This window comes from Lactuca sativa, chromosome 9 (assembly GCF_002870075.4).
Source record: "Lactuca sativa cultivar Salinas chromosome 9, Lsat_Salinas_v11, whole genome shotgun sequence".
In the NCBI taxonomy this organism is placed as follows: Eukaryota; Viridiplantae; Streptophyta; class Magnoliopsida; order Asterales; family Asteraceae; genus Lactuca; species Lactuca sativa.
The window spans coordinates 80,215,338-80,287,426 of record NC_056631.2 but is presented as its reverse complement, the minus strand read 5'-3'; the positions used below and the strand labels follow the sequence as shown (position 1 = coordinate 80,287,426).

The 72,089-nt window shown below is 36.2% G+C and overlaps 2 protein-coding genes across 2 annotated transcripts; both read right to left on the bottom strand.

Annotated features, from left to right (window-relative positions):
* Positions 1 to 42,288: 42,288 nt before the first annotated feature.
* LOC111902136 (uncharacterized mitochondrial protein AtMg00810-like) lies at positions 42,289 to 42,693 on the bottom strand. The gene has a single exon (XM_023898004.1). The coding sequence runs from the start codon at positions 42,691 to 42,693 to the stop codon at positions 42,289 to 42,291; it is 405 nt and encodes a 134-aa protein (XP_023753772.1).
* A 1,001-nt stretch (positions 42,694 to 43,694) lies between these two features.
* On the bottom strand, positions 43,695 to 45,945 carry LOC111902137 (uncharacterized). The gene is made up of 3 exons (XM_052767739.1): positions 45,487 to 45,945; positions 44,757 to 44,859; positions 43,695 to 43,912 (listed from the first exon to the last, which is right to left on the bottom strand). The coding sequence occupies exons 1-3, from the start codon at positions 45,943 to 45,945 to the stop codon at positions 43,695 to 43,697; spliced, it is 780 nt and encodes a 259-aa protein (XP_052623699.1).
* Positions 45,946 to 72,089: the final 26,144 nt, after the last annotated feature.

Sequence of the window (72,089 nt, the reverse complement as noted above, 5' to 3'; positions counted from 1 at the left end):
ATAGAGCAATAATTCATATGAATACACTGTTTTACATGCAACAAGGGTTTTAATTCAAAACAAATCAAGGGTTTACACTTATCAAATACATGTTCGGGATACTAAGTCAAGAACATATTGTCAATCATTTATTTCAGAATGGTTGGGTTTTCATAACTAATATACATGTAACGTTTATATGCTTTTTATGAGACATTCAATTCAATTTGTTTAATTCATTTTAGACAACCAAGGTAAAACCCTGACATTATAACCAGAATCTCTAGTCCGGGGATCGAAACAAGTTGTGTGTCGATCTATATCGGGATTGACAACCCCGCACTCAGGCTGCTAGCTACAGTCAGGCATACACGCCAATGAGTGGCAATTGTTATCAACAGTTTAAGCGCTCATCAGGCGTTTGTTTCAGGCGTTCATGTCTTAGTATGGTTATAATAACTCATTAAAAAGATATTAACAACACGTTAGTGTATAAACAACTAAACGTAAGTATATCTTCAAAGTACCAGTTTACAAAATGCAAAGTACAATGGTATACTATAGTTTTTAATAACAGCTGGTAAAGCCAGGCACACTCTCAAATACAAGTTTTACAAATACATTGGTTTACAAATAGGACGGTTTTATGGGAATAAAACTACTTTTCACATACCACAGAAAATATGGGATTTTCTAGAAGTGTTTTCATATTCAAAATACAAAGACACCCATTCAAACATAAAGACTTATGTACTCACTCAACTTATTGTTGATACTCTCTTTTCAAATTACTTGTATTATCAGGGAAATAATAATAGGTACTCCCCGAGCTTTTTGAGAAGATGGAGCCATTAGGAGTCTTATCTTCTTCTTTTGTATAACTATTTTGGTTTCAGTATACAATGATTGAACACATGTAAATATTATACTTTTAAATACAATGGTTGTTTGTGCTTTGATTACTATGATACATGTGTTGTGTTACTACAAATGAAGTCTTCCACCCCCGGACGTTTCTGCCGTCTGGTTTGGGGGTGTGACAGATTGGTATCAGAGCATTGTTTATAGTGAACTCAGTATATCAATCCATAAAAGATATACAAACTATAAATACATTGGGGCTGAGAGCTCTGACTACAAGTATACTTTTAAGAATTCTAAGTATTTTTACAAGAAGTATACTAACCCTCATACCTACAAGTACATAGTCATAAGAACTTAAAAGTATTTGGATGTTGAACATTACAGTTAAACCCGAGCAGTTATGTAGTCATATCTAGATTTAATATAGCCTGATCAACTATATTGATTTCAGACATGACCAACATGTGTTTAGGAGTGATAGTAGTGTTGTGACGTGTCTAAAACTTACCAACTACCGAAGAAACTCTAAGAACAGAACATAAAATACTATAAGAATATTATAAACATCGATATGCTTTAGTTTTCTTTTCAGGCATTTCTCATAACCTTATTCTCGTACAGACATAATGGCAGGACATCATCTACCAGGGGACCCTTATTTTCCAAATCATGGCAATCAAGGATGGATAGTGGATGATCGAGAGGAGGATCCAGAAGAAGACTCAGATGAAGAACCATTTGAGGACAGTGAATCAAGCGGTACAGATATAGAGCCACAAGTCTGCAACCCGGGGATACGTCCCCCGAGACAAGAGGAAGCAATACCCATACCCGAGTGGGGCCAATACATAAACCATTGGAGTCGACAAGACGGCCAACGCCCTCCCTACAGAATGGCACGGGGTTTTTATAACGTCTCAGAAGGAGGAACAGTCGACAGAGCTCTTCCAGTTATAGTGAACCGAATTACCCGACAATTCGATCAATCAAGGATGTCAATCAATCGTATCTTAGAAGTGAATGCGGCTGCACAGGCTAACGCTGCCGATATCCTTCGTCTTGACGAGATGCAAGATAATACCCAACACCATACTGAAGCCCTTCAAGGGCAACTTAATGCTGCCGAATCAGAGATCAAAGGACTGAGGGAGCATCAAGCTGCCCAAGAAAAGCGCTGGAAATCGCAAGATGAAGCGAAACCCAGTAACCGTCGTAGCAACCGCCGCAAGTAGTGTTACACTACTTTCTAGTTTAATATACTGAATGTATAGACTACTTTCAGGATATCTATAAATCAAGTATCAATAAAATAACAAGCACTTTACTTCAACAAGAGTTATTACAATTTACATAAACATTCCATTCCAAAGTTTTGGGATTTTGGATATGTTCCAGTGTTATTTTCATACTTTTCAAATACGACCGCAAAAACTTTTATTTTCGGTAGGCCGGTTTGATGTCGATACTTTTGCAATATTGTGGTTTATTAAAGACTTACTTTAGGGTTAAGTATCCAAATTACATATACTTAATATACCAATACAATCGACATGTACTTTCATACTCTTTGAAAAATAACCACTTCATTTTAATCTATCCAGTTGCAAGTTGTACTTACAATGGACATCCATTTTCAATTCCTTACAAGATTCTTGTTAAATTAAGTGTTTAAGTTCAGAGATATCAAATTCATATTCATTCTTGATATCTCACTATCTTTTTATCTATTGACTTTTATAGAAAAACATGTCTCCTCGTAGGAATCCAAGACGTAACAATGAAACAGAAGCACCGATGCCACCTCCACCACCACCCCCTCAATTCGATGTTGCCATGTTCCAAGCGGCAGTCACGACAGTTGTAGCGGCTGCCTTATCTCATATCAATAATCCTGGTGCTAGTGGGTCGGGAGCTGGTCCATGTTCTTATAACCTTGTCGAGGGTCATGAGCACTCGAGAGAGTGCACTTTTAAGGACTTCTCGAATGCCAAACCCAGGACCTTTAATGGAACTGGAGGAGTGATTGTTTTAAGGCAATGGATTGAGAAGATAGAAGCAGTCTTTGAAATTTGCTCCTGTCCAGATGGTAGCAAAGTTAAATTTGTTGCCTTTACTTTCTCAGATAGGGCCCTAACATGGTGGAATGGCCATGTTAAGTCACTAACTTTGATAGTGGCTAATACTATAAACTCGGAGAACCTAAAAACCTTGTTGATGCGGGAATACTGCCCGCGAAGGGGAAATTCAGAAACTGGAACAAGAAATCTGGGGTCTTACCATGGCCGGTGTAGACATAACAACTTACACGAATCGGTTCTGTGACTTGGCGATTCTATGTCCGGAGATGATTGCTCCAGAGAGCAAAAAGAGTGAAAGGTATATTTGGGGATTGTCGCCCCAGATACAAGCAGGTGTCAATGCATCTAAACCTGTCACTTTTGACAGTGCCAAGGAAATGGCACAGTCACTTAGTGACCATGAAAACTGTCAAAACTCTGTGGTTACTGCCCCAGAACAACCTAGGGAGAACAAAAACAACATCAAGAAGAAGGGTTGGAACAAAAGGAAGGGAAAATCTCCTCTGGAACCTTCAAAGAAGCAACAAATAGTGGCATTCCATGCTACTACTGTTCCTGCTACCATACCTACTAATACGCCTGTTATTGCCCCTAACAACCTAGCACCAACTAAACCCTATGCCGGTAGCCTCCCTAAATGCAACAAGTGCAATGTTCACCACACCGGAAATTGCCCTGAAATGCAGTGTCGTAACTGCAACAGGAAAGGGCATACTACCTGATTCTGTAGAGCACCACCTCAACCCCTTAACCAAGTACCTGCCGCTGGAGTAAGTCGAGCATGCTACCAATGCGGTGATATGGGGCATTTCAAGAAGGATTATCCAAAAGTTGGAAATGCCGATGGGGTTGGGAGAATTCTAGCACTAGGTCATGAAGAAGCGGTGGCAGACCCTGTTGTGGTCACGGGTACGTTCCTTCTCAACAATACTTATGCATGCATTCTTTTTTATTGCGGTGCCGAGAGGAGCTTCGTGAGCCATAACTTTAAACATCTACTAAATCAGAACTCCCAACCACTAAATAAAACCTTCACAGTAGAAATGACTAACGGGAAATCTGAATCCACCAATGATATATACATAGGATGTACCCTTACCTTAAGTGACTTGTCTTTCCCAATAGACCTTATGTCGGTCTCTATCAAAAGTTTTGACATCATAATAGGTATGGATTGGTTGTGCCCCAACCATGCCGACATCCTATGCTATGAAAGAGTTATTCGTTTGAACTTACCAACTAACGAAACTCTTATTATCTATGTCAACAAACCCGGAACGAACCTTCAGATCATTTCATGCATCAAGGCACAGATTTACCTTCGCAAGGAATATTGTGCATTCCTAGCTCATGTGGTAGACAAAAAGCAAGAAGTGAAAGACATCACAAGCATTGCTGAGGTCTGCAACTTTCCCGATGATCTTCCAGGGGTGCCTCCCGAGCGACAAGTCGAATTCCGAATCGACTTAATCCCTGGAGCTACCCCTGTGGCCAAATCCCCCTATCGTCTTGCACCTTCTGAAATGCAGGAATTATCCAGCCAACTTAACGAACTCCTAAGCAAAGGTTTCATAAGACCAAGCTTCTCACCTTGGGGAGCACCGATTTTGTTCATAAAGAAGAAGGATGGATCATTCTGCATGTGTATAGACTACCGCAAGCTGAATAAACTTACCATCAAGAATCGATACCCTCTGCCTCGCATTGACGATCTGTTCGACCAACTTCAAGGGGCGAACTACTTCTCAAAGATAGACTTAAGGTCCGGGTATCACCAGTTATGAATTTTGGAGGAAGACGTTCTCAAAACCGCATTCAGAACTCGTTATGGTCATTACGATTTTATAGTGATGCCATTCGGATTGACGAATGCACCTGCGGTGTTCATGGACCTAATGAACAGAGTGTATCGTCCATTCTTGGACAAGTTCATTATAGTCTTCATTGACGATATCCTTATCTACTCAAAGAGCAAAGAGGAACATGGCCAACATCTTCGTCAAATATTACAAACTCTTAGATCGGAGAAGCTCTATGCGAAGTTTTCAAAGTGTGAATTTTGGATCAGGAAGGTAGATTTCCTAGGTCACGTGGTCAGTTTAGAAAGAATACACGTCGACCCTTCCAAAATAAAGGCAATTGAAAACTGGTCAGCACCTAAAACACCTACAGAAATCCGTCAATTCTTAGGTCTTGCTGGCTATTATCGCAGATTCATTCAAAATTTCTCTCGAATAGCTAAGCCTCTTACTACTCTGACCCAAAAGGGTGTAACTTTTAGCTGGGGAGAAAAGCAAGAAACAACGTTTCAAATGCTGAAGCGAGCCTTGTGTAGTGCACCGATCCTGTCTCTCCCAGAAGGGACAGAGGATTTCGTAGTGTATTGTGATGCTTCTAATCAAGGGCTTGGATGTGTTCTTATGCAAAGAGGAAAGGTTACATCCTATGCCTCAAGACAGCTAAAGACACATGAAGTCAATTATACAACACATGACCTTGAACTAGGAGCAGTAGTGTTTGCTCTGAAGATCTGGAGACATTACTTATATGGCACGAAATGCACAATATTCACGGACCATAAAAGTCTCCAACACATCTTCGATTAGAAAGAGCTGAATATGAGACAACGACGATGGGTGGAGCTACTAAACGATTACGAGTGTGAAATTCTTTATCACCCTGGTAAAGCAAACGTAGTAGTTGACGCCCTTAGTAGAAAAGAATACTTGGGACGCCGGGTAAAGTCGTTGACCATGACAATCCATTCGCATCTGTCCACACAGATCAAGGAAGCTCAACTTGAAGCCTTGAAACCCGAAAACGTAGCAGGAGAAACTCTGAGAGGAATGGATAAGAACTTCGAAGTTAGGGAGTATGGAGTTTATTATTTCATGAACCGGATCTGGACACCAAAGTTCGGTGGTTACAGAGATGTGGTTATGAATGAAGCACACAAAACCCGATACTCCATCCACCTAGGTTCAGAAAAGATGTATCTGGACCTTAAGAAGCTATATTGGTGGCCTAACATGAAGGCCGAAATTGCTACCTTTGTGAGCAAGTGCCTTGCTTGCACCAAAATTAAGGTAGAGTACCAGAAACCTTCAGGCTTATTACAACAACCTGAAATCCCTGAATGGAAGTGGGACCGCACACTTCTTACCAATCAAAGAGACTGACACGATAGTTATGATACTATTTGGGTAATCATCGATAGATTAACCAAATCCGCACACTTCTTACCAATCAAAGAGACTGACACGATGGAAAAGCTAACTAGAACATACCTCAAGGAGATTGTTAGACTACATGGTGTACCAATATCTATTATTTCAGACCGAGATAGTAGATTCACCTCTTGTTTTTTGCAGTCTTTACAAAGCTCTCTGGGAACTAGGCTAGACATGAGTACAGCCTACCATCCGCAAACCAATGGACAAAGTGAGAGGACGATTCAAACGTTAGAAGATATGTTACGAGCTTGCGTGATAGACTTTGGAAAGGCATGGGATATTCATTTACCCCTTTTTGAGTTCTCTTATAACAGCAGTTATCACACTAGCATAAAAGTTGCTCCATTCGAAGCCTTCTATGGCCGCAAGTGCAAATACCCTCTGTGATGGGCTGAAGTGGGTGACACGCAGCTAGCTAGAGGTCAAACTCCTGACAGTGCTCTCACTGGTCCAAAAATTATTCGAGAAACTACCGAAAAGATCGTACAAATTCGGGAACGACTTAAAGCTTCCAGAGATAGACAGAAAAGCTATGCAGACAAAAGGAGAAATCCCTTGGAATTCCAGGTTGCGACCGAGTTTTGCTAAAGGTCTCACCCTGAAAAGGCATGATATGCTTTGGAAAGCGTGACAAACTGAACCCAAGGTATATAGGACCATTCGAGATTCTTGCCCGAATTGGCCCTGTAGCTTACAAACTTCAATTACCCCAAGAACTAAGTAACATTCATCCTACCTTTCACGTTTCGAACTTGAAAAAGTGTCTTTCCGACGAGACTCTTCTGATACCACTCGAGGAAATCGAGTTAAACGAGAGCCTCAACTTTGTGCAAGAACCCATAGAGATACTAGACAGGGAAGTTAAGAAAACCAAACAAAGCCGCATCCCGATAGTGAAGGTTCGCTGGAATGCAAGGCGGGGACCTGAATTCACTTGGGAGCGGGAGGATCAAATGCAACAAAAATACCCACATCTTTTTCCCTAGTCTATCTGTAAAGTAAATTTCGAGACGAAATTCTCTCTAACGGGGGGATAATGTAACAAACCGTTATTTCAAACCTATTGTAATAGTGTAGGTCAATTTGTACTTATTTGTAAATTAATAAAGAGAAATTTTGGAATACTATGTATATTTACATAATTGACCCTGAAAAATAAATTATTAAATAATCTCAATTGGGTTGAACCAAGTGATAGAGATTGTAACAAGGTTTCCAAAAATATAAAGAACACTAAAATCCGAGTTATAACGAAGAAGTTATGACCAATCGAAAATCCGCGACAAAACCGGCAAAACACTATTCATTGTAAAAACTAAATTCTTAATAAAAGGCTTTATAGCCTTAACAATTTAAATGAAAGTTATAGTTTATGTTAAACTGAGAACTTTCATAAAAAGAATGCCAAAATCTGACTTCGTATGAGGAAGTTATGATTTTTCTAAGTTTCAGTATAGCAGTGTACAGCTAAAAACTTGAAATAAAGATCAAGTGGTTTTTAGCTGACACAACCTAAACAAGAATTGAAGGTCTCGTCATTAGTAGTACAACGGTAAAAAGACAGACAAAAACGGACGTCGTATGAAGAAGATATGAATTTATAACGGATTCACATCCCGGTCTGTTTAAAATAATAATATTAAAAATAAATTCAAAATTAGCCGACGAAGTCTAAACGAAAGTTGTAGAGTATAATTTTACCTACGCGTGCATATAAAGAACGTCAAAAACGGAGTTCGTATGCAAAAGTTATGAATTTTACAAGTTTTGGCAAAACAATAAAGAAAAATAACAAAAACCGGGAATATTCACATGAACAGTAACTGCCACGTCACCCACGCATGCGAGCCTCCACGTGGCATCTTTTGATTGGACCGCAGCCTCGCGTGCCACCTCCTGATTCGACCAAGTCCGAGGTCCACTTAGAACCGGACAGCCTCGCATGAGACACACCGGAGACACCCCTCGCACGCCCCTCGCACGCTCCTCGGACACCCCCTTCGCACGTGTCGTCTTTCCATTGGACCGAGGGTTGGTCCAATCCGAGCCAGCCAGCAACGAGCCTCCGGTCCGAAGAACTGCCCTCGCCTCGCCATCTGTCAAACGCGTGTCACCCTCGCATAGCTTCGGGTCCGAGCCTTCAGGCTATATATAGCATGCGAGGGCTTCCGAATAATTTCACTTTTTTACCCTAAATTTCACCCTCGTTCACATTTTCCACTCCCTTAAGCTCATATACAACCCCTAAAGCCCCGGTATCAAGACTCGAGCCTGAAGTAAGCCGTGAAGCCCCAAAATTCTCGAGAATTCATCCTCTCTCCTGTCAAAACTCTGCCCGATTTGAGCCGGTTTCTCGACAAATAAACTCCTTTTCGTGAAACGAAACTCTGTTCGAATTACCACCTATCAAGTGAGTTCATACCCCTGTATTTTCATAATTTCTATTGTTTTAAGGGAGGAAATACAAGTATAACACAACAACTTTGTGTTATAAATAAATGATTTCAAATCACGATAAAATGATTTTAAAGCATCAAAAATACTTCAAATATTGAACTCTTTTATAAACTTATATTTTTTCCCAAATATACATATTTGTATATATAATTTAATATAAATAACATTTAAAGGCCTTAGGACTAATAATTCATTCTAGGTCCTTTTCCTTGTTTGGATGTGGACTTATAGTACCGGTTATTTGTCCGAAGGTCGTTCAAATTTTACTTATATATAAAATTGTATATGTATATAAAAATAAAAGTTATTTCATCAATTTAGTTACCCTTTGTAACATGTTGAGCAAAGGATTACATGCAAAAATAGTTATTTACCAATTCATAAAGTACATATAAATTATAATAGGTATAATTTATGATACATAGAGCAATAATTCATATGAATACACTGTTTTACATGCAACAAGGGTTTTAATTAAAAAAAATCAAGGGTTTACACTTATCAAATACATGTTCGGGGATCGAAACAAGTTGTGTGTAGATCTATATCGGGATTGACAACCCCGCACTCAGGCTGCTAGATACAGTCAGGCATACACGCCAATGAGTGGCAATTGTTATCAACAGTTTAAGCGCTCATCAGGCGTTTGTTTCAGGCGTTCATGTCTTAGTATGGTTATAATAACTCATTAAAAAGATATTAACAACACGTTAGTGTATAAACAACTAAACGTAAGTATATCTTCAAAGTACCAGTTTACAAAATGCAAAGTACAATGGTATACTATAGTTTTTAATAACAGCTGGTAAAGCCAGGCACACTCTCAAATACAAGTTTTACAAATACATTGGTTTACAAATAGGACGGTTTTATGGGAATAAAACTACTTTTCACATACCACAGAAAATATGGGATTTTCTAGAAGTGTTTTCATATTCAAAATACAAAGACACCCATTCAAACATAAAGACTTATGTACTCACTCAACTTATTGTTGATACTCTCTTTTCAAATTACTTGTATTATCAGGGAAATAATAATAGGTACTCCCCGAGCTTTTTGAGAAGATGGAACCATTAGGAGTCTTATCTTATTCTTTTGTATAACTATTTTGGTTTCAATATTCAATGATTGAACACATGTAAATATTATACTTTTAAATACAATGGTTGTTTTTGCTTTGATTACTATGATACATGTGTTGTGATACTACAAATGAAGTCCTCCACCCCCGGACGTTTCCGCCGTCTAGTTTGGGGGTGTGACACCTTTTTGCAAAGAAAATTCACTCTAAGGAAAAGCAAAGTAATTACCTGAATTTCGACCGTTACAAATCTCCCTCACTTGAATTAGACTTCTTCCAAAAAGTTTGCTGACGCGAATAGAACTGGATAATGATCTCTCATCTCATCTGGCTCCCAGGTCCATTCGGAGCCCCTCCAGTGCTGCCATTGCACCTTCACCAGCTTCACTACTTTGTTACGAAGAGCTTTAGTTTTCCTATGTAGAACTGCAATGGTCTTTTCAACATAGTTTAGGCTCTTATCCACCTGAATATCATCCAAGGAAATAATTGCAGCCTCATCTGCTACACACTTCCGAAGCTGAGACATGTGGAAGGTTTCCGAAGCTGAGACATGTGGAAGGTGTTATGGATCTGACTGAACTCATCAGGTAGATCCAACCGATAAGAAACTCTGCCAAATCGGGCAGAAATCCTAAATGGACCAATGAATCGGGGCCTCAGCTTGCCCCTTTTCCGAAACCGGATGACACCTTTCCAAGGTGACACCTTCTTCAAAACAAAATCCCCGACCTGAATCTCAAGATCTGAACAGCGTCGGTCAGCATAGCTTTTCAGACGGCTTTGCACGACTCGCAGCCTGTCGTGCACCCACCAAATCAATACAGTGGTTTTAAGAACCACTTCGGTGCTTCCCATGACTCGATGGCCAACCTCCCCCCAATAAACCGGAGTCCTACACATCTGCCCATACAACATCTCGAATGGGGGTCGGTCAACAGTAGCATGATAACTTCTGTTGTAAGAGACTCTGCTAGTGGGAGGTAAGTATCCTAACTCCCTTCAAAGTCTAAAACACATGCCTGAAGCTTATCCTCAAGTGTCTGGATTGTCCGTTCGCTCTGCCCATCGGTCTGGGGATGATATGTTGTGCTGAAAAACAACTGAGTACCTAACTCCTCATGAAACTTCCTCCAGAACCTGGAGGTGAATCAAACATCGCAGTCCGAGACCATAGATATCAGGACTCCATGCCTGACTACCACCTCCTGCACGTGGATATCCGCTAATTTCTCCGCGGAGACACTCTCAGAAATCGGAATAAAATGAGCACTCTTGGTTAACCTGTCCACAATAACCCAAATGGAATCAACAACCTACGCCGTCCTGGGTAACTTCGTGATAAAGTCCATGGTGATCTCCTCCCATTTCCACATGAGGATGGGTAACGAATGAACCTTTACGTGAGTCCTCTGATGCTCGACTTTGACCTTCCTCGGTACATCTTCATGGCCCCCGGATGGATAGAAAACTTGGACTTATGTGCCTCCTCTAAAATCTTTTGCCTTACTCCCCCAAATGGCAGAACCCAAACCCTGCCACACTGAGTCCATAATCCACGACTGTCTTGAAATAAACAATGACATATGCCCCCTAATCCGCTCAGTCTTCCAATTCTCCTTTTTCAATCCCTCCACCTATGCCCTCTTGATCATATCCATCAATGGTGAGGTAACCGTCATCCTCAAGCAAATATCTTGGATCGAAGCACTTTCTGCCTTACGGCTCAAAGCATAGGCCACCACATTGGCCTTCTCGGGATGATACAAAATCTCACAGTCATAATCTTTCACCACGTCTAACCATCTCCTCTACTACATATTCAAATCCGGCTGATCTATCAAATATTTCAAACTCTTGTGATCGGTGAAATGGTGCATCGGGCCCATATAAGTAATGCCACCAAATCTTGAGGGAAAATACCACTGCCCCCAATTCCACGTCATGAGTGGTGTAGTTCGCCTTATGAGGCTTTAGCTGCCTCGAGGCGTAAGCAATTACATGTCCCCTCTGCATCACAATAACACCCAAACATGAAATAGAAGCGTCGCAATACACCACAAAATCATCCAATCCATCAGGGCCTCGCATAACTTCTGTCTCAAGGTCTCAAATGCCAATTGCTGATATGGACCCGACCGAAAGGTCACACTTTTCTTTGTCAAGCAGGTCAAAGGTACTAGAATCTTGGAGAATCCTGGATAAATCTCTTATGGTACCCCGCCGGACCCAAGAAACTCCGGATCTCGGATGCGTTCTTTAGAACCTCCCAACGCATCACCACCTCAATCTTTTCCGGATCCACCAAGATACCCTCTTGTTTGATGATGTGCCCCAGAAACTGCACCTCACACAACCAAAAATCGCATTTAGAGAATTTGGCATAAAGCCTCTCCCTCCTCAAGGTCTCCAACACCTCCCTCAAATGTTGCTCATGTTGCTCCTTGGTCTTAGAGTTGACCAAGATATCATCAATGAAAACAATCACAAACCGATCCAGTATCAGCATGCAAACCCGGTTCATGAGATCCATGAACGTTGTTAGAGCATCGGTGAGCCCGAATGGCTTTACCACAAACTCGTAATAACCAAACGAGTTATTAAGGCCATCTTCAGTATATCCTCATCCCTGATCCTCATCTAATGATACCCCGACTGAAGATCAATCTTTGAAAACCAAGATGCACCCTGAAGCTGATCAAATAAGTAATCATTCCTCGAAAGCGGGTAACATTCTTCACCGTCAAATTGTTTAGCTCCCGATAATCAATACACATTATGTGTGACCCATCCTTCTTTTTCACGAACATGATCGGTGCTCCCCATGGGGAACTGCTCGGACAAATAAATCCTCTGTCTAGAAACTCCTGCAGTTGTGTAGACAACTCCTACATCTCATACGGAGCTAGAGGATATGGTGCCTTGCATATTGGAGCCGCACCATCCATCAAATCAATTCGTAACTCAACCTGCCTCTTAGGAGGCACTCCTGGCAACTCCTCTAGAAAAACATTAGGGAAATCTCACACAATAGGTACGCTGCTCAACTCTGCCGTGGTCTCCGCCCTCGAGTCCGATACATAAGCCAGAAACCCAGAACAACCCTACTGAAGAAGTCTCATAGTTGAATAGAGAATTGGCCCATGCGGGGATCTCTCACCACCAATAACCAGTTCTCCCCTAGTTGGGGTTCGAACTCTCACCAGTTATCACTCACAATCAATGACGGCCCCATTGGGCCCCAACCAGTCCATCTCGATGATTAATTTCAATCACCTCAAAGGAATCGGTACCAAATCGATAGGAAATCTCTCGCCGACCATATTTAGAATACTCCTCCGAAACAACCTCGCAACGCTCACGGTACGGTCATCCGCAATCTCCACCTTGAGTGGAAATCCAAAGTCCCCGGAGCATCTTGAAACTTCTTGCTAGCTGCAAGAGATACAAATGATCGGGTAGCCCCCGAATAAAAAAGAACATGAGCTGAAAATCCATTGACCAAAAAGGTCCCTATACCATATCATAACCACATGAGCATAGAAATAAAATAAATAAGACAGAAATAGATAACATACCAGTCACGACGTCCGATGCTGCTTGGGCCTCCTCTATGGTCAGCTGAAATGCGCGGCTCTTCACCACAAGAGCCTCCGTCTTTACCAGGCGGCCATTAGTAATCCTTATTGTGGCGGGTGCAGGCGCTACCACTTCTCCTCCAGACAACCTTGGGCAATCGACCTTTTTATGACCAGTCTGGTTGCAGTGAAAACAAATCAAGCCCTTCTTGGGGCAATCCCTGATCATGTGGCCCGATTGGCCACAAGCATAACATGTCGAGCCTACTACCCGACAGACTCCACTGTGTGGCTTGTCGCACTTGGCATAGCGGCCCCAGCCCTATAGGCCCCTACTGGTTGGATCAGAGCTCTTAGGCTTCTTAGCTTGACCCATTGCTGCCTAAACCTACTCCGACTTCCACTTCGTTCGGAGCTCCAACTCAATTTCCGGTTCTTGGGCCTTCTCTACCATGTCATTCAGGGTTTTGCACCCTGGAAAGCTCACGAACTCACGTATATCATCCCTTAGCATGGAGTGATACCTCGTCTTCTTTATCTCCTCATCCGCAGCATACTATGGAACCAACAGTGCCCTCTCTCTGAACATGGCGGTGATCTCCGCCACAATCTTCGTCGTCTGATGGAGGTCCTGAAACTCCCGCACTAATCGCTGCACCTCAATGGCCGGTACAAACTCCTGATCAAGCCTCCTGTTTGGCTGTCAAACCAACAAATATTTGGATAAAATAATATTAATAAAGCTCAAATCACTGCTATTTCTTATACTAAAGATAGTATAGAGTAAGCAGGGTCGGTCCACAGGAATACAGGACTTCTTATCTTGCCATATTTTCACACAATATACAAATAATATTAAAATGGGGGATTGTATTTGAACTTGAATTAAACTTCATCAATAAGAAAGATTGATAACAAAACGCAGTAAAAGAAGTACATTCCCGATTCTGACTCTTATACATGTATTATGTTGAAAGATGTAATATGATTATAACTCATGTTCAATCTAGGTTGGTAAATTAGATATTAATAAACTCTAATATCCAAATTGGCAAAAGTATTTTATTCAAAACAAGCTCTTCAAATAAAACTCCATTTAATTGATTCAATTCATATAAGGTCTTTCATCAAATCATTAAATGACATTAAGTTCTTGCACTAATTACCAACAATGTTTAACATTCCTCTTAAGCTTGGGAATATAAACATTTAATCTTTGATTGCACTAATTTTCATCTAATTACAAGCAAGTAAGTGTGTGTTACTAACATCAAATCATAAAACATATACGAATTTTTCATAATTTGATTAACTAGATTGACTAGAACCCTAATTCATTGATCAAGTGAAAAAGAGAACCAACCAAACACATGATTAAGATCAAATCAAAGATTACTAGATGTTAAACACAAATCAAATTCAAGTTACAACCTAACAACACATACTTAAGAATTCAGATTTGTAAATGATAATGAAATCAACCACACATGTCTAGGTTGAAATACAATTCAAACAAGTTTAAACTTCAAATTGACTTACAAAAAGGAAATTAAAGTCTTTCCAAGTGTTAATCTACTTGCAAAAGCTCTGAAAATCACCATCTCTTTGCCCAAAATCTGACCTAACTTCCCTCTAAACTGATTGTCTGAATTATATGAGAGTAAAACTTCTTTAAAAACTGTCGAGACGTTTAGACGGCCCGTGTAAATTAAAGGGTGCCATTTACATGGCCGTGTAAACAAGAAAAGTAGAATGCTCAATCCTTCCAGGCCTTCGAAGTAGAATGCTCTTGTATATACGTTTACACGGCCCATGTAAATTAAAGGATGCCATTTACACGGCCGTGTAAACTCTTGTGAAGCGAAATTCTTTATTTCTTCATTCTCTCTCTCTCTCTTCAATGCTCCAAAACTTCTGAAACTTTGTCTCCAACTCTTTATAACTTCCTCCATCAAGATCCAACCTTCAAAAATCCCTGAAATATCATAAAAGTATGTGAATGGATTTGCATCATGAAAAATCCCGAAAAATATGCAAAATGCATGAGTTTAAACCTAAATGCTATGCACTTTTATGAACTAAAACTAAAAAATGAATGCACGAAATGCACCTAACACCTCCGCACAAATCCTCCTAAAACATCTCAGCCACACCTGCCGATCTTACCTTGCGGGTAACCTCTTACCACCAATATCGTGCGCGATCCCTATACAGGACGCGAACCCCACCTTTTCTGCCTATGGGAAAAAGCTTGTGTGTTAGGCATTCTCCATGTATACAACCCAGCAGTGACTAGTGATGGGGTCCATAACTCCTAAGAACTCAAGCGTACCACACGCCTTGAACTCCCTGAATGAGGGAGCTCGAGTCCTAATCCGACCCGTAACAATCTCGACTCGAAAAAACCTGAGCCGCTCCTCCATAATCTCCATGATCCCCTCATTGATGGTACCAAAGATCACCAGGGTAGCGTCAAGGATGCCATGAGTAAGCTCAACCGCGATAAGCTTATGCAACCTCTCATCAATTGGCTCTGCACCAGAGCCTGAACCTGATCCTAATCTAGATCCCGAACCTCCCCTCGTAATCATCACCATCCATCAACTGAAAATACAACATACAAAAGCAATTTATAAGGATGTTCGAAAGGATTCCTACTCACCGGACTCCTCAAAGCTTCCAGGTTTGCCCTTGTTTTGGGTAAGGTCTTGTGCTTTTAGTAGTATAGGCCCAATACTACCTTCTACACCTACTAGTACCTTCCCCAAGGCCATCCCTGATGCCTGTAATTCACCCAACCATAGATAAACATGACCCACAGAACACAACACGGACTCAGATCCTAGACTATTCTAGGATTTCTCTATCCTCACCGAACCTGAAATCTAAATCATTCATCGCAGGTTTCCCTATGCATGCAAGTTATACACAAATATAATCACATAAACTTTCAAATAAAGCTTCTAGCCTAAAACCACAACCAAACAAGGAACAAGAGATAAGGGCATAATCCATCATTCTAGGGCTATGCAATCCTATTCATATACAACTTTGAAAGCATACACTTAGCAAACAACCAATCCAACATCAATTTCCAAGAATTATCTCAAGCATGGCTAATACATTGGTAACACTTACTTGAGCTCGACCGATTACATGCATTGCACTCTCCCCCTTTTACTTAAGAAAACCGTTTTAAGGAAAATTTTAACTTTTTTCTTTTGAAAAAGGGTTTACCATTTCCTCAGTTTGAGTTCTGACACACCCGAGAGTGTGCCCGAATCCTTCAAACCAAGGCTATGATACCAACTTGTAACGGCCCGAAAATTTAGATAAAATTTTTCATTTAATATTTAAAAATTACAAAAATATTTTGTTTTCTAAAATTACATAACATAAACTCATGTCCATATAATCAGAGTATCCAAAACATTGAATGTGGAAATACTGGAGAGTACATGCTACGCCATCAAGCCACACCCTTGTCCTTAGAACCAGAAGTACCTGAAACACCCAACAAAACTGTGAGCAAACTCTTAGTGAGTTCCCAAAATACACGAAACATATAACCACATAATTTCATGCAACATATATATGTAGGATTGCCATGGACTCCCTTTATGGTCTTCACCCGAAATGCCATGGGCTTCCCCTATGGTCATACATCCATATGCCATGGGCTCCCTCATGGTCTTTACCAAGTGCCATGGGCTCCACCATGATATTCACATAAGTCATAACATGCCAAATAACAAAAAAATTTCATATTTAACTATTGAAACCTCATATCAAGTAATTGGCCGACATTGGTGCCTTCGACCCATTGGTATAACGAGAAGACTCACCTCAGTCTGCTGAATAAAACCTAGATAAGAGCCCAAAATCCTAAGTCCAGGTCCCTCCATGATGGCCCAAAGGTCTCTCCTTCCTTAATGGGCCCAACATCAAAGTCCAAAACCATAATGGGTCACAAGGCCTAAAAGGCCCAATCATGCCAACTATAGCCCAAACTAGGAGAAAGTCCAAAAATTCTGAATGGGTCAAGGCCCAAGGCGGAATAGGTCCCAATAAGCTTAAAATCCTAATGAATCCCAAACTCATATGGGGTACGTACGCCCATCATACCACATTAGTACGCTTAGATTACTGATTCATTTGGTTGTACGCGCAACGTGCGCATCCTTATGCTCGAAGTACAAATAGCCCATGCACAAAAGTCCATTAAGTGCTTAATACTTATGCTCTTAACGTCTAACTCCATATCTGAGTCTATTAAGATGTCATAAGGCATAAAGTTGGCAATTTTATGCCCTTGCATGCCACATGGGACCCCAATGCATCATTTTTCCCATTAAGACCACTTTTAAGACCTTAAACTCATGCATGGTCCCAATACAACCTTCAAGATGACATTTTTATGCATCAAGCATGTCCAAGGAGCTTAGATCTCACATTTCTAGCCTCTAGAGTTGATTAACTCGCAAGATAGGGTCCAGGAAAAAAATGGACTTCACAACAATCCATAATTCAAACTAGCAAAATAGATGGAAAGTTCTAGACTTTTTACCTCCATAAGTTCCTCAAGATGAACTAGATGCAGGATCTAGAAGCTCAATAACATCTAATACTTGATCACCACTTTCTACTTCTTGTAAACCCACTAAATGGGCACCAAAACACTTTTAAGCTCAAAGATTACACTCTCATGCAAATCAGGGGATTTGGGACGATAATAGACTATGGAGGCTGTCTAGGTAAGGTCCAAGAAACATAAGAGTGTTTAAATGGGGGCCTTGCCCTAAAATAATTTGTTTTATTTTTGAGCCACGTACGCCTCGCATATGGCTTTGTACGCCTCGCATACGTGGTGAATTCCCGCGACCAACCTTCCCCAGTACGCTAAGCGTACACCTATGTATGCCTAGCGTACGTAGGGACCCTTTTTGAAAAGAAAATTCATTCTAAGGGAAAGAAAAGTAATTACCTGAATTCCAAACGTTACAAATCTCCCCCACTTGAATTAGACTTTGTCCTCAAAGTCTGCTGATGCGAATAGATCTGGGTAATGCTCTTTCATCTCATCTTCCGGCTCCCAGGTCCATTCGTAGCCCCTCCAGTGCTGCCATTTGCACCTTCACCAGCTTCACCACTTTGTTATGAAGAGATTTAGTTTTCCTATCCAGAGCTGCGATGGGCTTCTCAACATAGTTCAGGCTCTTATTCACCTGAATATCATCCAATGAAATAACTGCAGTCTCATATGCTACACAGTTCCAGAGCTGAGACACGTGAAATGTGTTATGGATCTGACTGAGCTCATCAGGTAGATCCAACCGATAAGCAACCCTGCCAACTCGGGCAGAAATTATGAATGGACCAGTGAATCGGGGCCCCGTCTTGCCCCTTTTCCGAACCCGGATGACACCTTTCCAAGGTGACACCTTCAGCAAAACAAAATCCCCCACATGAAATTCAAGATCCGAACGACGTCGGTCAGCATAGCTTTTCTAACGGCTCTGTGCGATTCACAGCCTGTCGCGTACCTGTTGAATCAACTCAGTGGTCTTAAGCACCACTTCGGTGCTTCCCATGACTTGATGGCCAAACCCCCCCCCCTCTAACAAATTGGAGTCCTACACCTTCGCCCATACATGGATCGATAGTAAGAGCGGCAACGACGTCGCCGTAAAATCCCTCATTGCTATTTCCTTCTACGAAAGTAAATTGTAACGCCAAGTTTTTAGTATGTTACTTTTAAAATAAATTTAATCATTTGAAGTTGGATTTTTGTTGGACATGACGTGTTGATGGAATCCCATGACATGGCCAAGGCAGGAGTTTTCGTGGCCTTTAAGTTGGCACCACGGCGTGGCATATGTCGCCACAGCGTGGCCACTGTTTAATGACAAACCCTAATATGGGGTTTGAGCCCCTATTTAAGGAATGTGATGGCTAAGGTTTCTCACCCTCAGACTCATTCACTCTCCCTCAGTCTCCAAGATAAAACCCTAGCCTCTTTTGCTTAACGTTGAGTTTGTGTGTGTGTTTTGAATAAGAAGAAGTCCGTCTTGAGCTTAGTTACAAGAAGTAACTCTCCACATATATGTTGAGCATATTTGTGGACTCTTGTAAGTCCTCAAAATCGAATCATTATGCTTTATATGTCTATAACTAGCTATTTTGACCCTATATTTTCATGATGAGAGGAATTGGAAGGTTGGATCTCATAAAGTCGGAAACTTTATGGATCCATGGGATTACTCAATGTCATATGTTCTAGATCTGAAGATCTAGGTAGTTTTTAGTCCCACACTTAATTTTTAGCCTTTATTTCCATGATTTTGACCTAAAATGGAAAGGGCATGCATTCGACATACATGTCCATAAAGCTGTAATTTTTAAGGCTTGTTGGAATGAGAAACACTTCTGTAAACTTTAGATGAACAACTCCAGGGGTAGGGTGCTTAATGGGTGTCTTGATTTGAAGCAGTGATTTGATCAACTATCTTTTCAGAATGTGAGTTCAATTTTACTCACTATACTTGTGGGTCAAAGGCACCAATGCCAACCTGCTAGTTTATGTATCCTAATATGTAGGATGTTGCTATGCGGTGGTGATCTGTTAGATTTGCATGTTTATCTTTTGTAGCTCTATGATTTGTCTGTTGGATATGTCGACATATTGGGTTGAGGCTTTATTGCTATGTGCATAAGTCAATTGCTCGCGGCGTTCCAGTCTGATGAATGATTGGGTCGAGGCAATCCAGTATGATGACTATGGACCATGAGTAATCTAGTCTGATTACTGTGGACCCGAGGGTAATCCATTCCGATGACTGTGGACCCATCATGCATGATTGTATATGTTCTGTTGTGTGGGGTATTTTGGGGGAACTCACTAAGCTTTTGCTAACAGTTTGATGTTTATGCATTCAGGTACTTCAGAGGAAAGGGGAAAGGCAAAGGCTTGATTATGCGCATCACCTATGGATTTTATGTGTATTTATGATTTGTGATACTCTAACTTAAGACAATGAATTTTGAGAACTTGTTTTCTAATACTTATGGATTTTTAGAATGGTTTTAAAAGAAAAACATTGCCTTGATTTTTGGGATGTTACAAGTTGGTATCAAAGCCCCGGTTTGAGTGAATTGGATGAGCATTCATGTGAATCCAGACTCAAACTAAGGATATGTAAAAGTTTTTAATTTTTTTTCAAAGGTACCCATGAAGAATGAGATGTGTATGATCAGCGGGAGTAAGAAAGTGTATCCCAACATATCTACATTGTCAATTGCTAAGGATGATTATGATAGAATTGCATGCTATTTTGTAGACTAGGGATCCTCAGGAATTTCATGACAGAACTGTCTGATGTTTGATGCCTGATAGCCTGGGAAAATCTCTTGTATGCTAGATGGAATTGAAATAATTACTCTAGCTGCTTAGTGTGGACATCATAGTTGTACATAACTAAGATTTTTTAGCCTAAGAATGTTTGATTTTGTTTTATTTCTTATTCCTTGTCTGGTTTTGGGCTTAGGGTTAAATCAAGTATTTGACTGTTTATGGAATCTAGCTTTACGTATGATTAGCATGTACGAGCGGCTGCAGAGTTAGTCGAAGTTTCATGAATGAGTGTGGTTGTAGCATGCCATCTTGAGGAGTGATTAGAAACTTTTGAGAGAGTGAGTAGAGGATGTATGTGTGTCCTGGTTGTTAAGATTTATGATCAGGTGGTTCGTTCCGACCCCTTGAGAAAAATACAGGTACGTGTGGAAGGTAGTATGGAGCCGTATGCGTAACAAGGAAGTCATGAACTCCGAGGGTGTAGACTTTTTTTTAATAATTGTAGTAGTATGAATTGTGGAATTTTTATATATTTTGGTTCATTTTCAGTATGGTATACACAAGGGGTTCTGGATTAGGAGCTGGCGCCCTGCAGAGGCCATGATTGATAGATAACGACATTTGCGAGTAGATCGCCAGTGAGGTGGTTACGGTTGTTTGGGGTGCCATCCTAGAGGTTTTTGGTTCTATCATGACTGGTATGATTAAGTTGTTCAATGAGCAATATGTTGTTGTGTCTGAGGCTGTTTTTGTTGCAGCTACCACAACCGTTGCTGCTACGGGGTTCAAGGGAGAGGTTCATTACAGTAACGGGACTTCAGCACCATAGAGCCCATTGAGTTCGATGGGGTTAAGGACTCGATCATCGTCATGAGATGGATTTTTGTCATGGAGGGAATTTTCTTCACTTTTTCCTATCTAGAGGACTAGAAGGTCAGGTATGCCATGCTCCTTCTTCGACTAAGCGTGAAGGATTGGTGGAACCTAGTAACCGGTTGCTATACTTCAGAGCAGAGGACTACTATTACTTGGGAGTTATTCTAAGAGATGTTTCACACAAAGTATTTTCCCTTAGTAGAGAGAGAGAGAGTGTGTGAGAGAGAGAGAGAGAGGTTAGCTCAGGAGTATCTATCATTGTGGCAGATGACAGGGTCGGTGATGGAGATCACCAAGATGTTTACTGAAAGGGCTCTTTTGATTCCTTAGTATTCTGCTTCAGAGTAGGCCCAGATGTCGTGATACTTGATCTGGCTCATGACTAAAATACGACAGTTTGTCTACCCAACGATACAGTACCCTCTTTGAGCTTTAAAACTCCACGTGGAGGCGGGAGATTGAGATAGAGACCCAAAAGAGAGAGGAAAGTGTTGGGTATTAAGTACTATAACACTCCTATGATGCACATACAAACCTAATTCCTTGGATCTAAGTTTTCTCTAATTATACATGCATTTTCATTTTATCCAAACCATGAACCTAACTAGCATACAAAGGTGATATATGAATCATAAAAACTAGTTAGAAAATTACCTTTTGACGTAGCTTGTAGAAATTGGCCTTTAAAGAGCTTAGCACCCCAAGTGTGATGCCTCAAACAAGTTACAAACACCATGAACAAGTGGAGGATTATGAGAGAGAAGTTATGGAGCTCAAAATCGGCTAGGTTTTTTCCTTGGAGTACTAATGGCCTATTTTGCAAGCTTAAGGGCTTTATTTATAGTTTGGAATATTCCTAGAGTTTAAACTTGTAAACCCTAATTCACTTGGGCTTGAAATCCAATAACTCATTAGCCTTTTGGGCTAACTCTTCATGGACTCCCAAAAAGATTTAGTCCAATCCAAATCAACATGGATAATTAGCCTAAACTTTAAGTATTACTAATTTACCTAATCAGTCTAGGTAAATTTAATTAGTCTCTTTTGATCACTAAATTAATTCCAAATTAATTCTTGATCCATACCAATTAAATAATATGATTTCTAAATATATTATTCTTATAATATTATTCTTATAATATATTAAGAAATCACAAATAACCTCTTTCTGAATTATCCATCCTATAAAATTGTCCCGGTGAACGCAACTCGAAATGGACCATGCTACCCTCAGGTCAAGTACATACCAGTTATAGTTATAGGCTTAGACACCTAATCCAACAATCTCCCACTTGGATAAGTCTAATAAATATAACGGAAAGTACGACTCGAAGAACCGACTAGCAATCGTAGCTCTCAAAAAGCTGTTGTCGAACACTGAGGCGTCCATTAGATAAGGGATCATATATTCCTCCATTCTACAAGATCAGGGTCCGCCCAATACATGGGCGAGTTGGGCAGCGGCCCAGGGCAGCAAAGAGAGGAGGGCATAACTTTAGTCCATCATTTCAATGTATTAGGTATTCATCCCAAATGATTTCAGCATCTCCGAATGAATGTGTTGTTTACTTGCTATAGTTCCCGTTTTCCCATTTGTCTCCTAGAAAGATGAAAGGTCCAGATGCAGAAGACGAGGAGTTCATTGGTTTCCCTAATCATCAATTGTTTAAGAGGCTCTTATTTGGATAATTAATGGATACCCTCTCCCGATTTCTTTCTATTACACAAGAACAATGATTTCTACAAACTCTCATATCTTGTCTCTCGATTTCTCTAAACTCTCTTTTCTTATCTTATTTTTTGGATACCATTTCCTCTTACGATTTATGTGACGATATCGATATTTATCTTCTCTCCGATTTCGAACTCATCATAGTTGGAATGGAAGTATAAAGTATTCACCTGTCTAGGACGATCTTGCCCTTGTTGTTATGGAATTGTCTAGTTCTCCATTTGTTACATAGCTTTTCTAGATGTTATGCTTTGTCATATGGTGTTACTTTTCTGGCTTTGGAGTTTTACCTAGGTGTACGATTATGTTTTCCTTGTTTTGGTCGGTTTGGATGTTAAAGGTGCCTCCCTGTACATATTGAGTTTTGCCAATTTGGATGATTTTGCCCTTGTTGTTGTAGGTGTATTTAGTTTTTGTAATCGGTTTCAAGTTAACACGATTGTCATCACTAAATCATCGAGGGGCCCAAAGATATCGCTTTTATCCTACTTTGGATAAAAGGAACGGATAAACTTTGATACAATGCTCGCTTGCACTCACTTACCAAATTACACACAACAATATGTTTTATAACACCAAGTTACTAGTGCGTTTACATATTATCAATGTGCAACCGATTCGCAAGATACAACTCACACATCTCGGTTTCAAGAATATAAGATGTTATCGTCTCACCAATCACTCGTGATACAATTCATGGAGCAATTCAAGTGAGTGTGGGTTTAATCCAATGCTCAAATCATATTCGTAAGCACTCATGAACATTGCAGCAAACATTTGCTTATGTCTAATACGCTTTTAGACAATCCACACACCAATTCACGACAGTCTTCATTCATACCTACTTCCAACATATGAACGACTGTGGCCCGTTCAAATAATTCGATTATTCTTAATAAACTCAATTATTCTGGAAGTCAAAACATGCAAGGTGAAACACAAGAATAATACCAATCCCATATGGCCTCAAACCTTTGAGTATAAATAAAACTCCTTTTATTTATCACCATACCGATTACTCATTATTTGTCGTTTCGGGTAATCAACTTCTTACTTGAACTATTACACTTGTCCCATGCTCTTAGCATGCACACAATGTTTACCTATGGTTCTTACTTTTGTGAAATAGATCAAATTGAACACATTTCCAATCATTCTCATTTCACAACTCCAAATCCTTTTTCATAAGTGTAAGAATGTCAAATTCTTGCTACTTATAGAATATGCTAGATTCTAACACTTTATGCAATGATCCTTTCGTAATGTCACTGCACAAAAGTCACAAAGACTATTGTCGATGATATTACAAAGTCCTCTATCGGAGATTGTTACAAGACAATTCCTTAGATATGATGTCTCTCACTCAAAGTACATTCCTTTGAACATCCTTTTGCATAAAAGTTTCTAATCTAGACATAGATTTTCAATATTCAATTCCCAATATAGATACATTTCCATATTTTCCATATGACAACTTATTCTTAATAGAATCTTTTCTATTCATAATAATGTCGATATGGTCCATTCAATACCATGCTTCCAACTACTCACAAGCAACCAATCCTCGTCGAACTTTGGATTGTCCTTTGATAGTTGTTTAATTATTTTAGTCAAAACCAATTCTAGTCCCTTTTCCCTCTAAATGCGCTAGAAATTTGGAAAATTTTAGAATGGTCAAACAATAAAGCATTTGCAATCGATCCTATACCCGAAGCGTATGGGACACGATGCATAATGTTTTATTTGCTATGTTCTCAAAATTCGAATTGTGAAGAGGAATGCCGTAATCATAATCGAAATTTTAAGAACACATTATGTACCTTTGACTAAATTTATTAACATTTCTCAACCTAAGCCTTTAGATTTGAAATAAAGCATAATATTCTCTCCCTTAATTATAGCAAACAACTTTACAACCCTTACGACTTTGCAAGGAATGACTTTTGTTTTCTATAATTAATATTGCCAACTTGCAATACTTTCCATAATAATCATACAATCATAACTTTTATGCTCCTACTATCATGATGATTACTATAAAACATAACACTTATGCTCCCACTAGCTTCGACATGTATTCAAAACATCTTAACTTTCAGAAAAAAAAAAAACAATACTTATTGAATTTCTTAAGTTCATGTTTCTAATACTTAGTGCTTCGATAATCTTTTATCAAGGCTTCTTGAACTTATACACCTTTGCCTTAGATAGTTTATATGTGTTTCTTAACAATTAAGACTAATTGCCAAACCTCACAATTCAAATCATGGAAAGGGATACTGTAACCATAATTGAATTCGAGAATGCAATTTTACAATCACTATCTTCTTAAAATCTTTCTTAGTGAAAGCATTTCCTCACAATCATTTTCATGAAGGAGGAAATCTTATGACACTTAGATTTTAAACGGTGTATGTGTTCCTATCCATGTGAATTTGTTAAAACCAAAGTTTACGACAAATTCAAACTCATATGGACCGAACTTTTTAATCTTGATTTCTTGCCTTATAGTAGCACAGATGCCCACCACGTCTTCCAAGTAGTTAAGCAGCTCACCTTTTCCTATCAATGTACCTTTCATTGATTAAGGTGCCTTGCCTTTTATGCGTTCAAAATGAGAATTCATAGAACTCACATGCATAATTAACTCAATTGGAATGTCATAGAAACAAAATAATGTCAACATGATAGGTTGTAAACCTCAACTCGTGTGCTAGTGATGATCGATAAGGTTTATTTGATTTGTTCTTGAAACCTTTCAAGACCATTAAGACTCCCACTTACTCCTTGACATATAAGATTCTCTTGTCAATAACCATTTCTTGACAAACAAATATCCAAGAGTTAGTGTAGCTCATATCAAAATACTTCATAAGTTGGTCCTAGTTGGTCTTTGTGTTATCCAAGACATCACAACTTTCCACATTTGATGAATGTTATAAACCTTACTTTTTCACTCGATGTCACAATCTTAACTTTAAGACTTGTTATTGGAACGAAGTACGATTGACTTATTGATTTAACCATTTCTTCAATTCTTGATTCCTCTTCTTAGACATACAATTGTACTAAGTCTCACTTAGAGGATCAATTGAGATATGGTTCTTAATCATTAAGACCTATCATAAAGCATAAAAGCTACTCTCCCTTCTTCTTAGAATGGAGAAACTTTTATCTTCCTGCCTACTTGATTCTTCTTATTCGTTTTGCTATTGATTTAAACCTTTTTAATCAATTCTGAATTACACTTAGTCTTATAAGTATAATCATATTTACTAAACCTTTAGTAAATCATGATGAATATCTTTGTTACTCTTATGGTGGACTTGATCAATACGCAACTTTGTGTACTCGATCTCCTAGTCCTTCACTTGACACTTTGTCAACGAATTAGTCTAATTTTCAAATATGAAATTTTTCATTCATCATGCAACCAAGTTGCGTGATTCCAAATTTCTGTCCAATTGAAATTTGGGCGATGAGAAACTCTCCCTATTTGGTAAATTCTTGACATTTCCATAAATAACATAACTAAGAATCATATCCATTAGTTGTAGAAATATTCAAACATCAATTTTCATAACGATTTCATAGCAAGGAAATAAACAAATAAATAAATACGTCAAAAATTTATTTTATTTATAAAAGTAGCGGAAAATTTTGTCCTTACAATGCAAAATCCATTGAAAACTATGTAAAAGGAAAATTTCTAACAACTCTATCATAACTATCTAAGCTCAAAATCTAATCTTCAAGTCCATGCGATCGAGATCCATCTCTTGGTGATTAGATTCATCTTGCTCTCTCAACAAGCTTCCTTTCTTTTCACCGATCCTGCAAAACATTCAAATGCAATCTTATCACATCATGTATTAAGAATCAATGAATAGGAACTTAATGGAGTTATATAGTGGATTTTACCTAAAGTAGAGCCATAATCTTTGACTCTCCCATCTCGTAGATCTCTTAGGTAATTAGGGCAATTTCGTCTCCAATGCCCCTTCTCTTGGCAATAAAGGCAAATTGACTCTTTTGGAACAACACATGGAACTACTTCAGACATCGCCTTTCTCTTATGATCAAACTTTTCGATCATTGCATGTCTTTCGTTGCCATTGTCTATATCCATAGAGGTCATGAAGGCAGATTCACCAATCAACTTTGCTTTTCTATTGAGCCAAACCATTGCTGATTCAGTAGCAATAAGCATATTGGTGAGATCTATAAGTGTCACGTCGTGGTTCATCATATAGTACTCTCTTACGAACTCACCATACGAGTTAGGAAGTGACTGAAGAACCCAATCAACAGCCATCTCCTCACCGACAACGGATCCCATCATTCTTAACCTATCAATATGTGACTTCATCCCTAGAACGTGTGCACACACGGACTTTCCTTCTCTATTTTTACTTGCCAAAAGGGCTTGAGTGAGCTTGAACTTTTCAAGACTTCGAACTTGTGGGTTAGGGAGAATTTTAGGAGGAGGGGGAGGAAGCGAAGCATGATCTCTTGTTCCTCGATCGAATCATGGAATATCATCTTCATGTGGAATGCTTGTTCCACGGGATTTGGGAAGACCATAGTTGTCGAACTTTGACATCTACAAAATGGGAGAAAATGAATTCAAGTTAGTTGATTGATTGAGTCCTTGGTAGATCACCCAAATGAAATTCCAAGGCTAGGACCCAACACAATACGCTACAACCTAGAAAAGGGATGTCGTAATCTAGTTGCAGAATATTTGAAGGTAAGTGAATGACGATTCACTAATTTTCACCATGAAAAACAAAAAATAAATTTAAGTTTTAAATCTATGAAAACTCCTAGATCCTTTGAGATTCATTGAACATTTCAATGGCATGTTTAAATCTCGTTATGCCCCTCTTGTTTGTGACTGGGATGCCGAGGATCACAAAGCGGGTGTGAATAACCATGCAAACTACATGGTGCCCTCACATGTTACAGTCACCTATTCGATGTGCCGGTAAACCACACACGCTCCACCGAACTATGACAAATATTTAGTCACCCTTTGCTACCTTCGCTTAGAACCATTTAGTGTGCCGGTAAACCACACACGCTCCACTAACGTCTTCGCAAGGGCACAAAGTGTAATTTCATGGAATTGCATCAATTTACTTTGTCTAAGTAACTAAGACTGGGAATTTGAAAAACATTTAGTTACTTTTGTACTTCATTATACTTATAATGGAAGGTTTCGTCCTATCCTACCCGTTCGGCTAACGACCCTCCACTAGTCAAGAGTGCGGTGGGTAAGAGTGGATACTCATTCAATCGCCATATTATAGGCAATTTCCTTAAATACCCCTTATAAACCAGCTTCGTGAATGAGGCCTACTAACGGTAAGACTGACTTTTACTCATACATATATATATATATATATATATATATATATATATATATATATATATATATATATATATATATATATATATATATATATATATATATATATATATATATATATATATATAATGTTAGACTTTTAATGTTATATATAGTATAGGGTGTATTTTACACTTTTAAAATACTAGGTGGTTTAATTTAACAATTACACTTTTAATTCAATTAAATTGTAAACCTAAACTTTTATGGATTTATTAAACTTCTTTTAATTATACACATTAATTAATTAATAAAACCATAAGGGTGTGATTTGAACTTTTCAAAACAACACTAGGGTTTTAGAATTTAACATTCCTAATTAAACTTTTAATCAACTTTTAAATTCCAAAACTTGAGGGCAAGTTTTAAAACATTTCAAAACATTAGGGTTTAGAATTTAAATATACATCAAAATTAAACTATTAATTCAAAATTTAAATTCCAAAACGTGAGGGCAAGTTTTGAAACCTTTTTCAAAACATTAGGGTTTTAACTATTTAAATTTCAAAACAACAAAACTTTTGAGTTCAAATTTAAACTATAAAACCTAAAGGGATTAATTTGAAACTATTCCAAACTTTGTCAAGAATATTCTAGATCACATAATTCAAATAAGGCAATTAACTATAATTGGCGGTTATGTAATTAGATCTAGTTCAAATTCTTGAAAGATAATGATCAAATAATTTCCATAACTTAACATATATCAAATAAGGTAACAATTATCTAATTAGATGACCAAAATCTTTTATTTTGACAAGGATAATCATAAGGGATTAACAAAATTCGAATTTTATTAAGTTTAAACAATTATGGCAATTATCCTAAGTCAAAATAGGTAAAAATCCCGAAAATCCGCCTGTCTGACAGCTAAACTCGCCGAGTCCCCTTATGGACTCGCCGAGTAGGAGCCTACTCGCCGAGTCCACAATGGGACTCGCCGAGTACATCAGGCAGGAGGCAAAAAATGATTTTTTCAAGCATGAACAAGCATACAGAGCATCAATACAATAGAAACCAATCTAGGCTCTGATACCACTGATGGGTTTTGGTCATAAGACATCCTATGTGCTCATACAAACCCTAATGCTTGGATCTAGGTTTCTCTATTGTACATGCAAGTTATCCAAGACTATAAACCCTAATTCTAGCATTCAAGTAATCATATTAATATGAGAATAGGTTTATAATGTTACCTTGATTGTTATGTAGCAATAACAATCCCAAATCTCCTTGAATTGACTTTGGAAGGCTTAGAGTCACAAATATCACTCCTCTAATGGTTCACAAACACCATAAGCAAGAGGATGAAGAGGAGAGAGGATGGAGGCTACCAAAACTCGTGCGAAACCCTAGCAAGAAGCTTAGCATCGTTTTTGAGCCTTAAAGGTACTATATATAGTGAGGCTATTAGGGTTATCTAACAAGGAAACCCTAATTTGGATGCTTAAGCCCTAAGCAACCCATAGACTCCTTTTATCAAGCCCTTGGACGATTTCCTTATGGGTTTCCCCATAGAACTCGTCCAACCCTTGATACAAGGCAATCCATGGCCCAAATTGCAATTATCTTATAATTACAATTCCAGTCCCTTAAGTTTAATTAATCTCTTTTAGTCACAAAACTAATTACCAATTAATTCTTGACTAATATTAATTAAACAATATGATTTCTCATTTAATATATTATTCCCATAATATATTAATAAATCATATTTAATCCTTTCTCTCCATAATTCATCCTATCAAGTTGCTTTGGTGAAGGCAACCCAAAAGGACCATGCACCATCAGGTCAAGTACATACCAAAATAGTTATGGACTTAGACACTAATCCAACAGGAATACCCTAGGCTCCTCAATCATCAGGTTGGAATGCCTATACACTATGGGTCCAGTCAACCATCGGGTTGGAATACCCTAGGCCCCTCAACCATCGAGTTGGAATGTCAATACACTATGGTACCTGTCATCCTTGGGCCTAGTCAACCATCGGGGTGGAATGCCCCGGGTCTATTGGCTCAGACACAAAGCAGTAAAGCCTCAACAACCAACCAAACATGTACACATATAACAGATAATCGTATAACAGTTTACAAACAGTTAGACATATCTACCTATCACTAAGAATAGCATCATCCTATATACCAAGATACTGATATAACAGATCATTACATTACAATAGCATATATAATAGGATATCGAATCCAAATGGTCGGCCTTGGTGCCTTCGACCCGTAATTATAGTGAGGAAAAATCACCTCGCAAACTGAACAGAAGCTGATGAGGTCTCGACTCCAAATCTCAGCTCTCTAACTAACACCTATTCCCACCAAATGACCAATTTCCATAAAAATCCCAAACTACCCAAAATACCCTCAATATCAAACTTGGTCAAAAAGTCAACTGGTCAAACCAACTAGGTCAACCGAGTCAACCCAATCGAGTTAACTCGACTGAGTCAACTCAGGATGCGTACAGGGGGCGTACTATAGAGGTATGATGGGCGTACACGAAGCCTCGTAGGTTGACCACCATCGGGGTAGCTGACCTTGCACGCAGGGTGTACTCAGAGTACGTGGGGCGTACCCTTGCAAACCTAAAAATTCCATTAACAGCTTAATGGCTTAAGCTCTTTTTCCCAAACTTCAGATCCATGGCTAAAATACACTTTAGAGTCATAAAGTTTCCAACTTTATGAATTCACATGCCCAATAAGTGCTTAACTCAAGGTCTTAACCCATTAAGACCTTCTACAAGTTAAATGGAGAAAAACTAACCATTGGGACTTCATTTTTATGACTTAGGACCCCTCCAAGGGTCTGAAAGGACAAATTAAATCGTCAAGAACATGTCATGCTCAAGATAAGACATTTGGGACCAAAAAGCATCACTAAAACACCAATTTATAGATCTACATGATTGAAAGATAAAGTTGTAAGCTTTATGAATTTTCCTAGTTTATCAGATTTCCTGGATTACCAAGTATATTTGACACATCTATTTCAATTCTTGATTGTAAACACCTTTAGCAAGTAATTTATATGAAATTCGAGCAATCCTTAATTTAAAAAGAATGACAATTAAGTCGTGTTGGCGGAAAGGGAAGGCTTCCGTAGTTGATGCATCATTGATTTGGTTCCCTTATAGTTCATTGCATCATATTGCACTTGATCAATATGTTTGAGTAATAAACGAGTTCGTTGTCCATGTGGTGTAAATGGACGAACGATTCCTTGTTGTATTCTTGTATATTGCTGAACTTTATCACCTTATCCATATCCCAAGACAATAAAAATTCGAAAGTTACATGCAAAAAATAACAACTAAAGGTCTCTGGTTGACTGTGTTTTCTATTTGGTCTATGAGCAAGCTGGTAGTTTTGAATTGAAGTTAGATTTACACATCCAAGGACCAACTAGCACTTTTATTTTAGTATATTTATCCAGAAGTATTATAGTAACACACACACACACACACACAAACACACACACACACACACACATATATATATATATATATATATATATATATATATATATATATATATATATATATATATATATAGAGAGAGAGAGAGAGAGAGAGTCAAGATCAAATAAGAAGGAAATTTTTGGTAGGAAGGTAAGAAATTTTTTTATATGCATATTTTCTTAGTAAAAATTAAAATGAATCATCAGATAATTCAGAAGTAAGATGATTCACAAGAAAAAATTCCGAAAAAAACACTTTCATGATTCATTTTTAGGTAAATCAAGAAAAAAATTCACTTTTATGATAACTTTAGTGAATATCAACAAAATCATCATAAAAATGAATCATCGAAATATTTTTTCAGGATTTTTTTGGTGAATCATTATATTATTGATTCATTTGTTTTTTTCATCAAAAAAAAAAAAGTCGAAAATTTTTTTTCTTACCTTCCTACCAAATTTTTTTTTATCGGATCTATATATATATATATATATATATATATATATATATATATATATATATATATATATATATATATATAACTCTCTTTAATTTTACTGATTAAACCAATATGCTTTTTTACCGATTCAAAAGATTTTAAATATGAGAAAGAAATACAGAAAGGCACAACATATCCATCCTTTTATCAAAAAGAAACTTTTATTAGTTCTTGTATTTCTGACTCAACAAAAATATACTGTACAAAATGCTTGCTTTGATTAAGGAGTTTCATAGTTTCATTTACGAGTAGTTTCAGTCTAGTTTTTCTCCTGCACGTGTCATGTTGTTAGTATTATCACAATGACCATCTTACTACATAGCATATAACTTCAACGATATAAAAATATTTCAATCAACAAAAACCGGAAAGATGAAAAACAGTGATAAAAAAGATTGACATCAATCCAAAATTCCAAAAACAAACATGCTTTGATGTTCTTTATTTATGAGTTCCAAAATAAAAATAAGCTCTTGGACCTCCTTATTTCACAACCACTGATTTTCATTGTCTCTTGGACCTCCTTATTTCACAACCACTAATTTTCAGCCATTGCCAGTCACACTCACTCTGTGACTATGAACAACGTCTACAAACCCTAGATATTCAATTATTATTTAGGGTAATGTCCCCATGTCAAGAAGCTCGACTATGTGAATCCAACACAACGCATCTTTAAGTTAAAATCGAAGCGAAAAATTATATCCAAATGACTGATACTTTTTTAGTAAACTAAAACATCTTATTTAATGATTGAAACGTACAAAATATTCTTATTCATTTATGTTGGTGAACATTTATTTATGCTCGATCGTTAATGATCTCGTACGTTAATTTGTTTATTTTATTTATGTTAGCTTGTTTTTGATCGTGGATTGATATGTTCATTTATTTTATTTATGTTTGTGTGTAAACAAATCAACATGAACAGAGTACTTTTTTTAAAACGAAATGCATGGATAAGAAAATTCGTTTGTTTATGTGCCCATATTCATTTCATTTGTTCGGTTAAAATTAAACGAATAAACATGAAGATGCCCTTGTTTGTTTTTGTTTGGTTCGTATAGGGCTCTAATAAAAAAACATTCAAATAATTCATTGAATATATTGAAAAATATCCACAACCATAAAAATGTTATTCAGTGTAACTGTAATTCCTATGGAGCAGGCTCCTAAACCTTTGAGGTTTTAAACACTATAGGTGACACTATTGTCTTAAGATGGGATTAGCAGTTGTAAATACAAATACAACTGTAATGACTCTTATCACTTGAAATTTCACAAGCTCCTTCACCCAAGTGTTTTTGAAAGCATTGGGCACGACAATCACCAAGATCACAAGAGTTCGGATCCCACACCACAGTACATCTTTGTTGTCCATTCACAATGGAAACTCCAACTAAAAATGAAGAAAAAGAAACAAATTACTCATAACATGAATCATAAAATATTAGATTTCAGGTACATAGCTGTCAAAGTAATAAAAATACTAAAATCTATAGTATGATAATTTTTTCCACCATTAGATTGGAGCTGTTTGGAATTATGCAATCAATTGACGATATATTAATCATGCTTTGAGATAACATAAATGTCATGTTTGTCATCCCAAAATATCAAAAACAGACTTCATCATTATTTTACATTTAAAATAATATTTTGGAGGATAGGCATCTAGATAATTGAATACACAAACCTGAGATTACAACAATAAAAAGCGAGAAGTAAGCTTGGTCATGTTTATGTATAATTACAAAGACTCTCTTCAGCGTTGGATTTCTAAGTGCTTTGGTTTAGGAACTGATAATGTACATTTAAATAGACCAAGTAAGCATTATTTCTCCCAGCTTTTCATATTACAGAAACAAAACTACAATCTGTTAAATGAAGATAATTAATGAAAGAAACTGCCAATTATCATAGGAAGCATATAAATTTATATTTAACGCACATAATCACCTATTAATCTGAAATTGATAATTAAATTACAGATTTCATCGATTTAAAATTTCACTTATTTAGAGCGTTCAGCTCAGATTAACATAAGAACATGATTCGCTAAGAAATTACAATTGAGTCCAAATCTTAATACCATAAAAATTTTCGGTAATTATGCGTTTTGACATCCATATTAATTTTTTTTATAATTAATAAATTTTTAGAGATAATTATGCGTTTAAACATCCATATTAGCTTTTTTTATATATAAACTAGGTTACAACCCGTGGAAACCACGGGTAAAAGATTTATAAAATTTTATGAAATTTCAAAGATTTATGTCTTTTAGACTTTTGTATTGATTATTTAAAATTACACCCATCCTTGACTTTCATATGAGATTTTGTACCTTTACTTATCATCATTCTTTTCATCCACATTGACCAAACGATGCATCATAAAAAAAAGGATCCATTGTTAACTTGTAGACCACAAAAACTAAAGCACAAGTGACTGAAACTCTTTTTACATTATAAACTTTCAATTGTTTTCAAGTATTGTTGTTTTCAGAGTTATCCTCTTTTGATTATTCATTTAACAAACTAACCACCACTTCAAACCATTTTTTTCAAGCATAAGAATCTAACATTTCCATCTTTGGTTCCTTTGCAAATAATGGAAACACTTGGAAGTATTTTGTGGATATCAAAAACCCCAACTTTTATTTCCAAAGCATACAAACATTTAGATATCAATATATTATATATTTTTCATTTTGTCTTTTATACAATTTCAATAATTTTACGTCTTTGTAAAATTAAGTAAAATTCCATTTTTTTCAACCGAAACTTGTCATATTTTGGTTAAATCTTATATCTGGCATTTTATTAACTTACTCTAAGTTAATTCCATTCAATTTATTAAAAAATTTCAAATTTATCAAAATGTCAACAAAAGTCAAGTTGTTTATTTTTTGACAGCACCAAAAGTTAGCATGTAGCGAACTTTAAACTCTCGTATCTTGTTCGTACGATATCCATATGAGTTAAATCAACTTTCTACCCCTTCCTCTCATTCCCGACTAAATTTTTGGCTCAATAATGAAATGATTTGGATATGTATAACTCAAGTTATGCAGCCCTAAAAATGACACCTGAATACTTTAAACACAACTTTCCAGCTTTGTGCAGAATTTTACTCAGCTTTAAACACACAATTCTCTCAAATTAAGTCGGATTAGTTTGATTTTTTTGCTATGTTCTATTTTTTTTTTTTTTTTTTTGCGACAATTTAAAGCAAAGAATTACCTGCCTTCCTACATTAAAGATCGAGTTATACAGCCTCAAACATGGGTTCTTGGATTAATTTAACTAAAATTTTGCATTTATGTTCATTTTGTTCAAAGATGGAATTAGTGATTCCATTCCAAGCTTCTTTGCATTTCACATATTGGTAACATACTTTCAAGTTGTATTTTCTTTGTAATTATATAGAAATACTTAAATTACATCTTACCAATTTCCAACATTTCTAGCATTACTTACTTAAGTATTCAAGTTAGCATAATTCTTTTTCATCAAATAATCCTTATTCCAATTTCATGTCATAGTTTAAGCAAGCTCGAACACCCCCTGTAAAATCCTAGATAAATAAAAAGGTTAAATGCATACCTTATTCCAAAAACAATATCAGTTGAATGATATAAATGTACCTTCAGGGCTTCAAGAATCCAAGTAAATAATTCTAGATTCCAAGAAAATATGCTCAGAAACTCTTTCATTTCTTCTTAACACATTTTTGATCCAAGAGACCTACAATTTTGCACTAACAAAATCAATAACAAAAGTTAAATTTAGTTGGAAAAAATCAATAACATTATCAAGTGTATTGGTAACATACTTTCAAGTTGTATTTTCTTTGTAATTATATAGAAATACTTAATTACATCTTACCAATTTCCAACATTTCTAGCATTACTTACTTAAGTATTCAAGTTAGCATAATTCTTTTTAATCAAATAATCCTAATTCCAGTTTCATGTCATAGTTTAAGCAAGCTAGAACACCCCCTGTAAAATCCTAGATAAATAAAAAGGTTAAATGCATACCTTATTCCAAAAACAATATCAGTTGAATGATATAAATGTACCTTCAGGTCTTCAAGAATCCAAGTAAATAATTCTAGATTCCAAGAAAATATGCTCAGAAACTCTTTCATTTCTTCTTAACACATTTTTGATCCAGGAGACCTACAACTTTGCACTAACAAAATCAAATTAGTTTACAACTAAAATAAAATAGTTTACCTTTTGAAAAATCATCTTTTTAACAATGGTAATCGAAAACAGTAAAAATGAAATTGAATCAAAGAATATGACAATAAAATATTTTAAAATAATATCATATACAAAGAAAAAAAACAACCACTACTCACCATACATATTTGATATTTCATTCAAGCATTCTAGCAAACACTTGGCACGCAAATGATGCAAGGATTTATTCAGGCACTTCTCCATCACTGAAGTCGCACAACAATTCATCAATGATGTAGCTTTTAGTTTTGAATACATTCAAGTAAGTCTAATGGATCAAAAATGTGTGACAACAGAAAGAAGAAAAAAGAAATAGAAGATGCAGCGGTCGAACTAAAACGTTCTACTTTTCGAATAACTACAAGAAAAAGTTCAATTTAGTTGGAAAAAATCAATAACAACGTTATCAAGTGTTATTACCTGCTTCTAAAATCATGTATTGAGGATGTTTTTCACTTCCTGTAATCAAATCACTTGCTATTCTCCTCAAACTGGATGCATATGTGTCACCATTCTCCTTGATTTGAAATTTTAAATATGAAGATAAAACTTGAAACAAATTTTGAAATCATTCAATTAGACATAAATTTGTGCGTAAATTGGGGGATATTCATGGAAACTATGATCAGAAAAGGGGAGATATTCATGGGATAGAAGGACAAAAAGGTAATTCAACTTAGGAGGAAAAAACATTTTAAGAGACGACACGTATACAAAATGGATTCTTTTATTAGGACTAGGATTTTGAGTCCAAATCTTAAGACCATAACGCCTCGTTCCCGAGTTTAACAAAAGAAAAGAAGAGAAAAGAAAAGAAAGTCATGAGAGAAAAGAAGAGAAATGAAAGGAAAACAAAATTTTCTTTTGTGTTCCCGAGTTGGAGAGAAGTGGAAGGAAAATGAATTATTTTGTTCTTTCTTTCCAAATCCTTCCAAATCGGAAGGAAAGTTAAGAGAGAAAGAGATCCTCCAATTTCCCTCAACTTCCTTCCACTTCACTCCTTTAATGAAACTCGGGAACATCAATTTCTTTTATTTTCTTCTCATTTACACTTATTTCCTTTCCTTTCTCCTGTTAAGTTGAACTCAGGAATGGGGTGTAAACGGATTCTTTTATTAGGACTAGGATTTTGAGTCCAAATCTTAAGACCATAAGTTCGTTGTCTGTGTGGTGTAAATACACATATGAATCCTGGTTGTATTCTTCCAAGGCAATAAAAATTCGAAGGTTACATGCAAAAAATAACAACTAAATGTCTCTCATATACTATTTTTTTCAATTTGGTGTATGAGCAAGGTGGTAGTTTTGAATTGAAGTTAGTTCGTTGTCTGTGTGGTGTAAATACACTTGAACTCTCTTTTAACTGGTTAAACCAATATGGTTTTTTTACTGATTCAAAAGATTTTTTTATTAGTTTTAAAATACTTGGAAAACTAGAAAAACAGTATAATTTTTTACTGTTTTAAAGATTTTGTCACTTAACAGTGATTAAATTGTTATTTTTTAATGGTTAAGAAAACTATTGGTGGAAATGTTTCTAAGAAACCATTATGTACCCTTTTACACTTGCCCCTGTCACAACCCTAAGGTCATTAAAATTTTATTTCATTGGGCATTATTTAGTTTCAAATAGTATTGAATCTGCATCCATTTTCAAGTAGCAAAATATTCTTTGATTATCCCTGTTGTGAAGTTATTTGCATGTTTAGCTACCGTGCTCTAAATAGACTGGCAAAAAGAGGAAAATGAGTCTCGCACAACTGGCGTTCTACAAAATGCTCTTAATAGATCCGGAGAAGATACAAGTATCCAAAAGAAATTCTCAAATTAATTCATTAAATATATTAAAAAAGATCCACAACTTCATAAATGCTATTCAACGTAATTGCAATAAAAATAAACTAGGGCCCTAAACCACTGAGATTAAAACACGAACTGTCCCTTTTCTCTTAAGATTTCATTAGCAAGTGTAAATACAAATACAAGTGTAACGGCTCTTATCACTTGAAAGTTCGCATACTCCGATGCCATTGTGTTGTTGAAGACATTGCGCACGACACTCACCAATATTACAACTGTTTGGATCCCAAACCACTTTACATGTTTGTTGTCCATTGACAATCGAAACTCCAACTAAACAAAAAGAAACAAATTACTTATAGTGTGATCCATAAAATATTAGACATTAATATCATACATATAGCTATCTAAAATCAAAAGGAAATAGATTAAAATTGATTGTATGTTAATATAATCACTTTGAGTTGGATATGTTTGGAATCTATCGATAATAATTTAATTCAAACATGATATGCTTTGAGACATGTCGTGTTTGATATCCTAATATCTATATAATAAACTTCATCATGTATTTCAAGATTAAAATAATTAATATTTTTCAAGATTAGCTCTAGAGAATTGAGTAAACAAACCTGAGATTACAACAATAAAAAGCAAGAAGTAAGACGCGAACTTGGCCATGTTAATGTGCAATTACAGAGACTTGATTCAGCGTGGGATTTGTGAATGTTATCGTTTAGGGACGGATAGTCTTCATTTAAATAGACAAAATAAGCATATACTTCTTCTTTTCTTGAATCCCGAAATGTTAAAGCTACAAAACGGCTATCTTTTAATTGAAGGTAATTAATGAAAAAAAAAAAAAAACTTTCAATTGTAATAAGAAGCTTTAAAGTGTATAGCATATATTACGCACATAATTATCTTTCAATATGAAACTGACAGTTGAGTTACATACTTTTCTTTTTAAAAAAATTGATTTTATATATCATTCACATTAAATGTTAAATAAAGAAATTGAGATAACATAAATGTCATGTTTGTCATCTCCAAATATCAAAAACAGACTTCATCATGTATTTTACAATTAAAATAATATTTTGGAGGATAGGCATCTAGAGAATCGAGTGCACAAACCTGAGATTACAACAATAAAAAGCAAGAAGTAAGACGTGAGCTTGGTCATGTTTTTGTATAATTACAAATACTCACTTCAGCGTTGGATTTCTAAGTGCTTTGTTTTAGGAACTGATAATGTACACATTTAAATAGACCAAGCAAGCATTATTTCTCTCTGTTTTTTATATTACAGAAACAAAACAACAATCTGTTAACTGAAAATAATTAATGAAGAAACTGCCAATTGTAATAAGAAGCTTTTAAATTTATCATATATAATGCACATAATCACCTCTCCATCTGAAATTCATAATCTACTCTAATAAATAAAAATGACTTTGTCACATGTCCTTCTCTCATAAGATTAGCCACATGTCATTTTGTCATAATTTGAAATATATTTATTTTCCACTTGTCATTATTTTCATTTTCATTTTCAATATATCATTAATTACTTTCCATAAATTAAACCTACCATAATGACTATCAAATTTTAAATTTTAAATTTCAAATTCAATTCCAAATAAATTTACAGTTAAAACCTTTATGTTTAATATTTTGTTATAATTAACCCGTTTAGTACACATTAAACACATAATTTTAATTAATTTATTTTTTGCATGTTCTTTTCTCATAATTTTCACTTATTTCAATTTCAAATTCAAATAAAATTTATATTTAATCGTTCGTACTTAACATTTTGTTTTAATCAACCCGTATATTATACGGGTCTCACAACTAGTATAATTATAAATTTGATCGATTTAGAATTCCACTTATTTAGAATTCAGCTCAGATTAACATAAGAAAATGATTCAGGAAAACCACAACTGAGTCCAAATCTTAAAACCATAAATTTTTTCCGTGATTATGCGTTTAAACATCCATTCACAGCTAATATGTAGAATTTCAAATTAAAGATTAATATCGTTTTCAATTTTCTTTTTTTGTAAATTATGTATAAGTATAATATCACTCATCACATGCTATAATACAAAGTAGGCTTTTATAATCCATGAAAAATTCAAAGTACATTGGTTTTTAATAATTTTTAGAAAATGAAAATATAAGATGCGTTAATACACAAACCAACGAAGTACAAAGTAAAACGAGACTCTATTTGAAGTGGATATAAAATTCACAATCATTATCAGAACAAACAAATATAGACAGCAAAAGTGAATCAACAAACCATGTAACCAACATCATGGAGCTTCAACAAACCATGACCAAAACATGGTACTCTATTTTTGGATTTTAACTTTTGTATTATTTTTTTTTATACATTTCAATATAATCAATAACACGAAGTCTCTTTATTTTACTTTATCTTATTGATTTTATTTTGTCGAGCATTTTATAACTTTATATGTATTTTTTTATATGTTCCCCACGTTTTACACGGGTCATAATCTACTCTATTAGGATATGAAATACTTTGAGGATATGATAAAGTGTGATTGCTATCTAGGCATAACCATAAATTGTTTAATAATGTGGGATCAATTTAATGTTTGTGTTTACATTTTGATTTTTTTGTATTCAATAAAGTTTTTCCTTATTGTAATTGACATCGGTTCTAAAAGTAATCGTAATTCTTATTGAACATCACTTTTATACAAAGGCCTAATCACCCAAATAATATATTTACTGTTTTCATCGGTAGATTTGTATTTGATTTCATTAGTTTTTGTTTCTTTTTCTTTTTTAACATTTATATGACATAACTTGAGTAGCAAAAAATATCAGAATTAGGAAAAGATAGAGATATTGCCAAGACTTGTAAGTCTTTGAACGTCTATTTTGGGGAAATCTATTACAGTTCTTCATCTTTCATTTTTCATATATTTAGGTTCTAATTTCATGAAAGTTAAGAATTTTATGCTCCGCACAAGAAGGCCACAAATTTGAGGAAACCCACCTAGAATCATTCTTCTTCACAGTTGAGACTGAAGAAAATAGTAAACAGAAAGATCCAAGATTGATTCTTTACTTCTGAATAAATGATACAAACGAGATACATGATAATATAGAAGAGAAAACCTCAAGATAAGGAAACAATATGCACAGATCGGTGCACCAAAATAAAGAGGTTAAAATAGGAAACCAAATAAAATAAAAAAACTAATCCCAATACTCCCCCTCAAGTTGGAGTATGTAGGTTCGGAATGCCCAACTTGTCGAGTAAGAACTTCAACCGGTACCCGCCTAACGGTTTTGTTAATAAATCAGCGATCTGGTTACTCGATTCAATGTGCACAGGTTTTATTTCATTGGATTCAACACGTTCGCGGACAAAATGACAATCCATTTCCACATGTTTTGTCATTCATGAAATACTAGATTGTTAGCAATATGACGAGAAACTTCATTGTCACAGAATAGTGGAGTCGCTCTAGATTGAGCAGCATCAAGTTCAGTGAGCAACCAATGAAACCACAAGATTTCGCTAACGGTGGTGGCCATTGCCCGATATTCAGCCTCAGCAGAGGATCGAGAAACCACTTATTGTTTCTTTGACTTCCAAGCGATGGGAGCCCCACCTAACAGAAGAAGATAACCCGTACGAGAACGTCTAGAAAATGGACAACCCATCCAGTCGGAATCACAATAAGTCACCAGACCCATGCCCCCAGATTTAGGCAAAAGAATTCCTTGGCCCAATGTGTTCTTAAGATAACAGACCACCCGAATGGCTTCATCAAGGTGTGGTTGTCTTGGATCAGCCACAAATTGGCTAAGTAAGTTAACTGAGTAGGCGATATCGGATCCCGTAGCTTGTAAGTATAAGAGACGACCTATCAATCTCTTGTATTGCCCAACATCAACACGAGGTTCTTCGTCCCCTTTCTCTAGTTTTAAGCCTTGTTCCATAGGCAAGGAACTAGGTCGACAACCTTCTAGACCCATGTCACGTAATATATCCTAGGTGTATTTTCTTTGGCTAAGCACAAGACCGTCTTTTGTCCTGGCGACTTCAATGACGAGAAAATATTTTAAACAACCAAGATCTTTAATCGTGAATTGTTCATAAAGGAGGTGGCTTGGATCTTCGTCATATTATTTCCAACTATTATGACATCATCGACATAGATGAGAGTAGCTACCTGATCTGCACCGTGTTTGTAAATGAACAACGAAGGATCCGCTACCGATTGTTTGTATCCCATATCAACCAGTGAATGAGTAAACTTGTGATACCAATTCCTTGATGCTTGCTTAAGGCTATACATAGATTTGCGAAGACGACAGACACGTCTGATATCCTCTTTCGTGAATCCTTGCGGTATCTTCATATAAACTTCCTCGTCGAGATCTCCATGCAAGAATGCGTTGTTAACATCTAATTGGTGTATGATTCAGTCTTGCTTTACCGCCAAAGTAAGGAGGTGCGCAAAGTTACCAATTTGGAAACCGGTGCAAAAGTATCATGATAATCCACACCTTCTAGTTGAGTGTATCCTTTGGCGACAAGACGCGCCTTGTATCGTTTGATTTCGCCATTTGGTTTAAACTTGACTTTGTAAACCCATTTCGAATCGATTGCTTTCTTTCATGCAGGCAAATTTCAAGAGTCCATGTGTCATTTCCTTGAAGGGCTTTAATTTCCTTTTTCATAGCCTCACGCCATTTAGGATCCTGTGAAGCTTGTTTGAAATTCTTTGGCTCATGATAAGAATCAATGGCCGAAAGGAAAGCTTTGTGATTAGTGCTAAAATTCTAATATGAAACAAAGTGAGCTAAGGGATGTACCGTAGAGGTCTCTTGATTTGATGATGGGTCTGCATGGTTTACTGAGGGAGGAAGATCGACTGAATAGTCCTTGAAACATTGTGGCTGGGTTCGAACCTGTGTGCTTTGAGTCCTCATTGTGGGTTCAGGTGGCTGATTAATAGGTGATTGGTTGCCCTCTACCACAACCACAGGTTGATGTTGAGTTGTCTCATCAACTTGATTAGAAGGAGAAATTCTTTTTGCATGCGGTTAGTTTCCTCATTGTTTTGTGGGCCCGTTGAGTCTAATTTATTAGGATCATCTTCATCTGTGAAAGTGTTTGTTTCTGTATCTGCACGTGCTCCTTCTTTCCACCAATTTTCATGCACTTGTTCTCCTTCTTTATAATTGGGTGCTACAAGATTTATATCGTCTTCTTTATTGGAAAAAAGGGAAGCATGTTTCAATGAATTTTACATGCCTAGAAATGATCACCCTTTTTAAATCCAAATCATAAATCTTATATCCCTTTGTCCCATAAGGGTAACCAACAAAAATTCCCCATCTACCCCGTGGTTCAAACTTGTCACCCTTGGTATCATAGTTCCAGTAATAACTCAAACATCAAAAAATTCTCATATGATCATATCTAGGACTTTTCCCGAGTAATACATACGTTGTTGTTAAAATGCATTCACCCTAGAATTTAATAGGTAAATTTGCATCAAAGCGAATGGCACGAGCTATTTCAAGGATGTGTCTATGCTTTCATTCTGCCACCCCCATTTTGTTGCGGGGTGTGTGGACACGTAGTCTCAAGGATTATACCCTTTTCGGCATAAAAATCCTTCATTTGGTTTGAAGTGAATTCACCTCCGTTCTCGCTATGAAAACATTTAATTTTCTTTCCATGTTGTCTTTCTACCATATTGTTAAAGTTTCTCAAACATGTGCTCGCCTCATTTTTTTGTTTTATTAGATAAACCCAAACCGATCGGCTATAATCATCTACTAAGGTAAGAAAATAGCTTGCTCATGATTGTGATGGGGTTTAGTAACACCCCCCCCCCCCTAAATATCACAATGAATCAAGTTAAAACAATTATTTGTTTTTATGGAACTATTTGGAAAGGGAACTTTTGTAAATTTAACTCGAATGCAAGAATCACAAACATCGTCTTCTAAATAAAAATTCTTAAAAATATATATATGGGAAAACATAACATTAGGGGTATGACCAAGTATTTTGTGCCACGTACAAGAGGTAACCGCTAATGCTTTTATTTCCTTTCGTATCACTCTCGTTCGATAAAGACCCTTCGTGCAATTACCCGTTCCAATCAAGCTCCTTGTTTTCAAGTCCTGTATCATAAAGAAATCCGGAAAGAAAGTGATTGCACAATGCAAATCCCTTGTTAGTCATCGAACAGATAACAAATTATATTTAAAATTTGGAACAAACAAAGCCCCTTTTATTTTAATTCCTCCCTTGAGGAGGACATCACCATTGCCTTTGACAGATGCGTCCTCCCCATTAGCTACTATAACAGGTCCTTCATTTGATTCATTGACAACATTATCGAGCACCTCTCATTGAGAGATCATGTGGTCAGTTGCCCCTGAATCCACAACACCCTATTCAAGATCGTTATCGTGTGTACCTACCACGTTTGCTTGTGGTGTCTGGTCTTGGACTTGGTCCTTATTGCCACCAAAGAGTTTCAGAAACATATTGTATTGCTCATTAGTCAAACCCGCCACAGGACTCATAACTGATTCAGCATAGGCTACTTTCGGTTTGTTGCCTTCTTTCTTCGTCTTTCGCGGCCACCATTCCGGGTAACCGATCCTCTTAAAACAACCTTCCTTATCGTGACCATCACGACCTCAAAAGGTACAATGCTTAGTTTTGGTTGCAAGGGTTACATTGTCGTTTTTCTGCCACTATTTCTTTTGTGACTGGTTATCTTTTTGGTTTGGTTGACTCACCTGAAAGGCTACTACTTCAGTTGTCATTTTTCTGCCCATATCCACGCTCCTTTTCTGCTCATCCTCTTCCACCATGTGATAAGCATTGTTCAATGTAGGTGTTGGTTTCATTGCAAGGATCTGAGTTCGTATAACCGCAAACTCATTATCCAGTCCCAACAAAGACTCATACAAACGTTCTTTCTCCTTTAACTCAACCAACCTTTTTCCCACTTCACACTTACAGCCATTTCCTGAACATCGTGGTGTCGGCAAGACAACATTGATCTTGTCCCAAATCTTCTTGAGCTTCATATAATATGCTGAGACCGAAGCCCCATCTTGTCGGGTGACATTCAACGATTGCTTCAACTCATAAGCTCTTGGTGCACTTTCTTTGCCAAAGCGTTCGTTTAGATCGTTCCAGATCTCAGTTGTTGTGTTTGCATATTTCACACTCGCCCGTATGTCTTTATCCATTGTTGTCGTTAACCATCCCTTAACCATGACATCACACCGCATCCATGGCATATAGTCTTTATGTGCGTTTTCTGGTTTCCAAACTCGATCTTGTTATTGGCAAACAAGAAATTCGTCATCTCTTGTACCTAATCATTGAAGTTGCTATCTGTCAGACTATCGTTGACATACATTTGTCTCAGATAATCCGATGGATGAAGATATAAAGGTGAGTTTGGATCAATCTGATCATTAGACTTAGATCCGTCATCACCTGCCATTAGGTTTTTCGAATTAAGGATCTTAATTTTAAGTAATCTGCTCTGATATGTATCAAAGAAAACAGTAAACAAAGAGATCCAAAATTGATTCTTTATTTCTAAATGAATGTTACAAACGAGATACATGATAATATAGAAGAGAAAACCTCAAGATAAGGAAACAATATGCACAGATCGGTGCACCAAAATATAGAGGTTAAAATAGGGAACCAAATAAAATAAAAAAACTAATCCCAATAGAAACCGTAAACGTAAATATTGTAACAAAATAATTTATATAGACACTCATGTGGGTCAGTTTATATATGCATAATACAAACCAAAAATCAACAAGATTTTGATTTACATTATGAATCCTTGTGTTTTTATAATTTTAACTCACTTCTCTTGCTCAACCTTGTGACTACAACCGTAGTGAAAAGAGGAGGAAAAGAGAATGGTGTTATGAAGAAGTGTTTGGATAAGGAGAGACATGCTCTCCTTCATTTCTGCTAAAAGCCACATCGATCATCTCTTAAAGGTAAAATTCAATTTTGGCGCCAAATTCAGTTGAAGTTTGACTGATTTTACCTATTTGGCATTCTTCTAATGATCGAATAGGAAATTACAGAGCTCAAGAAGCTCGTGAAGCTTATCTCAGAAAAAAAGTAGTTTTCCTCCTTCATTATGTTTTCTATGTACTAACTTCATACTTTTTAAACCATTGTAAAACACTAGGATTTGCAAGATCATGTGATATTGGGCAAAAGATGTGTGTTATGATGGCTTGTAAACTGCAATAAGAAACAATGATTTTTATGTTTCTTGTATTAAAGAAATGAAAGTAGGATACTGCAATAATTAATAAACAAATCAATGAAAGTACATTGCTATATTTTGACTTTAAGCCCAACATAATTGATGAAAAATTATCGTTCTTGTAAACTAAATGTAAACATCTTATAAATTTTTAGTTATCATCGTACAACGAATAAGAAGGCAAACGGGCAATAAGTTGTTGATGCAATAAAAAAACAATGATTTTTATATGAAAAAAAAAGCCAAAGAAGATGGTTACTTTAAAGTTAGTTACACTTGCTTTTATTGTTGAAAATCATCTCTTTCATATTTATATTAGTAGCATGATTTTCTTAAATTTCATAAATGAGTACAACAACGTGATAAAGGTGAATGGAGTGGAGCTTCAGAAGTTACGAGTTATTGTTTAGAAAACACAGTTGTAGAATTAGAGTCTTGCTCAATCAAACAACCATATGATGTGATTTTTAGCCTTAGCAATCTAAACAAGTCATAGTGTACGTTAAACCGAGAGTGTGCATAAAAAGAACGCCAAAATCAGACTTCGTATGAGGAAGTTATGATTTCTTCTAACTTTCAGCTTAGGAGTATGCAGCTCGAAACTCGAAATTTAGATCGAGTGATTTTTAGCCGAAACAACCTAAACGAGAATCGAAGATTTTTTTGATAGTAGCTCAACGGTAAAAAGACAGACAAAAACGAACGTCAGATGAAGAAGTTATGAATTTTTAACGGACTTTTCCTGTCTCGGCCTGTTAAAAATATAATTTTAAAAATAAAGTCAAAACTAGCCGACGGAGTCTAAACGAAAATTGTAGAGCATAATTTCACCTACGCGTGGATATAAAGAACGTCAAAAATGGAGTTCATATGCGTAAGTTACGAGTTTTTGAAGTTTTGGGCACAAACTTCGACGCTAGTCCGAAGGAGTACGCCCAGCGTACTCATGTAAGTGATCCGGAGTCTGTCACCCTCCCTACCCCTTCACATTTGAGACACATGTCGTAGCCTTGACGCGTCCGATCTGATCCACTCGTACGTCCAGCGTACGAAGTAACGCCCAACGAAGAGGTTTGCAAGGCAGTACGCCCCACGTACTCTGGAATTACGCCCAACGTAATGAGGAGCATCGGTCTCCTATAAATAGGATGTGAGGCTACCCCGAAAATGGTTACAAAATTTTCATCTTTCTCCCTTTTTCTCTCTTCCAAGCTACAATAAAACCCCCCCAAGCCTATAATATCATCCTAGCATCGTAAGCAACCCTAGAGAGCCCAAAATCCCGAGAAAAGAGTTTTTCGAGACGAAACTCTGCCCGTGCGAAACCCGGTTTTTGAGAAAACATCTCGGTTTCATAGAAAAAAAATATTTTAAGGGACGAAGTGATGTCCAAGCATCGTCTTATCAGGAAGTGTGTACTCACTTTCATCTTACACATAGATATGAAATATTTTCTATAAAATATGTGCTATGTGTAATTATATTGTTTGTTTATTTGAGATCGGTGTTGAATAGATGTTTTATACAAGTTTTAAAGTATATATGTATTTTTATCTACAAATATATTGGGTAAAACATGGGTAGATGAAATAGTTGTTGTGTGATAAAATGATGAGAGGCCTCAATATTGTTGTTGTTTCGGTCATCTAGAGGAGTATATATGACGACCACATACCTTTCTAAACAGTCTAGTGGAACGCTAGTAGGCTCGCAACCTGTAGGTATTTGTGAACTTAGTGTTCAACGGTTGTGACAACCCGAAATTTCCATTATCAACAAACCATATCAAGCCAATAGAAGTTGGGACAGTTACAGAGAAATTCCAGACTTTGAGTATAAGTTTGAGTATTTTAGGTTTAACACTTAAGGAGATATCAGGAGAGTGGATGCACTAGGGTTTTGTGCAACATTGTTATTCCAATACTCTATGATATTAGAGTTCATTCCAGGAATAATATATTTTCTGCCAAAAATCTCAAGACTATAAATAGAAATTTGAGCCATATTCATTCATTAGTTACATTTCTAACTAGAGAAAAGCCATTTTCTCTCTCACGGATCTTCGGGTTTTCATCCCAAATCATGAGTACCTCTCTCTAGTAGTGTTATATAGCTTATAATGTGTTTATAACATAGATTACATAGCTAAACAACTAGATTTAGGAGTTTACTCCCCAAGGTGTTCTTGGGCGGTAAACTCCAAAAATGATGCCTAGCCTTTCCCCCGTGATATGTTACTACCTTAGGCTTGTATATAGGTGTAATTGGGACAAGAAAACAAAAATGAAACACCAAAGTTTAGGTGTTCACGGCCCAAGAAGATCTTGGACCGTGAACTCCAAAAACATGGACCTAAGTGTGCTTTTAATTCACCTAAAGCCTTGGACAATTACATAGACTTACTTCCACTTAAATCAAGGACTTTAACACTTCAAAAACCCCTCTCAAAGAGAGATTACGGCCCTAAGATGGTGCTTGGGCCGTGAACATCAAACTAAGGCACCAAAGTGTGCCTAAGGCCTTCATTTGCTTTAGGTAAAAGTCTAGAACCTATCCTACATGTGCATGAGACTTGAAAGCATCAAAAACACCCTTCCATAAGAGTTTACGGCAGTAAACTCAAAGGGAATTGGCCTTGGGGCTGTAAACTCCTCAAAGGAGTGTATCTATGCCCTAAACCCTTCCAAGAATTAATCCACCAAGTTGGAATACTTCTAGGGATCATTTAGAACTTCAAAACACAAAATGTCACCAAGCTTGGGAGTTCATGGCCGTAAACTCAAGAGTTTACAACCGTAAACTCCTTGTGTGATGGTTATGGGAGAGTAAACTCAAGTATAGGGTCCTTTGGAACCCTAAACCCAATTGCCTTGTCCCACATCAACTTAGATGCAATCCTTAGGGCTTATAACACTTATATAAAGTGTTTATTTTGTTCTAGGATGTCTTAACATTTTCAATTAGTAATTTAAGACTAATTGAGTGCACATATGTGTGATTATATGTTCATTAGGATCATAGTGTGTGTACAAGTCCTCGCTTGACACTTAACAATCGTACACCGTTCAGTTCATCCAAACCACCATCTACAGGTGAGTTCATACCCCTAAATCAATGTTTTAAATGTTTTTAAATGCTTTAATGGGGGGAATACAAGTAGAAAACAGTATGTTATTAAATCACTCTTATGTATTTTATAACTGTGTTTTCATCCAGTAGATTTCACATACTTCAAAATGTGATACATGAAATGGTTTTCTATCTTAAAATACCTTGATAACAAACGTATTAGTTTTGAAATGTTTATTTAAAATGACATCAAGTCACTCTTAATTATTGTTCAAAACTCTTAGATATCTTACAAAACCATTACTTTTACCTCTTGAACAAAACTATACTTATACATTTATGTTTATATAAATGTTTTGAGATTATAGTTTTCATCTTTCATTCAGTTTCTGACACTCTTATGTAGTAAGAGTGTATAAACCTACTTGAACAACCAATTACCTTTCAGTTAATTATCATAGGGATAGTTAGAAGATACAAAACATTAGTCCTATTATAAGGAATCACACAAGAGTCAGTTCATTCATTAGTCTATACTAGTACATTACCTAATACATGAGTACATTTACATATACTTACATGATACATGAGTACGTTTACATATGCTTACATGATACATGAACACGCTTAATTGAATACATTACATGAGTACCTTTACGTAGATACATTTACCTGTGTATATTTACATGAATACTTGTATCTCGATTTGCGAGGATGATTTATTAATACCTTCTGTATAAATTTTCCTGCCTATCCCTAGTACCTCGGGATATCTAGACGGGACCCTATCCCTAGTACCTCAGGATATCTAGATGGGACTAACCATTCTGAAACCCAGCTGTTAGCACCAGTGGGTGATGAACATCTACGGATGCCTTCGGTTAATACTTATACTAGGAACATCGATTACGGGACTAACCCTTCCTTCCCCCTGCTGCTGCTACAGAGGATAATTGGATAATCTTCGGATGTTCATTAGGTTACTCATTTCTCTTACCGCGATGTCGTGTTAGTCCTGGTACCCAAGGATAACACTTACATTAGTACTTTTTCCTGTTTACTTTATTTTGTGATACATTCACATAAACGATGAGTTAGACTAATTACTGTTAGTAATAGTCAAAAAGGAGGAAAAACTATCATTTTATAACAAAACATTCAGGTATTGGTAGAAGACTATCATATTCTTTTCCTAATTTACTTTATTTTGTGATACATTCACATAAACGATGAGTTAGACTAAGTACTGATTGTAATAGTCAAAAAGGAGGAAAAATTATCATTTTTATAACAGAACATTCAGGTCTTGGTAGAAGACTATCATATTCTTTTCCTAATTTACTTTATTTTGTGATACATTCACATAAACAATGAGTTAGACTAAGTACTGATTGTAATAGTCAAAAAGGAGGAAAAACTATCATTTTTATAACAGAACATTCAAGTCTTGGTAGAAGACTATCATATTCTTTTCCTAATTTACTTTATTTTGTGATACATTCACATAAACGATGAGTTAGACTAAGTATTGTTTGTAATAGTCAAAAAGAAGGAAAAACTATCATTTTCATAGTAAAACATTCGGGTCTTGGTAGAAGACTACATTTTATACTAGTAGGAAATAAGGGATTTTCTAGGGTTTTCAAACTTATATCAATTGTTTCATTTAGCAATTTACAAGACATTCATAACAGTTTTCCAAAACAAGACAATGACACTTAAATACTTATGAATTCACTAGCTTTAGGCTGATACTCGCTTTCAAAATAACTTGTATTCTCAGGTCACCAGTTAGACAGGTACGATGTCCAGGCCTTGAGAAGACGGAGCACATTCAAGACTCATCTTATTTTGATTATTTATGTTATTGTTGTACATTATGAAAGAACACACATGTATTAAAACTTTACTTTTAATGCAATGGATGATGTTGTTGTTTGTTTACTACTTTACATTGTTATGATACTATACATGACGTCCTCCACCTCGTAACGTTTCCGCCGTTCTTGGTTTTGGGGTGTGACAACGGTATACTCCATCCCCCACATGGTTGCCTTATTTGACATAAATTGTCGAGGAATCCCTAAAGCAGTGTTGTCACCCCCGATGAAAATCCTTAGGTTAGGTCCCTTATGATAGATGTTTATGGACGTAAAGTGAGGATAACGAGAACGGGTAATCAGGGTTATTGTTGGTTGATGAAATTAATAAGTTTATTATTATTTGTGGGTTGAAAACCCTATATGCTCACCAGGCTCCCAAGCCTGACCCACTCATCTTTTTATATTACAGGTAGAGGACCCAGAGCATAATTTGGATGACGATGAGGGATTTTTGGATTATACGCCAGTAGATGTAAATAACTGTTGTAAGGCTTATAATGTACTGTTTATGCTTTTGGTCTGTATCGGAACATGACATCCCGGGGTTTTGTTATATAATGAAAATACATTTCTTTAAGAAATGTTTTGATAAATATTTATTATATTTTGTTTTAGGAACAAATTCCACAATACCTTTTGGAAGATTACTTTGATATTATTTTAAAAGCATAAACTAAATCGGTCTTTTCTGGCCGAGAAATTTGGGGATGTCACGGTTGGTATCAGAGCATTAGTTTAAACGAATTAGGAATTTTTAGGATTTCTAGACTTAAACTTAGAATGCTAAGTGATGATCGTGAGATGAGTGTCTACCATATTTTAGACACGAGCACTGGTATATTTTAGGAAAGATGCCTAAAATGCTTTTATGTACTAAATGCTATATGTTTGCCATATATGCCATTAATTGTTCGGATCTATGCTCTGTTGCCGATCGGATCTGGAAACCTTATGTGTTTAGGATTCTAAGTGTACGACTACGATATTAGAACTAGCATGTAAAAGTTTTGGAGTGATAAGGAGAATTTTTAAAAAAAAAATCTATCGTAAATAAAGATCTAAATTCTCCTTATTTGGTGTATAGATTATAATGGCAAGAACCCGAAGTGGAGCTGGAAATGCAAATAGAAATCAACAACCTCAACCCCAAGTGATGGAACAGGTGACTATAGTAGAAGTTGCACCAGAACCAATTCTATGGCTGGAGTACAAGCCATGATTCGGGCTATGATGGTCGAACAAAGGGAAGAAATGAGACAATTGTTGCTGAATAATAGTGATGAACCCTCAATGCCTGACGAACAACCTGAACTGATTGACAGACAGTCGGAAGAAAAGGACGATAGTAGGACTGTCAGGTCAAGCGGAACCCCCAGTGGCAGAAAGGAATGACCTGGAGAGGGAAATCAACAGAGATGGGCGTATGTATAAGAATTTGTTGGGCGCCAAACCGCCAAGTCTTGCCGGAAGCCCAAAACCTATTGAGATTATGGACTGGATCTCTAAAATTGAGATGGTATTTGAAAGCTGCAACTGTAGCGACAAGCAGAAAACTTTTTTTGCGGCCAGACAACTGAAGACCGGAGTTTTAAGCTGGTGGAAGTTATTGGCAGACATGATGCCACATGGAGAAGCCCTGAAAATGTCTTGGGAAATGTTATTGGAGCAGTTAAAGATGCAGTACTGCTCAAAGATGGATCTGATAGATCTAAATAATGAATTTTAGAACTTGAAGAAAGGGAAAATTATCATTGACGACTATGCTACTGCGTTTACCGAAAAGATGAAGTTATTTCCATAATTAGTGCCAACTGAACTCTCAAAAATTGAGAGGTTCGCAAACGGACTGCCAGCCGACTTTGGCCCAATGGTCAAGATGGCAGCTAATCTGAAGACAACAGTCCGAGCAGCTAAAAACGTGGAAACCCAGTTAAAGGAAAGGGGTCAGGAGAGGGCAGAGGTTGGTGAGAAAAGAAATTTTGATGGATCTTCGAGGTCCACCAAGAAGAGTAAATTCTTGAAGTCTGATTTCGGAGGAAGAAGAGGGGAAGCAAAGTGGTGTGACAAGTGTAAGAAGAAACATGTTGGAAAATGTGGCAAGGAGGTCACTTGTTTTAAATATGGAAAGCCAGGGCACTACGTCAGCAAGTGCACAACCAACAAAAGGGTGTGCTATGGATGCCACAAAGAAGGGCACATTTTGAAGGATTGCCAGAAGAAGAAGGAAGTAGCAAAGCCCAATCTCCCACCAAATCCAAAAGGTAGAGCTTTCCAGATGACATTGGAAGCCGCACAAGATGCAGCGGATGTCGCTTCAGGTATCATTCTTGTAAATGGATTGCTTGCCAATTTATTGTTTGATTCCAGAGCTAATTACTCCTTTATATCACATAAATTTGGTGAAAGACTAGCATTTCCTATAGAAAAACTTGAGGATGCCCAAATTGTAGAAATTTCTAGTGGCAAATTCATACATGTTAGTGATTGCATTAAGAATATCGTCATTGACTTGAATGGGAATAAGTTCCACGAGGAGTTATTTCCTATTGAGTTAAACGGCTTCGACATAGTATTGGGAATGGATTTGGTTAGCGCCAATGATGCCGAGATACAATGCAAGAATAAGATAGGGAGGGTAAACCCGCCTGGAAAAGAGTCCTTTATGGTATACAGAGACAAGCGCAGCGTGAATTTTGGAATCATTTCCATAATGAAAGCCATAAAATGTTTGTCTAAAGGATACACCTCATACTTGGCATTCGTAATCGATGCTAAGAAGGAGAAAAAGGATATGCAAAGTATACTAGTGGTGTGTGACTATCCGGAAGTTTTTCCCAAAAATCTTCCTGGATTGCCCCCTGATAGGCAAGTGGAGTTTAGAATAGACTTGTTACCAGGAACAACACCAATAGCAAAAGCACCATATCGATTAGCACCGATGGATATGAAGGAGCTTATGACGCAACTTCAGGAGTTGTTGGACTACAGTTTCATTAGACCTAGTTCATCACCCTGCGGAGCTCCGATGTTATTCGTAAAGAAGAAAGATGGGATCATGAGAATGTGCATAGATTATAGAGAGCTGAACAAGGCAACAATAAAGAATAAGTACATGTTTCCAAGGATTGATGACCTGTTTGATGAGCTGCAAGGTTTGAGCTATTTCTCGAAGATCGATCGGAGGTCTGGATATCATCAGCTAAAGGTAAGAGAGCAGGATATTGAGAAGACTGCATTCAGAACAAGATATGGACACTACGAGTTCTTGGTTATGTTGTTTGGACTAACCAATGCTACAACAGCATTCATCGATTTGGTGAACAGGCTTTGTAAACCATTCCTTGATAATTCTGTGATAGTGTTCATAAATGATATTTTGATTTATTCAAAAAGTAAGCAAGAGCATGACAAGCATCTGCGAGAAGTGTTAGAAGTTCTGAAAAAGGAGAAACTGTATGCAAAGTTCTCCAAATGTGATTTTTGGATTCAAGAAGTCCGATTTCTTGTTCATGTGGTTAACCAAGAAGGGATTATGGTTGACCCAGCTAAGATTGAAGCTATAATAAAGTGGGAACAATCGAGAAAGTCCTACGGAGATTCGAATCTTTCTAGGATTAGCCGGATATTATCGAAGATTTATCCAAGGCTTTTCTTCGATAGCTGCTCCATTGACAGTTTTTAACCCTCAAGGGAGCTACTTATACTTGGAGTGAGAAGCAGAAGGAAGCTTTTGAGAAGTTAAAGAAGAAATTGTGTAAGGAACCGATTCTTTCTTTACCTGATTGAGTCGAAGACTTCGTAGTTTATAGCAATTCATCTGGAGTTGGGTTAGGTTGTGTTCTAACCCAAAGGGATAAGGTGATAGCGTATGCATCGAGGCAATTGAAAGAACATGAAAAGAACTACCCTACTCATGATTTGGAATTGGCAGCGATAGTATTTTCCCTAAAGATTTGGAGGCATTATCTTTATGGCACAAAGTGTAAACTTTTCATTGATCATAAGAGTCTTTAATATCTCTTTAATCAGAAGGAATTGAATATAAGACAACGATGCTGACTAGAGTTGCTTAAGGATTATGATTATGAAATACTTTACCACCCTTGGAAAGAAAATGTTGTAGCTGATGCTTTAAGCCAAAAAGTGAGTCTTGAAAAGAAAAGGCCATGAGCATTAAGAATTGAAGTTGTCTCAATGATTGTAGAAAGTATCAATAAAGCTCAGATAGAAGCTTTAGAGAAAAATGATCGAAAGGAAGAACGTTTGGGCAAAACGTTAGTGTTCGATACAAACGGTCAAGGACAGAAGGTATTCCAAGATAGGATTTAGGTACCTAAATGGGAGGAATAAGAGATCTTCTGATGGAAGAAGCTCACAAGACCATGTACTCGATTTGTCTCGGCAACACGAAAATGTATAGGGATTTGAAACCCTACTACCGGTGGCCGACGATGAAGCTCGATGTTGCAAAGTATGTGGCCGAGTGTGTGACATGTGCGAGAGTTAAGGCACAACATCAGAAACCGTATGGGAGTTTAGAACCTTTACATGTACCCATGGGTAAATGGGAAGACATCACCATGGATTTTGTGACTAAACTGCCCAGAACGAAGAGTGGTCATGACATGATTTGGGTGGTCGTTGATCGATTTACTAAAAGTGCTCATTTCATAGTAGCCAATGAAAAATGGTCTATGGATAAACTTTCAGATGCCTACGTGAAAGAGACAGTGAGACTTCACAGTGTTCCTTTAACGATTGTATTAGATCGTGATAATTGTTTCACATCGAGGTTTTGGAGAAGTCTACCAGAGGATTTGGGTACAAAGTTGTGTCTAAGTACAACCTACCGTCCACAAACTGATGGTCAGAGCGAATGAACGATTCAAACATTGGAGGATATGCTGAGAGCATGTACCCTGTAATTCCAAGGTAACTGGGATGACCATTTACCTCTAGTAGAATTTTCCTACAATAATAGTTTCCACTCGACCATCAAGATGACACCTTATCACGCTTTGTATGGACAAAAGTGTCGAACGCCGTCATGTTGGCTTGAAGCTATAGAAAAGCAGTTTACGGGACCCAAGATAGTTTATCAGACTGCTAAAAAGCTGAAGGTGATTAGGGAAAGGATGTTAGCAGCTCAGGATCGTCAAAAGAGTTATGATGACAAGTAAAGACAACTGATAACATTCGAAGTTGGAGATTCAGTTTTACTTAAAGTCTCGTCATGGAAGGGACTTATACGATTTGGTAAAAGAGGAAAGTTGAGTCCAAGGTTTATTGGACCGTTTAAAGCTCTTCATATGATTTGGAACCAAGCTTACAAGCTAGAACTACCTGAAGAACTAGATGGTATTCATACCACTTTCCACGTGTGTTACTTGAGGAAGCTCAAGGGAGAAGTTCCTGACATAATTCTAATTTCTGAATTAAGGTTGGATGAAAGCTAGAGGTTAATTGAAGAACTGGAGGCAATTGTTGACCGTAAGACTAAGAAGTTGCGACACAAGATGGTCGATTTAGTGCTTGTGCAATGAAAACATACGAATGGGCCAAATCTCATCTGGGAAACGGAGAGTGACATGATGAGTCGTTATCCGCATTTGTTTGCTGATGTATGATTTTGGGGACGGAATCATCCTAAGGAGGAGAGAATATTAACGTCCGTGTTTTTAGGCTAGGCATTAATGAAGATCTAATAGTCTATGCCAACCTTTGTAACTAGTTTTGAAATAATAAGAATCAATTATTTGAGTATTATGTGTTTATACTTAATAATTATGATTTAATAAGTTAAGGATAAACATAAGCATCGAAAATAAATGTTAGATAAATCCGATATCTAAGAAGAAGTTGTAGTGGTTGAAACAAGGATTCAAGAGATATAAAAAATACCGAAATTCGAGTTATAACGAAGAAATTATGATTTGTCGAAGTTTCGCGACAGAACCGGCACGACGTTGTGTGACGTAAAAGGTGAATTTACGATAAAGTGAGTTTTAGCCTTAGCGATCTAAACGAAAGTCGTAGTGTTTGTTAAACCGAGAGCATGCATAAAAAGAATGCCCAAATCTGACTTAGTATGATGAAGTTTTGATTTTTCTAAGTTTCAGCTTAGGAGTATGCAACCCGAAACTCGAATTTTAGATCGAGTGATTTTTAGCCGAAACAACCTATACAATAACCAAAGATCTTGTTGATAGTAGTTCAATGGTAAAAAGACAGACGAAAACGGACGTTGGATGAAGAGATTATAATTTTATTGGACTTTTCCTGTCCCGACCTGTTAAAAATATAACCTTAAAAATAAATCAAAATTTGCCGATAGAGTCTAAACGAAAATTGTAGAGCATAATTACAACTACGCGTGGATATAAAGAACGTCAAAAACGGAGTTCATATGCGTAAGTTACGATTTTTTGAAGTTTTGGGCACAAACTTCGACGCTAGTCCGAAGGAGTACGCCCAGCGTACTCGTGTAAGTGATCCGGAGTCTGTCACCCTCCCTACTCCTTTGCATGTGAGACACGTGCCGTAGCCTTGACGCGTCCGAGCTAATCCACTCGTACGTCCAGCGTACGAAGTAACGCCCAACGAAGAGGTTTGCAAGGCAGTACGCCCCACGTACTCTGGAATTACGCCCAACGTCATGAGGAGCTTTGGTCTCCTATAAATAGGATGTGAGGCTACCCCGAAAATAGTTACAAAATTTTCATCTTTCACCCTTTTTCTTTCTTCCAAGCTACACTAAAACCCCCCAAGCCTATAATATCATCATAGCATCGTAAGCAAGCCCCAGAGATCCCAAAGATCCCGAGAAAAGAGTTTTTCGAGACGAAACTCTGCCCGTGTGAAACCCGGTTTTTGAGAAAACATCTCGGTTTCATAGAAAAAAATATTTTAAGGGACGAAGTGTTGTCCAAGCATCGTCTTATTAGGTGAGTGTGTAGTCACTTTCATCTTACACATAGATATGAAATATTTTCTATAAAATACGTGCTATGTGTAATTATATTGTTTGTTTATTTGAGATGGGTGTTGAATAGATGTTTTATACAAGTTTTAAACTATATATGTATTTTTATCTACAAATATATTGGGTAAAACATGGGTAGATGAAATAGTTGTTGTGTGATAAAATGATGAGAGGCCTCAATATTGTTGTTGTTTCAGTCATCTACAGGAGTATAGATGACGACCACAGACCTTTCTAAACAGTCTAGTGGAACGCTAGCAGGCTCGCAACCTGTAGAACTTAGTGTTCAACGGTATACTCCATCCCCCACATGGTTTCCTTATTTGACATAAATTGCAGAGGAATCCCTAAAGCAGTGTTGTCACCCCAATGAAAATCCTTAGGTTAGGTCCCTTATGATAGATGTTTAGGGACGTAAAGTGAGGATAACGGGAACGGGTGATCATGGTTATTGTTAGTTGATGAAATTAATAAATTTATTATTATTTGTGGGTCGAAAACCCTATATGCTCACCAGGCTCCTAAGTCTGACCCACTCAGCTTTTTATATTACAGGTAGTGGACCCAGAGCATAATTTGGATGATGATGATGGATTTGTGGATAGTAAGCCAATAGATGTAAATAATTGTTGTAAGGCTTATAATGTATTGTTTATGCTTTTGGTCTGTATCAGAACATGACATCCCGAGGTTTTGTTATATAATGAAAATACATTTCTTTAAGAAATGCTTTGATAAATATTTATTATATTTTGTTTTTGGAACAAATTCTGCAACACCTTTTGGAAGATTACTCTGATTTTATTTTAAAAGCATAAACTAAATCGGTCTTTTCTGGCCGAGAAATTTGGGAATGTCACACTTGTCTATATAGGCATCTTGTCAGTACGCTACTTGCTCTTACCATCAGTAGGCAAGATATGACCTATGTCGTGACAAAATTTAGTCAATTTTTTAGTTGTCCACAATGTTCACACACGGACGTTGCATTCTATATCCCTCTTTATCTAAGAGCTACACTAGGAAATTGTTTGTTTTTATATGTGAGTGGTGGTTTGGATCTACGAGTTTATTGTGATGCATGTTTGTTAAGTCTTGCATCAACCAGAGGACCATGTACAAATTACTTTATTATTTTGGGAGGTGAACCTGTCCCACAGAGAAAAAAAAAGACTAAGGTGTTGTTTGTTTTTCTGAAGCCAAAATGTCTGCAGTCTGCGAACCACATCTGCAAGCCTCTGCAGCAGAAGAGGTGGACCAAACGTCTGCAGTCTGCAATAAGAAGACTGTTTGTTTTTTAACGTCTGCAGACTGCTGAAATAAACTTAAATTTTAAATAAAATGATTTTACAATTTGAAACATTTTTTAGCATATTCAACACATTCTAACACCAATTTCAGCAAAAAAAATATTACTTTCAGCAACATTTATAACCATTTCAGCAAAAAAAAACAATGAAATAACAATTTTCATCAACATTTAACAACAAATTGAAACAATTTGAACAATTTAAAACAAATTTTAACAACATTTAACAACAATTAACAACAAATTGAAGCACTAGAATTTTTTGCAACATTTATCAACAATTAACAACAATCCAACAATTTGAAGCAAGAATAATCCTCAATTAACAACAATTTATCAACAAATTAGTGTATTAGTGAGTTTTCCAGCAATAGTAATCATCAATTTCATGTTGGAATTAGAAAAAAAAATCGAACGAAACAAACCTTTTTTGTTGCTATTCGCTGCTGGTCGCTGTTGGTCGGAGGTGCCTGCTCGCCTAGACTATCGAAGGCGGCGACTGGCGGTGCTAATCGGAGGATGGTGGCGACCGGCGGTGGTAATCGGAGGTTGACGATCGATTGAAGATGGAGTGGTCAAGGTATTGGCTGGGATGTTTTGACGATGGAGGCGCAAACAAAAGAAAGAGACGCCTTTTTTTTAGGTTAAAATCAATTCGCAGACCTTAGAAGAGGCTGACCCAAGTCTGCGTGGTGAAGACCTCGTGCAGACGTTTTTATGTCTACGCACTTCAGAAAAACAAACACATTGCAGACGTCTAGGTCTGCGCGTGGTCTGCGCCGTGCAAACAGAAGACATTGCGCAGATCTGCAAAGAAAAAACAAACGCCCCCTAAGTGTAGTGTTGAAGTTGAGTATATGGCTATGGCCGCTTGTGAAGTGTTGCGGTTAAGATGATTACTAGCTACAAGACTTGGACAAAATTTAAATTAAGAAAATGTCATTGATGTATGATAATGAGGTTGTTCGACACATAGGAATCTGATATGAACATTACCCAAGGGATATATTTATTAAAGCACTTGGTGCATATCGGTTTTAGACTTTACGTAGCAAGTTGGGTGTTTGTGATCTTCACAGTCCAACTTGAAGGGGAGTGTTTAAGATTCTTATACTTATCCACATCTAATGTTTATCTTAGGTTATTATTAGGATTTTCTTTTATAAATGTTCCTAGTTTATCACATTTTCTGGATTACCTAGTATATCCGCCACATCTACTTAAACTCTTGATTGTAAACGACTTTAGAAAGTAACTTATAAGAAATTTGACCAGTCCTTAATTTTACAAGAATGGCAATTGAGCCGTGTTGGCGGAGAGGGAAGGCTTCCTTAGTTGATGCATCACTGATTTGGTTCCCTTATAGTTCATTGCATCATATTCCACTTGATCAATATGTTTTAGTAAAAAACGAGTTTGTTGTCTAGTGTAAATAGATGTACGATTCCTAGTTGTATTCTTACATATTCCTGAACTTTATCACCTTAGCCACGTCCCAAGGCAATAAAAATGCGAAGGTTACATGCAAAAAATAACAACTAAAGGTATCTGGTATACTATTTTTTTCAATTTGGTCTATGAGCAAGGTGGTAGTTTTGAATTGAAGTTAGATTTACACATCCAGGACCAAAGAGCACTTTTATTTTAATATATTTATCCAAAAGTATAAAAGTAACATATATATTTTTTACATTTTATCGACTTAGATAGTTTAACTCTCTTTTTACTGATTAAACCATTATGTTTTTTTTACCGATTCAAAAGATTTTTTTATTAGTTTTAAAACAGAACGAAAACAGAAAAACAATATAATTTTTTTATGTTCTCTCAATTTTTCACTGAACAATCTTTAAGTGATTAAATAGTTATTTTTAATCATTGAGAAAACTATTTTTCCCACTTCTGAATAGGAAAAAATATAGAAAAAGCACACTATACTTTCTCGATTTTATTTGTTTACCACTATATCGATTTTGTCACTTAACAATCTTTAAGTGATAAAATAGTTATTTTTTATCGTTAAGAAAACTATTTTTCCTGTTTTGAAAAGGTAAGAATATAGAGAAAGAACATTATATTTTCTCCATTTTATCAATTTATTCACTTAACTATTTCTAGTGACTAACAATTATGTTTATTTTCACGGTTTAATAAAACAATCGGATCCTGATCATCTGATTTTAAATATGGGGAAGAAATACAGAAAGGCACAACATATACATCCTTTTATCGAAAAGAGAATTTTATTAGTTCTTGTATTTTTGACTCAACAAAAATATACTATACAAAACGTTTACTTTGATTAAGGAGATTCATAGTTTCATATTGGAGTAGTTTCGGTCTAGTTCTTCTCCTGCACGTGTCATGTTGTTCGTATTATCACAATGACCATCTTACTACATGGCATATAAATTTTATAAAAATATTTCACTCAACCAAAATCGGAAAGAAGAAAATTACTGATAAAAAAGATAGATAGCAATCCAAAATTCCAAAAAGAAACATGCTTTGATGTTCTTTATTTCTAAGTTCCAAAATAAAAATAAGCTCTTGGACCTCCATATTTCACAACCACTGATTTTCAGCCAATGCCAGTCACACTTTGTGACTGTGAACAGCGTCTACAAGCCCTAGATATTCAATTATTATTTGGCATAATGTCCCCATGTCAAGAAGCTTGACTATACGAAAGGGCTTCTAGCCCAGCGGTATCGGGTGTTGCCCTCCTTCCTAGAGGTTGAGGGTTCAAGTCTCATTGGAAACATAAATGGTATTAGGAGTAGTTTAGGATTAGTGTAGTTTGCCGTTCTAAAAAAATATAAAAAAGAAGCTTGACTATGTGAATCTAACACAACGCATGTTTAAGTTGAAATCAAAGCCAAAAATTATATCAAAATGACTGATTCTGTTTTAGTAAACTAAAACTTCTTATCAATGAATGAAAACACACTCACAAAAAATATTCTTATTCATTTACGTTCGAGAACATTTATTTATGCTCGATCGTTAATGATCTCGTACGTGTTTTTATTTTATTTATGTTCGTTTATTTATGTTTGTTTTTTTATGATCGGTGATTTATATGTTCATTTTTTTTATTTATGTTAGTGTGTAAACAAATCAACATAAAGAGAGTACTTTTTTTTAAAACAAAATGCACGGACAAGGAAAGTCATTTGTTTGTGTGTCCGTATTCATTTCATTTGTTCGGATAAAATTAAACTAAGAAACAGGAACATGCCCTTGTTTGTTTTTGTTCGGTTCGTTTAGGGCTCTAAGCAAAAAAATCTCAAATAATTCATTGAATATATTGAAAAATATCCACAACCACAAAAATGTTATTCAATGTAATTGCAATTCCTATGGAGCAGGCCCCTAAACCTTTGAGGTTTTAAACACTATAGGTGACACTATTGTCTTAAGATCGGATTAGCAGTTATAAATACAAATACAACTGTAATGACTCTTATCACTTGAAATTTCACAAACTCCTTCGCCCAAGTGTTTTTGAAAGCATTGTGCACGTCGGATCCCACACCACAGTACATCTTTGTTGTCCATTCACAATGGAAACTCCAACTAAAAATGAAGAAAAAGAAACAAATTACTTATGAAATGAATCATAAAATATTAGATTTTAGGTATATAGCTACCAATCAATAAAAATACTAAAATCTAGTATGATAATTTTCCATCATTAGATTGGAACCGTATGGAATTATGCAATCAATTGACAATATATTAATCAACCAGAAATCTGTTTTGAGATAACATAAATGTCATGTTTGTCATCCCAAAAACAGACTTCATGTATTTTACAATTAAAATAATATTTTGGAGGATAGGCATCTAGAGAATTGAGTACACAAACCTGAGATTACAACAATAAAAAGCAAAAAGTAAGATGTGAGCTTGGTCATGTTGATGTATAAATACGAAGACTCACTTCAGCGTGGGATTTCTAAGTGCTTTAGTTTAGGAACTGATAATGTACATTTAAATAGACCAAGTAAGAATTATTCTCCCTGTTTTTAATATTACAGAAACAAAACAGCAATCTTTTAAATGAAGATAATTAATGAATGAAACTGCCAATTGTAATAAGAAGCTTCAAATTTATCATATATAACGCACCTAATCACCTCTCAATCTGAAATTGATAATTAAATTATAGATTTGATCGATTTAAAAGTTCACTTATTTAGAATTCAGCTCAGATTAACATAAGAAAATCATTCATACAACTGAGTCTAAATCTTAAAACCATAAATTTTTCGGTAATTATGTGTTTGAACATCCATACTAGTTTTATTATAATAAATTTATAGAGATCAATACAATTTGACAATACTTAACTCGCTTACTCACGTAGAAGGATGAAATGTTATTATGAAGTATTTTACAGATGTATATAGTTGTATTTATGGAGTTTGATTTTTATAGTTTATATCTTATGGTTTATTTGTAGGATCCGCTTAATAACGGCTATATTATCATATCATTTTTTCCACTTATTTGGAACTTAAAGGTGGCCGAGATAGGCCGACAGTATAAAAGGGATTACATAATGTTTCATGTCAAATAACTTAATTAAGACGCTTTACAAATTTTGATATCATACTGGATGGCATATAGCAACCATATACAATATTACAAGGTTAATAAGTCGACATCTAAATTTTATTTTGGTATATGCAGATGGAGTGTGTTCTTTCAGTGAGTAGCATCTTTTGGAAACAATTTATATTACATAGAAAAACAATGCATCAATGAAGAGTATCAATTGATCAAGGTTTACGGTTTACGGTTTGCAATTCTAAAAGGCGGCAAATAGTTTCATTTTGACGAATAGCCTTTGATGCATTACTGTAAGGTTTACATTTTTCAAAATATAATGTCCTAATAATAAACCATTTTAAAGTAAATAGCTGTAGAAAGGAAAAATGAAAGTAGAATCCTATAAAAAGAAAAAATAAGAATACAATGCCAAAATAAGTACTTAAATAAATGTTAAGTAGATTGTTATTTCTTGCATTTAATTGATCAAAATTTATATTCCCAATGACGTTACTAAACCTTGTAAAAGTTTCTATTCGATCGGGGCATCAAAATTTTCCATGAAAGTGGAATTCTGTAATAAGAAACATTAAAAGTATGATAATATTTCTTTCATTTCTATTATATTTAAAAGAATATAAACTCTTTTTAATTATATAAACTTTATAAACATGTTCTAATAAACCTACATTTAAAACTACTATAAATCGACCAAAAAAACTTAATATTACTTTGTTTTTACCCCGTTGTAGTAATATGCTCGCTATATGTATGAGGTCTTTTCACCCATAACAACAATGTAGTTTTTTTGTGCTCTAGCGGTTGCATGATCAAAAAAGCAATGGGAAGTGCACCAACTAGATTTCAACAATGCCTTTTTACATGGCAACCTAGATTAGGAAGTTTACATAAAGATATATAACACAAAGTTTTCACAAATGAAATGTGACATGGGTTTGCTAATTGAAAAATCTACTATTTATGGATTACGACATGCATCAAGAAATTGGTTTCAAAAGTTCACCAAAGTTGTTTTCTAAATTAGCTTTCAACAATGTACAGGAAGGATCAAACTAAGATCACTACTCCCATATACGTCGATGACATTCTTTTGATAGGAAATTATAGTAAGAATATTAAAAATGTCAAAGTTGGTTTGCATACACATTTTTGCAAAAAAATATTTAGACCCTTTGAAATAGTTCTTAGGGATTAAAGAGGCTCGTTCATACGAATGGTTTGTGATTAGACAATTGAATTACAGCTTGAAAATTTTGGAAGATAGTGGCCTGGTGTTCAAGGAACTCGGAAATTGCTTTCCAACAGGGGCAAAACTTGTATTTACAAAAGGAAGACGGCAGTCCCATGGTTAACGCTTGTCAATATAGGCATCTTGTGGGTAGGCTACTTGCTCTGACCATTAGTAGGGCCAGATATAACCTACGTCGTGATACAATTTAGTCAATTTTTTAGTCGTCCACGATGTTCACACGGACGTTGCGTTCTATATCCTTTATCTAAGAGCTACACTAGGACAATGTTTGTTTTTATATTTGAGCGGTGGTTTGGATCTACTAGTTTATTGTGATGCATGTTTGTTAAGTTTTTCATCAACCAGAAGGCCATGTAAATATTACTTTTATTATTTTGGGAGGTGCACCAGTCCTATAGAGAAAAAAAAGACTATGTGTAGTGTTGAAGTCGAGTATATGGCTATGGTCGGTACTACTTGTGAAGTGTTGGGGTTAAGGTGATTACTAGCTACAAGACTTGGACAACAGTTAAATTAAGGAAATGTCATTGATGTGTGATAATGAGGTTATTCGACACATAGGAATCTGATATGAGCATTAGCCAAGAGATATATTTACTAAAGCACTTGGTGCAGGATCGGTTTTAGACTTTACGTAGCAAGTTGGATGTTTGTGATCTTCACTGTCCAACTTGAAGGGGAGTGTTTTGGATTCTTATACTTATCAACATCTTATGTTAATCTTAGGTTATTATTAGGATTTTTTTTTAAACTTTTCTAGTTTATCACATTTCTTGGATTACCAAGTATATTTGGCACATCCATTTAAATACGTGATTGTAAACGCCTTTAGCATGTAACTTATAAGAAATTTTAGCAGTCCTTAATTTTACATGAATGAAAATTAACTCTTGTTGGCGGATAGGGAAGGCTTCCTTAGTTGATGCATCACTGATATTGTTCCTTTATAGTTCATTGTATCATATTCCAATTGATCAATATGTTTTAGTAATAAACGAGTTTGTTGTCTGTGTGGTGTAAATAGACGTACGATTCATGGTTGTATTCTTGCATAGTCCTGACCTTTATCACCTTAGCCACGTCTCAAGGCAATAAAAATGTATGGTCACACCTTATGATATGATGAGTAAAACACACAATACGTTGATAGATTAGCGTCGGTGTCTACTTCATCTATAGTGTCAGCATATCAAGCTTATCAACGTCAGCTTACAGTTCAGTTGTCTGATTGTAATATTTTGTATATTAGGTAATGATATAGATAAGTATAGAATAGATCACAGATCCGGTACCTTTGTGATAAGATCGATTCTTAATATAGATTAGACGCAATCCCTTCAATCAATGGATATACATATATATATATATATATATATATATATATATATATATATATATATATATATATATATATATATATATATATTAGTATATATACAACATTGGGGCAATCCCTAATGTTATGATTGTGGCTTTGTGTCAATCGTCTTTTTGATAAACTCATCTTCTTGGTGAAGACAAAACTCTTTCTTGGTGAAAGAACAATCTGGAGAACTTCTATGTTATTTACTTTTTGTTTATTATTTTGCTTAGATTAGTTTTACGTTTCTTATTCATACTTGAAGTGTATCTGATCGATACAAACCTTCAATTGGTATAAGAGCAAGTTTATGATACACTCAAGTAATCATGTCGACTTCTTTTATTCCAAAGTAAATTGTCTGTAAAAAGGTCCCTCCTTTTGACAAACACAACTTCTCTGATTGGAAATCAAAGTCCATGGAAGTTCTAGAGTTCATGGATTTTGATATGTTTGATGTCGTCAACAAAGGTCCTATAGTTGCTATGCATCAATCATCCAATGATGGTGCATCTAACAGTAAGCTGAAAGGGAAATCTGTTCCCGGTTATAACAAGGAAGAGAAAAGGATGTTGAATCTCGATGTAAAGGCTAGACTTGATATTGGAAACTCACTCCCTTTTTCTGTCTATTGTTTGGTCCAAAACTGCTCAACTGTTCAAGAGATAACGACCACTCTATCATCTGCTTTTGAAAAGGAAAACTCTTCAGATAATGAAGTTAAGTGTTTCTTGACTCATATTGTTGAATCTCATACTGACACTTCACATGATTGCGTTTGGATCCTTAATGTTGATTCTCCTCGCACTGCTAAAGACCTCAAGTCAGAATGGGACGATACGTCAGCGTATCAGGTAAAAAAATCATGTTGATATAGAAAAATATGACATGATTGATCTCTTATGTTTTAATTTATTGATCTCAAATAAAGAAAATTTTTCTCTCAGTCTTGATCTAAAGATTCTCAAAGAAAAACTCTCTTCTCTAGAAAAATCTCTTTCTGTTTTAAAAAAGGAAAACACTTGTATCTTGCTAACCAATAATTTTCTTCACACTGAAAAAGAAAAAGTTTTTTTTATCATGCTAATCACACTCAACTTATTTTGAATTACTAGGCATCCTCTCACTTTAATGTCACGAGAATCATTAATGCTCATATTCCAGATCAGTGCAAAATAATTCTTGGAGGTGATATAGAAGGTGTTGTTTCTTTAACCAAAGATGAAACTAAACAAACCTTTTATAAAGCTGACTGCTTAAAAGAAGACTTTAAGAGTATATTTGTGAGTTCTTATTTTATAAATCAAACTTTAATCAATACTCATTGCTCTACTGATTCTAATGACATTACTAAATGTGTTTCTAAATTATTTACTCTTGATCCTTCTCTCCAACCTTCTCATCGTGAGTATGTTCTTCCCTCCACTAAGATTCTGTAAAAGTTTCCTATATGTAATGGTGAAGTTCATTCTGTAAATGAAATTCTTAGCATGTTTCCTCAGTGCTCAATTCGTAATTATGAACCTAAAGACCAATTAAAGCCCTCTACTCGGGATGACTCTTCAAAGGATCATGTGTCTCATGACAAGGTAGTATATGAGCATACCATTGATAACATTCCTTATTCCAAAACTAAATCAAGAACTCTTAAGTCAAATAATCAAAGTTTTTCAGATTCAACAGTTGTAAATAAAATCAAAATCTAATGTTAAAGGAAAGAATCTTGGAATTAAAGTTTGTTATCGATGTGGTGACGCCTCTCACAAAGTCAGCGAGTGCACTTTTGAAAAGAACACCATTCATGCTGATAATATCATGAATCAAAATGATAAGTGGATCAAAAATGGAAACTCATTGAACTGTCTCCCTAATGATTGTTATAACATCTTTTCTTAGTGATCCTTTGCAAATGGGTCAGTGTATATTTTTTGGACTTACTGTACATCTTAGTTTTAGGGTAAAGAGCATATGTGGTATTTAGACAGCGGTTGCTCAAGACATATGACAGGATTCAAGTCTCTCCTGGAAGATTTCATAAAGAAGGATGGTACGTTAGTTATATATGGAGATAATGGCAAGGGAGCCACAAAGGGATATGGATCCATCAAATGCAATTTTGTTGTTTTCAAGAATGTCTCTTATGTGAAAGGTCTCAGCATAATCTCATTTCTATCAGTCAACTGTGTGACATTGGCTATGAAGTTCTCTTTAACAAGAGAAAAGGGAAAGTTGTTGATCAAAAGAGCATCATTGTTCTTATTGTAAATCGACAAAATGACATTTATGTTCTGGATATGTTTTCTCCTGACAACTCTCTTCGCCGTTGCTTCTTCTCTCGTGCTCGGTCTCATCTACATTGGCTGTGACACAAAATGCTATCACATCTGAACTTCAAGAACATCTCAAGGATTGTAGGGAATCAGCTTGTGAGAGGAATTCCTAAGATGCAATTTGTCAAGGAAAAATTGTGCTCAGCATGTGAAAAAGGAAGAAAACCAAGTGTTCGTTCAAGCCAAAGTCCTGTTCTTCAATAATCAAACCTCTTTATCTCCTTCATATGGACCTTTTTGGACCAGTTCCGATTAAGTCAAGAGCTGGGAAGAAATATACTACTGTAATTGTGAATGAATTTTCAAGGTTTATGTGGGTAGTCTTTTTATGAAAGAAGAGTCATGTCGTTGATGAAATCATTGCTCTCATTAAGTAGTGGGAAGTCCTCCTTGATCACAAAGTAAGGCAATTACGTAGTGATCATGGAACTGAATTCAAAAACTCCTCTCTGGAAGATTTTTGCTCAGTCTCAGGAATCTCTCAGAACTTTTCAGCAGTTAGAACTCCCCAACAAAATGGTATTGCAAAAAGAAGAAATAGAACTCTCATTGAAGCAGGAAGAACTATGGTTGTTGAAGCTGGTCTTTCATTGTCATTTTGGGCTGAAGTTGTCAATACAGCGTGTTATACCTAAAATAGGTCTATTATTATTAAATGTCATGAGAAAACTACTTATGAGCTACTAAAAGGAAGGAAATCAGAAATCTCTTATTTTCATGTGTTTGGATGTGTTTGTTACATCTTGAATCAAAGAGATTAGTGTTTGAAGTTCGAGGCTAAAGTTTATGAAGGAGTGTTCCTAGGATACTCCAACATATCCAAGGCTTTCAGAGTATTTAATCTTTCAAGGAAAATTGGTTAAGAAACAATTCATGTCACCTTTGATGAGGACTCATTCATTCATGATCGAGTTGATCGTCCCTCGTTAATTTTGAATGAACTTACTTACAATCCTTCAGACCCTGTTCCTGAGCTCTTGTCAAATGATGTTGATCCTATTGTTCCCAATGTTGATCAATTAAAACCATATGATTTCATATTAATATATTAGTGCTTATAATATATTAATAAATCATATATAACATTCTCTCAAGAGTCCATCCTAACAAATTGTCCTGATGATATGCAACCCAAATGGACCATGTTACTCTCAGGTCAAGTGCATACCAATAATAGTTATGGGCTTAGACATCTAATCCAACAGTTACTATGCTTAGTGATCTGTAGATTAGCTTGACTGTCTGTAGACTGTTATGTGGTTATTTAATATGTTTGCACATATTTGATTGGTGGTTGATGCATCTGCTTAAGCATGAGCCAATAAACTTGGGCATTCCAACCCGACAGTTGTGGGTCGAGAGTATTCCATCCCGAGGATGATTGGACTCTTAGTATGTGGGCATTCCAACCCGATGGTTGTGGGCCGAGGGTATACCATCCCGAGGATGATTGGACCCATAGTATGTTGGCATTCCAACCCGATGGTTGAGGATCTGGGGCATTCCAACCCGATGGTTGACTGGGCCTAGAAGTCGAATGGGTGATCGTGCACCTCCTTATGTTTTTATGATTTGACTTCTGGGATTTCCATTTTAGAAATATTAGTCATTTCCATTTTAGAAAGAAGTGCTTACACCTTTTTTATTTGTGCAGCACGACATGAGTGTTGATGCATCAATTACACTCTCGTGCAAACCCAAAATCAGCGGGGAAATCCTTGCGACATTCATAAACATACCTGAATGCAAGACTATGTTCCAGAATACATGTTTTGGGAGGTGGTTAGACATTCCTAATGTAAATATGGATCCTTTGCCTTACATTACATCTTTTCCCATGAAGTTGTCACCAACCCCCGAAGCCATGCAGAGGAAATGGTTTTTGAGATTGGGGGTTACGAGCTGTCTTTCGGGAAGAAAGAAATTTGTCTTATCACCGACTTCTGTTTTGGTGACTATTTTCCTACTTCTGCATCCGGCGGCGCCTTATGTTCACATGCCTTTCCTATAGTCCCAACGAATGTCTCTGTCAAATTAGACCATGTTACGAAGGTGTTTAAAAAATTCACTCAATGAGTTATCGGACGAGGATGCAATCTGTGTATGTCTTCTATACCTGTTAGAGAAGGGTTTCAATGGGCGGTTGGCTAAACAGTCTGTTACAGAAGAGTATTTCGATTTGCTATCCAACTTTGATGAATTGGACATGTATAATGTCATCTATTTTATAATTAATGATTAATTAAATTACCTATCGTTACTAATATTTTTCTATAAATTAAATTGTTAACTAGTTTATGTGTCGAATATCCATAGGGGAGGA

Coding starts and splice junctions, on each gene's coding strand:
- LOC111902137 (XM_052767739.1), bottom strand. CDS start 45,945: ATGGATAAAGACATACGGGCGAGTGTGAAATATGCAAACACAACAACT. Junction 44,860..45,486: donor CTGAAGTAGTAGCCTTTCAG/GTGAGTCAACCA, acceptor TTTATGATACAG/GACTTGAAAACAAGGAGCTT. Junction 43,913..44,756: donor AGCATTAGCGGTTACCTCTT/GTACGTGGCACA, acceptor TAAATCTTGTAG/CACCCAATTATAAAGAAGGA.
- LOC111902136 (XM_023898004.1), bottom strand. CDS start 42,693: ATGGGTCTAGAAGGTTGTCGACCTAGTTCCTTGCCTATGGAACAAGGC.